Raw genomic sequence first — 72,089 nt, 5'->3', positions numbered from 1 at the left:
TTTTTTTTCTCTTATGCTTTTCCTTTTATGTTCCTTAAATTGTAAAATTGTATATTGCATTGCTTTGAAGATCCACTTAGGTATTCTATTGTTTGCATATTTTGTGTTGTTTGCTCTTTAAAGTAAGAGTTGTAATTTTATGTTAAATGGTTTAAAATAAAATAAAAATAAAAAATAGGTATAAATATCAATTACCCAAACATAGTTTTGCCAAATAACTACTCAAACCATAAATGGAACACTGTGTACAATTTTGGGCATAGCTAAACTGGACCAGGTGCAGAAAGGGGGGGGGGGGGCAACCATGGTAATTAACCCCTTAATGTTACATGATATATAAAAATGTTATGGGGTCCTTAAGGGTGTATGGAGAGAGCTTAAGACCCACTCTATACCCAGTGGCACCCAGCTGCTTTCTGTTGCCGAGGGCTGCCGCTAGTAGCCAACATACAGTAATCTACGCTGTTGACCGTTTAGATGCTGCTGTCAAAGCTAGATGGCCTTTATGTTCATTATTGGTGGTACAGAGGTTCGGATTGCCTCCCCCCAAAGTGGTCAGAAGAAGACAATCTGTTGTCACTGCAACCAAAAGCCTCTGTGGCTGTCGGGAGTCTGCTATTGATAGTGAGTTTACCAATGGAGCATATGTCTAATGGATCATTGCAGTACATATGCAATGCAGTAATCTGGATAAGCAATCTAATGATTACTTATACAGGTCCTCAAAGAAACTAAAAAAGTGTAAAATAAATTCAAAAAGTGCTTTCAAAAATATAAATTGACCTCTTTTATAATAAAAATCACCAACCTTTTCCCACTTTTCAAATAAAAAAAAAATTGCATGTGAAATCGAACTAAATCCATCTATCTGAGGAAGGAGACATAGGGGGTTATTTATCATTGTGTTCTATTGCTTTTTTGGGTCTACATTTTATAATATATAATTTATTTTATTTTTGCACTAACTGCAGGGTTTTTTTGCGTTTTTTTTTTTTCAAAGTTCTAAAATCTGTCATTTTGACCTTTTGGTGTTGCTAGACCATTTTTTGAAGTGACGGATGCAGTGGTCACAAATTTATTAGCTGCATGCTTTTGATTTTTGCACAAATTTAGCTGCAACTGGCACAAAAAAACGCATATCTAGACCACCTCCTGACCAGGTCTAAAAAGATTACTACTCCTGTCTGTTTGTCGAAAGAGAGAAAGAGAGAGAGAATAAGGTAGAGAAGAATGTTTAAAGACATAAAAAGTTAAAAATTTAAAAAATGTGCAAAGGAAAAGTAAAGCAGTTGTCCATATTAAGCAATCAGATATATTTTTTAAGAATGGTAAAGATGTAAAAAACAATAAGATTGTTAGCAATGGCCAGCATCTCACAATTTCATGTGCCCAAGTTTAAAAAAATATCCGACAAAGTGATGATAACAGAATTTAACCCCTTAACTACTACGGACATATATTTACGTCCATGGCTGGCTACCGTAATGTGAAGTGCGCTCAGAAGCTGAGCACGCTTTGTATTTGTTGGCTCCCGGTTGCTATCAGCAACAGCTGAGAGAACAGCAGAAGGTGCCTTACTGTGCTCCACGCTGTCCGATCTGCATTTGATTGATCGAAACCTGAGATCCAGGCTTAAGCAATCGAGCGCAGATTACACTGATCAATGATATGCTATTGTAATAAGGTTATTGTGATCGGGCCAGTTTCAACTACACCCTGCATATCCAGGCATCTTACCTCTCCCAGCAGTGGGATTGATTTGTGATTATGGGTCTTGTGGTTCCTTCACAACCCGTCCAGGTGACCCCCCTGTTGCTATATTGCTAGTTTAACATTATTACCCTGTGGCGCTCATGCTATTTTTCTTCTTCTCTTTTCAAAAATATAAATTTCTTTAAAAATATAAAATAACTTGTTATGTTTACTAACAGTATAGGATATTGGTACGGTTGAGGGTATGCACTACACCTGAAACGTGTCACATGTTACCTGTTATCTCCTGATATTGGTTCTTTAAAAACTGCATGAACTATGCTGGACATTGTTGTTTCTCTATGCACAATTGTGGGTGCTGGGATGCTGAGGAGAAAAAATGATGAGCTGGATAAACGTTTGCTACATTATGTGTACTAGGTTTTTAGAGATGGGATATTGACCTATGGATTTATGCTGACTGCTATATTGGGAGACATGAAGTAATTGGCATCTGCCTCATTGGGGTTTTTGCCTTCCTCAGGATAAACACTGTAGGAACTTTGGCTTTATGAACCTATGCTATTTTTTAACCATATATATATATATATATATATATATATATATATATATATATATATATATATATATACATTTACCTAATATATTATTTATGTAAAAAACATATTTGGTTACAAGTTAAGAAAACAGAAGTCTCGAAACCAGTCAATGAAAATAGCTTGTTAGCAAAAGTCCTCTATGGCTTGAGTTCTTTGCTTATGAACTGTTTGACCATGTGCTTCATGAGGAAAAGAGAGAGGCAGAAACACTGATATAAATAAAATCTCTGGTATCCTATAGGGCTTTATGCTCTTAACACTACACTAAGAAATGAAACTGGCTACAGTATCACATGAATTGCTTTGTCTGCTTCTATTTGTGATTGACAAGGTAGGTCATTTGACAGGCTGGTGAACTGAATCATAAAAGTCAAACACTAAAGGTCTTTACTAAAACACAATGCCGAGCAGTATCACCTAGGCTAGACATGCAAAAGCAGAGTAAAAATTGCATTTCTCACCTTTTATAAATATTATTAGTACACTGATTAAATATGTAAACTTTGAAATGATTATTATTATTATTAATACAATACATGCATTTCCAAGTTTTGCCACAAAACAGAAAATAAATAAGCAAGAAACACATTTTATAATGCCTTTATAGTTGTTAAAGATTAAATTATTATCTTGCATTATGCTCAGCTATAAGCCTATAAGCCAGGACATCACCTAGAATGTTGAAATGACCCCTCCATTTCTAAAATTGCAATTTGGGTTGTTCAAATGTAGGAAAGTCCACAGAAAATCTCTGTGCAGACATTCTGGAGACTGTGGGCACAGGAATTCACTGTGAATGTGATATAGACAGCTATGCATTATGTGCAGAGTCCACAAGAAGAATGAACATGAAATCGGAATTTCAGAGCCGGAAACATCTAACAAAAAAATTACGCCATGTGCACGGCACAGCAGAATCTTGTTAACCCCTTAAGGACGCAGGGTTTTTCCATTTTTGCATTTTCATTTTTTCCTCATCACCTTCTAAAAATCATAACACTTTAAATGTTGCACATAAAAGTCCATATTATGGCTTATTTTTTTGCACCACCAGTTCTACTTTCCAGTAACATTAGTCATTTTACCAAAATATCCATGGCGAAGTGGAAAAAAAAATAATTGTGCAACAAAATTGAAGAAAAAATGCAATTTTGTAAATTTTGGGGGCTTCCTTTTCCACGCAGTGCATTTTTCGTAAAAATTGCATCTTATCTTTATTTTGTAGGTCCATGCAGTTAAAATGGTACCCTACTTATATAGGTGTGATTTTGTATTACTTCTAAAAAAAAAATCATAACTACATACAGGAAAATGTATACGTTTAAAATTGTCAGCTTCTGACCCCCTTTATTTTTCTGCGTTAAGGCAGGTATGAGGGCTAATTTTTTGCGGCATGATCTGAAGTTTTTATTGGTACCATTTTTATATTGATCGGACTTTCTGATGTCTGTTTATTCCTTTTTTCATGATATAAAAAGTGGCCAAAAATACGCTATTTTGGACTTTGGAATTTTTTGTTGCGTACGCCATTGACCGTGTGGTTTAATTAAATATATATTTTTATAGTTCAGACATTTCCGTACGTGGCGATACCACATATGTTTATTTTTTACAGTTTTTCTTTCATGGGAAAAGGGGGTGACTCTTACTTTTATTAGGGAAGGCTTTAAATTATCTTTATTAACTTTTTTTTCACCCTTTTTGTTTGCAGTGTTATAGCCCCCCCCCCCCCCTAGTGACTATTACACTGCACACACTGATCTACTACACAGATCATTGCCGTGCATTGACACGGTAAAGATCAGTGTTATTGGCGGTCCATTGCTCAAGCCTGGATTTCAGGCTTGGAGCAATCAATCGCCGATCGGTCACGACGGAGGCAGGTAAAGGGACCTCAGCTCGCATTCTAGCTTATTGGGATATCTCGATGGTCCTGATCAGCCTGACTGAGCTGCCGGGAAGCTTTCCCTTTCATTTTAGACGTGGCGATCAACTTTGAATGCTGTGTCTAAAAGGTTAATAGCTCGCAGCACAACGATCAGTGCCGCACGCTATTACCCCAGGGTCCCGGCTTTCATTAGCTGCCAGGACCGGCCCGGTATGACATGGCGTCTCCATGTGACCCCGCGTTATATACCGGGACTGGGCGCAAGGCGTACAGGTACGTGCTGTGTCCTTAAGAGGTTAAATTCAAGGGAAATCTCTGTACTGAATTCCGATGCGGAATTTGGCATGGAAATTCCGACGTGTGAACATGGCCTTGTGTGAACAAGTGCTCAGATGGCCATGAGGCTAGGCTTCCACTTTTGCCAGCGTGTTTTTGGCCCCAAAAGAATCCTCGGAAAAAATTTGAAAACTGCAACTGCACTTTTCTGTGTTTTTGCAGTTTGTCTGGCTGTCTTGTGTGTTAATGTTGCGGTGGCCCAGTACAGGAGTTTCCCCCCTGTACCCTTGCTGTCCTGTCAGGTGGACTCTATTGGCGTGCCCCCTGAGTCCTTCTTTAATCGTTGTAATGTAAATGATTAATTATATCTTGTTATATCTACTATAATGTCTTTATACTGTTGTGCCTTTAAATACTGTTACCAAGTGTTGTAACCAAGGAAGGTACTAGTGATCATGTGACTAATGGGACCCCTCCAGAGTCTGCCCCACATAAACCCTGGGAGGAGCTCGCTAGTTCTCTTGAGTTCTAAGGTCAGTGAAATCAAGTCCTGAGAGAGTGTCTGGTGTCCTGAGGAAGCCTAAGGCCTACCACGCAGCCACAACCTGGTAAGCTACATAAGGGGTGAAGTCAGTCTAGTCAAGTCAGTCAAGATCAGTCTGTATCAAGTCAGCCTGGGCCAGGAGCAAATTGTCCAAATCCACTATAAATCCCAGCGAGCCCTAGAGTCTCTGAAGTCACTGGTCACCTTCTTGGGCCTAACTGAACTGTTAAGACTATTACACCTGTCTACCTCAGTAAAGCCACCGTTGTTCTGCCCTCATCACACCCTCACCCTGTGATGATCTGCCCTCATCACACCCTCACCACAATGTTATGGGTGATCCTTGTATATATACCTACAGTATATAATGTGTGTCGGAAATATATAACATATCATGGAATATGGAAAGCACCACCATAATTATTTATATTTTAAAAAATCACATTGGGGGACATGTACCATTGTTGTCTTTGAAAAGTGAGTTTTGAAGTAATTTTGTTTTTGCTTTGGTTTTGCTTATGTGCACTTCAGAACATAATTTTGTAGGATTCCTTCTCTTCTCTGAGACTTTTCTGCACAAAAAGCTGCAGTTACGACAACATGTGAGACTTTTTAAAAGTGCATACAAATGTCAATTTTGTAAGCCAGTTCTGACCTGGCTTTGACATGCAACATTTTGGAAGGGTTTGCACCTCTTTTTTTAAATTCGCAACCACTACAACGTTAGGGTGCGCATGTCCGGTGCTACAGGACTGTCCGGTGGGGAGGTCGTCCGGTGGGATAGTGGTTCCGGACTGCCATCTTCACCCCGGAATAGTCACGTTGCCTTGACGACGACGCAGAGGGACGTTCATTACCAACGTCGCTCTGCGTCGTCGTCAAGGTAACGCCTCTATTCCTGGCCCGAAGCGCGTAGAAGAGGCCCCCCGGTGAAGATGGCAGCCCGGAACCACTATCCCACCGGAGGACTTCCCCACCGGACAGTCCTACAGCACCGGACCAGCGCACCCTAACGTCCCACCGAGCAGAGGTGAGTACATAACTAAAGGGGGTGAGAGGGAGGGGGGGTGGGGGGGCTGGATGATGTCGAAGGCCGCAGTGGTCTTCAACCTGCGGACCTCCAGAGGTTTCAAAACTACAACTCCCAGCAAGCCCGGACAGCCGATGGCTGCCCGGGCTTGCTGGGAGTTGTAGTTTTGAAATATCTGGAGGGCCGCAGGTTGAAGACTACTGTATCAGACATTGACAAGAGGTGATGATGAAGGGGGGGGGCTGATGACATGTGGTGATGATGACAAGGGATGATGAAGGGGGGGTGTGGGGAATGATAACAAGGGGATGATGAAGGGGGGGTGTGGGATTGTGACAAGGGGATGATGAAGGGGGGTGTGGGATGATGACAGGGGGATGATGAAGGGGGGTGTGGGATGATGACAAGGGGATGATGAAGGGGGGTGGGGATGATGACAAGGGGATGATGAAGGGGGGGTGTGGGATTATGACAAGGGGATGATGAAGGGGGGTGTGGGATGATGACAGGGGCATAATGAAGGGGGGGTGGGATGATGACAAGGGGATTGTTACGCCGAGCGCTCCGGGTCCCTGCTCCTCCCCGAAGCGCTCGCGGTGTTTCTCTCCCTGCAGCGCCCCGGTCAGACCCGCTGACCAGGAGCGCTGCACTAACATGGCCGGCGGGGATGCGATTCGCATAGCGGGTCGCGCCCGCCCGCGAATCGCACCCCAGGTCACTTACCTGTCCCGGTCCTCGGCTGTCATGCTCTGGCGCGCGTGGCTCCGCTCTCTAGGGCGCGCGCGCGCCAGCGCTCTGAGATTTAAAGGGCCAGTGCACCAATGATGGTGCCTGGCCCAATCACCCTGATTAGCTGCACCTGTTCCTTGCCCTACTTATGCTCACTTCCCCTGCACTCCCTTGCCGGATCTTGTTGCCTTGTGCCTTGTGAAAGCTTTACTGTGTTACCAATACTGTGTTCCAGACCTCCTGCTATCCCACCTTGACTACGAACCTTGCCGCCTGTCCCGACCTTCTGCTACGTCTGACCTTGCTCTTGTCTACTCCCTTGTACCGCGCCTATCTCAGCAGTCAGAGAGGTTGAGCCGTTGCCGTTGGATACGACCTGGTTGCTACCGCCGCTGCAAGACCATCCCGCTTTGCGGCGGGCTCTGGTGAATACCAGTAGCAACTTAGAACCGGTCCACCGACACGGTCCACGCCAATCCCTCTCTGGCACAGAGGATCCACCTCCAGCCAGCCGAATCGTGACAGTAGATCCGGCCATGGATCCCGCTGAGGTTCCCCTGCCAGCTGTCTCTGACCTCACCACGGTGGTCGCCCAGCAATCCCGACAGATAGCCCATCTAAGTCACCAGCTGTCGGAAGTGTCCACCATGGTACAGCAACTTCAGTCGCAGCTACAGCATCTGCAACAGCAGCTACCATCTCCTCCACCAGCTCCTGCACCTCCTCCGCAGCGAGTGGCCGCTCCTAACCTCCGCTTGTCCCTGCCGGACAAATTTGATGGGGACTCTAGACTCTGCCGTGGTTTTCTGTCACAATGTTCCCTTCATTTGGAGATGTTGTCGGACCAATTTCCTACAGAACGGTCGAAGGTGGCTTTCGTGGTCAGTCTCCTGTCTGGGAAGGCTTTGTCTTGGGCCACACCGCTCTGGGACTGCGATGACCCTGTCACCGCCTCTGTACACTCCTTCTTCTCTGAGGTTCGCAGTGTCTTCGAGGAACCAGCCCGAGCTTCTTCTGCCGAGACTGCCCTGCTGAACCTGGTCCAGGGTAATTCTTCAGTAGGCGAGTACGCCATCCGATTTCGTACTTTCGCTTCCGAATTATCTTGGAACAACGAGGCTCTCTGCGCGACCTTTAAAAAAGGCCTATCCAGTAACATCAAAGATGTGCTGGCCGCACGAGAGATTCCTGCCAACCTGCATGAACTTATCCATTTGGCCACCCACATTGACATGCGTTTTTCGGAAAGACACCAGGAACTCCGCCAGGAAAAAGACCTTAATCCCTGGGCACCTCTCTCTCGGTATCCCTTGCAATCTACCCCTGTGCCTCCCGCCGAGGAGCCTATGCAAGTAGATCGGTCTCGCCTGACCATTGAAGAGAGGTCTCGCCGTAGGGATAAAAATCTATGTCTGTACTGCGCTAGTACCGAACATTTCTTGGTGAATTGCCCTATTCGTCCTCCACGTCTGGAAAATGCACGCACGCAACCTGCTCATGTGGGCCTGGCGTCTCTGGGTACGGAGTCTGCTTCTCCATGTCTCTCTGTGCCCGTACAGATTTCTCCTTCTGCCAACTCCTCCTTCTCTGCTGTGGCCGTCTTGGACTCTGGTTCTTCTGGAAATTTTATTCTGGCCTCTTTGCTTGATACGTACTGCATCCCGGTGACCCGTCTCATCAAGCCGCTCTATATTTCTTCGGTCAAAGGAGTCAAGCTGCACTGCACTGTGCGTTATCGCACAGTGCCCCTGCTTATGAACATTGGACCACATCTCGAGGAAATTGAATTTTTGGTTTTGCCCGGCTGTACCTCTGAAATCCTCCTCGGTCTGCCATGGCTCCAGCACCATTCTCCCACCCTTGACTGGACCACCAGGGAGATCAAGAATTGGGGTCCTGCTTGCCGCAAAGAGTGCCTCACGTCTGCTCCCAGCCCCGTCTGTCGGTCCTCAGTGTCTCCTCCTGTGCCTGGTCTCCCCAAGGCCTGTCAGGACTGTGCCATGCCCCCTCATAGTCCCCGTCCTGGTGCCCCGTGCCAAGCCTCACCCTCTGCCCCCCCTCCCCATTCCCACTCCTTCTGACCGGTCTGCCATTCTTGTTAAAACCTAGGACTTCACTGTCCCCCAGAAGGAGACTCTACAATCACTCCCGATGTCCTCGTCCTCTGTGGAGCGACATCCCGACAAAAAGAGGAGGAGACCTAAGGGGGGGGGTACTGTTACGCCGAGCGCTCCGGGTCCCTGCTCCTCCCCGAAGCGCTCGCGGCGTTTCTCTCCCTGCAGCGCCCCGGTCAGACCCGCTGACCGGGAGCGCTGCACTAACATGGCCGGCGGGGATGCGATTCGCATAGCGGGTCGCGCCCGCCCGCGAATCGCACCCCAGGTCACTTACCTGTCCTGGTCCCCGGCTGTCATGCTCTGGCGCGCGCGGCTCCGCTCTCTAGGGCGCACGCACGCCAGCGCTCTGAGATTTAAAGGGCCAGTGCACCAATGATGGTGCCTGGCCCAATCACCCTGATTAGCTGCACCTGTTCCTTGCCCTACTTATGCTCACTTCCCCTGCACTCCCTTGCCGGATCTTGTTGCCTTGTGCCTTGTGAAAGCTTTACTGTGTTACCAATACTGTGTTCCAGACCTCCTGCTATCCCACCTTGACTACGAACCTTGCCGCCTGTCCCGACCTTCTGCTACGTCTGACCTTGCTCTTGTCTACTCCCTTGTACCGCGCCTATCTCAGCAGTCAGAGAGGTTGAGCCGTTGCCGTTGGATACGACCTGGTTGCTACCGCCGCTGCAAGACCATCCCGCTTTGCGGCGGGCTCTGGTGAATACCAGTAGCAACTTAGAACCGGTCCACCGACACGGTCCACGCCAATCCCTCTCTGGCACAGAGGATCCATTTCCAGCCAGCCGAATCGTGACAGGGATGATGAAGGGGGTGGGGATGATGACAAGGGGATGATGAAGGGGGGGAGGGGATGATGACAAGGGGATGATGAAAGGGGAGGTGTGGGATGATGACAAGGGGATGATGAAGGGGGTGTGGGATGATGACAAGGGGATGATGAAGGGGGTGGGGATGATGACAAGGGGATGATGAAGGGGGGTGGGGATGATGACAAGGGGATGATGAAGGGGGAGGGGATGATGACAAGGGGATGATGAAGGGGGGGGTGTGGGATGATGACAAGGGGATGATGAAGGGGGGTGTGGGATGATGACAAGGGGATGATGACAGGCGGTGATGATGAAGGGGGGATGATGACAGGGTGATGATGATGAGGGTGTTAATGACGGGGTCTGGATGATGACAGGGGGGATGATGTATTTCCCCCCCCCCTCCATGGCTTATACTCAAGTCAATAACTTTTCCTGGGATTTTGGGGTGAAATTAGGGGCCTCGGCTTATATTCGGGTCGGCTTATACTCGAGTATATACGATACATACATACATACATACACAGACATATGCACATATGTCCACATTTGTATACATTAAGTGGGCCAAAGGTTTAAAAAAAAATCTAAATAATAAAAAAGGTGCACTACAAGTGAATACAAGACTTTATAGCATGAATACAAGCAAAATATGCAAAAGCATAGTAATTAAAAAAAATTTTTTTTTAAATAAAATACTAATTTCAGTCATAGAATTAACCATGCATACATAATTAACATGATGGAGGAGGATTTACTAACCTGGTGTGCCAATATGGCTGCACTAGCCACAGCTGGGTGCACAAAGATGTCTCCTGTTCAACAGTCTGAAGAGAATGAGGTCTTGCTTGAGAAAGAAGGGGTGGAGTTCTCCAGACACTCCCAGATAGAAGATTTTAGAAGCTGGTGGAACTTTTGGAGCCAACTGCGCATGTGTTGATTCGTAAACTGTATTTTGAAAACTGGATGTAACCGTAGGTGTATACGGTTGGATACGGTTCTCATATACCACCATTATATAAAATAGGGATACGGTTTAAATACGGTTATTCAAACGCACTTCAAACCATAGTAGACTACGGTTTGAAGTACGGGAAATAAACGCTTTTAACCGTAACAGATACAAAACGTATGCAACCGCATCATACGGTTAACATACGGTTTGCAATACAAAGTCAATGAGTACGGTTTGCCATGCGGTCCTATACGGTTTTGACGCTCAAACCGCATACGGGAACTGTATTGCAAAAACTTGGTGTGAACCCACCCTAAGAGGATACAAATCAGTCCATGCTCCACCAGACCCCACGTGTTGCGTTGCTCAGGGCAACTTCCTCAGGGGAGTGATGTCTGTGGAGGGTTACCCACCTTATGTATGTGTGTCAATGAGCCACAGCTGATGGACCGGAATGCACGCCGTCCCTCTCCCCATGCTCCCATGGGAGGAAGTCCGGTGTCAGTGTGTGTTTCCTGTTAGGTCATGTGACCCACACCGCTCATACAGTTAAACTGTACGAGTAATAATGGATAATTGTCACGCCGAGTGCTCCGGGTCCCCCTCCTCCCCCGGAGCGCTCGCGGCGTTCACTTCCTGGTTGCAGCGCCCCGGTCAGACTCGCTGAACGGGAGCGCTGCTCTGTTTCATCCGGCGGGGATGCAATCCATGCGGCGGGACGTGCCTGCCCGCGGGTCGCATCGCGTTCTGTTTACCTGCCCCGTCCTCCTGCTGATCAGTCCCGGCGTGCGCGGACCCGCTCTCTAGGGCGCGCACGCCAGGTCTCTCAGATTTAAAGGGCCATTAATTGGTGCCTGGCCCAATCTGTTCCCAATCACTCCCACACATATAAACCCACTTCCCCTTCCTGTCCTCGCCGGATCTTGTTGCCTTAGTGCCCTGAGAAAGCGTTTTGAGTGTATCACTAGCCTGTGTATCCAGACCCCTTGCTGTTTCCCCTGACTACGAAGCTTGCCGCCTACCTTGACCTTCTGCTACGTCTGACTTCGCCTTACCTTGTCCTTGTGTACCGCGCCTGTCTCAGCTGTCAGTGAGGTTGAGTCGCTATCGGGTGGAACGACCTGTCCATCCCGCTTTGCGGCGGGCTTTGGTGAAAACCAGTAACCCCTTAGATTCCGTTCCCTTGGTACGGCCCACGCCATCGCCTCACTGACACAGAAGATCCACTCCCGTGTCCTCCACGCATACCAGTCCGGACCCTGACAGTAGATCCGGCCATGGATCCCGCTGAGGTGCCGCTGACAAGTCTCGCTGACCTCACCACCGTGGTTGCCCAACAGTCTCAGCAGATCACCCAACAAGGACAACAGCTGTCACAGTTGGCTGCCATGCACAGTTGCCGCCTACCTTGACCTTCTGCTACGTCTGACTTCGCCTTACCTTGTCCTTGTGTACCGCGCCTGTCTCAGCTGTCAGTGAGGTTGAGTCGCTATCGGGTGGAACGACCTGTCCATCCCGCTTTGCGGCGGGCTCTGGTGAAAACCAGTAACCCCTTAGATTCCGTTCCCCTGGTACGGCCCACGCCATCGCCTCACTGACACAGAAGATCCACTCCCGTGTCCTCCACGCATACCAGTCCGGACCCTGACAGTAGATCCGGCCATGGATCCCGCTGAGGTGCCGCTGACAAGTCTCGCTGACCTCACCACCGTGGTTGCCCAACAGTCTCAGCAGATCACCCAACAAGGACAACAGCTGTCACAGTTGGCTGCCATGCACAGTTGCCGCCTACCTTGACCTTCTGCTACGTCTGACTTCGCCTTACCTTGTCCTTGTGTACCGCGCCTGTCTCAGCTGTCAGTGAGGTTGAGTCGCTATCGGGTGGAACGACCTGTCCATCCCGCTTTGCGGCGGGCTCTGGTGAAAACCAGTAACCCCTTAGATTCCGTTCCCCTGGTACGGCCCACGCCATCGCCTCACTGACACAGAAGATCCACTCCCGTGTCCTCCACGCATACCAGTCCGGACCCTGACAGTAGATCCGGCCATGGATCCCGCTGAGGTGCCGCTGACAAGTCTCGCTGACCTCACCACCGTGGTTGCCCAACAGTCTCAGCAGATCACCCAACAAGGACAACAGCTGTCACAGTTGGCTGCCATGCTCCAGCAGCTTCTGCCTCCACAGCCTCTACCATCTCCTCCGCCAGCTCCAGCATCTCCTCCACTACGAGCTGCCGCTTCTACCTCTAGAGTCCGCCTGTCTCTTCCTGAGAAATTTGATGGGGACTCTAAGCTGTGCCGTGGGTTCCTGTCCTAATGTTCCCTGCACCTCGAGATGATGTCGGACCAGTTCCCCACAGAACGGTCTAAGGTGGCTTTCGTGTTCAGTTTGTTATCTGGAAAGGCCTCGTCCTGGGCCACACCGCTTTAGGACCGCAACGATCCTGCCACTGCTTCCGTCCAGTCCTTCTTCTCCGAAGTACGCAGTGTCTTTGAGGAGCCAGCCCGGGCTTCCTCAGCCGAGACCGCTCTTCTGAATCTCGTTCAAGGGAGCTCTTCAGTGGGAGAATATGCCATACAGTTCCACACCCTCGCCTCTGAGCTCGCCTGGAACAATGAGGCCCTCTGCGCGACCTTCAAGAAAGGTTTATCAAGCCACATCAAAGATGTTCTGGCCGCACGAGAAATTCCTGCAACCTTGTCTGAACTTATCCACTTGGCCACCCGCATTGATATGCGTTTCTCTGAAAGACGCCAGGAGCTCCGTCAGGAAAAGGATCTTGTTCGCACCAGGCGGTTTCATCGCTTGACACCTCTCTTCCAGAGTCCCCTGCAACCTATTCCTCCCGCTGAGGAGGCTATGCAAGTGGATCGGTCCCGCCTGACCCAAGAAGAGAGGATTCGCCGCAGAAATGAAAACTTGTGCTTGTACTGTGCTAGTACCGAAAATTTCCTAAAGGACTGCCCTATTCGTCCTCCGCGTCAGGGAAACGCACGCACCTAGTTAACGTGGAAGAGGCGTTGCTAGGTGTGAATTCATCCTCTCCACGTCTGACTATACCAGTGCAGATTTCCCTATCCGCTAATTCTTCCTTCTCTGCAGTGGCCTTCCTGGACTCAGGTTCAGCAGGAAACTTTATCGAAGCCTCACTCATCAACAGATTCAATATTCCTATTACCTGTCTCATCAAACCTTTCTTCATTTCGTCTGTAAACGGAGAAAATCTGGCCTGCACCGTGCGTTACCGCACTGAACCCTTGCTCATGACCGTTGGTGCTCTCCATCAAGAAAAAATTGAATTCTTTGTTTTGCCAAACTGTACCTCTGAAATTCTTCTTGGCTTGCCCTGGCTCCAGCGTCACACTCCTACCCTCGACTGGACCTCTGGTGACATTAAAACTTGGGTCTCTTCCTGCCACAAACGCTACCTTAAGTTTTTACCTAGCAGCCAAGTCCCCATCACTACACCATTGCCTGGCCTTTCAGAGGCCTATCAGGACTATTCTGACATCTCTTGTAAGAAGCAGGTGGAGGTCTTACCACCGCACAAACCCTACGACTGCCCTATTGACTTGCTCCCTGGTACCACACCGCCCCTTGGCAGAATCTATCCTCTCTCCGCTCCAGAGACTCAGGCCATGGCCGAATACATTCAGGAGAATCTTAAGAGAGGTTTCATCAGGAAGTCTTCTTCTCCAGCCGGAGCTGGATTCTTCTTCATTGCCAAAAAAGATGAATCTCTACGCCCTTGCATAGACTATCGTGGCCTTAATAAAATCACAGTAAAAAAACGCCATCTTCTGCCTCTCATCTCGGAACTCTTTGACCGTCTGCGCGGAGCAAAAATTTTTACTAAACTTGACCTTAGGGGCGCTTATAACCTCATCAGAATTTGTGAAGGTGATGGGTGGAAAACCGCTTTTAACACAAGAGATGGCCACTTCGAATATCTCGTCATGCCTTTTGGACTTTGCAACGCCCCTGCAGTCTTTCAAGATTTTGTTAATTACATTTTTCGGGACTTTCTGTATACCTGCGTTGTTGTCTACTTAGATGACAACCTAATTTTTTCCTCCAACCTAGAGGAACACCGGCTCCATGTCCGTCAAGTGCTTCAGCGCCTTCTTGAAAATCATCTATACGCCAAATTTGAAAAGTGTCTTTTTGAACGCAGCTGACTTCCTTTCCTGGGATACCTAGTCTCCGGTCAAGGTCTTCAAATGGATCCTGACAAACTCTCTGCGGTGTTGGATTGGCCTCGCCCCTCTGGACTTCGTGCTATCCAGCGCTTCCTCGGATTCGCCAACTACTACCATCAGTTCAATCCTCACTTCTCCACCATCGTTGATCCTATTGTGGCACTGACTAAGAAAAACGCGAATCCGAGGTCCTGGTCTTCCAAAGCGGATGAAGCTTTTAATCGCCTTAAGGCCGCTTTCACAAGTGGGAAAAAACGTCACTTGCGGATTTTTCTCCAAAACGTTTTCTCCTCCTGAAAAAAACTATTCTATAGGAGACCGTGAACTATTGGCCATTAAGTTGGCACTTGAAGAGTGGAGACATCTTCTGGAATCACCATCTACACAGACCATAAAAATCTGTCTTATCTTCAATCCGCCCAGGGGTTAAATCCTCGCCAGCCTAGATGGTCGTTGTTTTTTGCCCGTTTCAGTTTTCAAATCCATTTTCGTCCTGCGGACAAGAATGTCAGGGCTGATGCTCTATCACGTTCCACCGATGCCTCTGAATCCGAAGCTCTTCCTCAGCACATCATACCTCCAGAGTGTCTTATCTCCTCTGCTCCTGCTTCTCTGGTGTCAATCCCTCCGGGAAAAAATTATGTTCCTCCACGTCTTCGCCTTCAGACTCTCAAATGGGTCATTCCTCCCTTCTGGCTGGTCATGCTGGAACAAAAAGTCCATACAGTTAATTGCCAGACACTATTGGTGGTCTTCCCTAGAGAAAGATGTGACCGATTTCGTACGGGCCTGTACAGTGTGTGCACGTGAAAAAACTCCATGCCAGAAGCCTGCTGGTCTTCTCCTTCATCTGCCAGTGCCTGAACAGCTGTGGTCCAATGTAGCTATGGACTTCATCACTGATCTATCTTCATCTTCTATCTTCGACCTTCTGCCCTGGGCTGAATTCTCGTACAATTTTACAATTTCAAAAATTCTTAGTCTTCCTTCAAATCGTCCGTCATCCGCTTCCCCCCCCCCCTTCCCACTTCATCTGGAGTTCCTGCCGTAGATGAATTGACACAAGACTTCTCCTCTATCTGGAAGGAAACTCAAAAGTCGCTCTTACTGGCCTCATCTCGCATGAAGAGACATGCTGATGAAAAGAGAAGAATTCCTCCTGTCTTTGCCCCCGGTGACAAAGTGTGGCTCTCTGCCAAATACATCCGTTTCCGTGTCCTTAGCTACAAGCTTGGTCCTCGGTACCTCAGGCCATTTAAAATCAAAAATCAAATCAATTCTGTCTCCTACAAGTTCCATCTTCCTTCTTCTCTTCGTATTCCCAACTCTTTCCATGTTTCTCTTCTCAAACCTCTCATACTTAACCGCTATTCTCCCAAGGTCACTGTTCCTGCTCCTGTCTCTGGATCCTCTGATGTATTCTCCGTGAAGGAGATCTTCGCCTCCAAAGTTGTCCGAGGTAAAAGATTTTTTTTAATTGACTGGGAGAATTGTGGTCCTGAAGAGAGGTCCTGGGAGCCTGAGGCCAATATTTTGGACAAGGAACTCATCCACAAATTCCTTGGTTCCAAAGAGAGGGGGAGACCCAAGGGGGGGGGGTACTGTCACGCTGAGCACTCCGGGTCCCTCTCCTCCCACGGAACGCTCGCGGCATTCACCTCCTGGTTGCAGCGCCCCGGTCAGACTCGCTGCTCTGTTTCCTCCAGCAGGGATGCGATCCACGCAGCGGGACATGCCTGCCCACGGGTCACATCCCGTTTCCTGCTGATCAGTCCCGGCGCGCGCGGCCCCACTCTCTAGGGCGCGCACGCCGGGTCACTCAGATTTAAAGGGCCAGTGCACTGTTAATTAGTGCCTGGTCCAATCTGTTCCCAATCACTCCCACACATATAAACCCACTTCCCCTTCCTGTCCTCGCCGGATCTTATTGCCTTAGTGCCCTGAGAAAGCATTTTGTGTGTATCCCTAGCCTGTGTATCCAGACCCCTTGCTGTTGCCCCTGACTACGAACCTTGCCGCCTGCCTTGACCTTCTGCTACGTCTGACCTAGCCTTGTCCTTGTGTACCGCGCGTGTCTCAGCTGTCAGTGAGGTTGAGTCGCTATCGGGTGGAACGACCTGGGGGTTACCTGCCGCAGCAAGTCCATCCCACTTTGCGGTGGGCTCTGGTGAAAACCAGTAACCCCTAAGATTCCGTTCCCCTGGTACGGCCCACGCCATCGCCTCACTGACACAGAGGATCCACTCCCGTGTCCTCCCCGCATACCAGTCCAGACCCTGACAATAATGAGTGTAAATGTGTCTCCGCAAGCAGAGTATAAAGTCGCCCTCCAAAGAGAAGTAAAATGAAAAAGGGAAATAAAGTAAAGGTACCAGATCACGTGTCCATGGACCGGAAGCGGTCATCCTTGTCAGTTCCCCACAACGCTGCCGGCCAATCAATGGTTTACAGCGCATGCGCTAGGACTTGTGATGCATCAAGTGCAGTGAATACACATTGCACATGTGCCAGCTGAGTATGACACTCACAAGAATACGCACATGCGCAATATCACCAGTATCGCTCGTGCACTTATGTTGCCACGCATGTGCAGATTTATAGAACAAAAAAATCACAAGCGTAGATGCAGAGAGGATCGCGGCCCTCCTAATGGTCGCAAATGTACACAAGGAAGATAGCGCATGCGCCGGAGGCGCTGACAGGATTGCGGCCCTTTCAAGAGTCGCAAGTCTAAATAAAGGAACAGGGGGACGGCGCATGTGCAAAGGACACATTGGTATAGAAAGAGAATAAACTAATATTATGCAAATAATTACTTAAGAGATTTTGATGCATGGATTACCGTGCTAAAGGGGGACTATACTGCAAACCGGAGACCTGTCAGGACCCCGTCAGTGGACCTGATAAAGTGTGGAATCCTAAAGGGGGCGAAGAGGACTAGACTAATCTGGGTGGCAGGACTATTTGGGGTAGCGGGGCAACCTGGGGCATAACATTCGGTCACATCAGCTGCGTTCATTGAGGGCTAACCTATAGCGAAAAAATTATTCCACTAATTGGACAATATAAATACTAACAAGTGTCAAATATTTAAATAATAGTAAAATATGTCAAGAAAAAATATAATGTTCATCTATTACTATACATGAAAAACATGTATATATACAAGATCTAAATATACAGAGCCTGAATAGTCATCCACTTTGTATTGGTGATAAATAGGTCCATCAATCCCCAGATTATGGACAAGGGGGCCAAAAGCGACACAATTGATGGATGACAAGGACGATGGATAATGGAAGGTTCCCAAAGATCCACAGGAGCCTCTTCAGGGTTGTTCCGAGTAGGGTCCAATAGTCAAACGCTAGTGGGTTAATCACCAGGGTAGCCCAAGTAAGTGTGAGTTATCTGAATAAGGAAATATACATGTTTTATAAAAAATAAATAATTAAAACAATAATGTGTGTGTAGGGAGGAAAGTTCCATGGATACTAGTGGACACCAATATCTAGTATGCATGCAGTGTGTACAATCTGTGAGCAACAGTATAAGGCTGAATAAACCATCTGGGTGTGGAGGGAGGAAAAATGGGGGGGAGGGAAGAATAAACCGTGACGTGAATGTGAAAACAACCCATAGTGCCAAATAAACTGTGCAAGGAGGGAGAATGAAAAAAGTAATAATAAAGTGTGACTAAAAAGTGAACACCAAAGCTAGTGACACCCTACACATAAAAAGTGAACACCAAAGCTAGTGACACCCTACACATTCAATACAAAAAATGACCCAATTCCAATAACTGAAAGAATTATAAGGAAATTATAAAATATTACTCACCCAGGAATCCTGTGAACAAGAGTTCCTCATTGAGCCCCCTAGGTGCTTCTGATTTCAGTTCATATATCCATTTGGATTCGCATTGAAGTAGTTTATTCGTCGCCCTCTAGGGTCTGTCATGACTCTCTCCAATCCCACGACCTTTAGCCCGGCCACACGCCCTGAATGGTGTTGATGAAAATGTAAGGCAACCGATGTTAAGGCTCTATCCTGGGCAGCATCTCTCCAAGCTAGTGCGATGGTGGATAAGTGCTTTTATATGCATTTTAGCAATTGCTGGCTGGTTTGGCCAACATAAATTTTGTGGCATGGACAGGTCAATGCATACACCACCTTGCTGGTATTACAGTTGATAAATCCCCTGATCTGGTACTGTTTGCCACTGTTGGGATGAATGAAAGTCTTTGTGGCTGTCATGTGCTGGCAAATGTTGCAATCATCACACGCGTATGAACCTTGGTACCTCATTCCTCTCCCTATATTGACAGTAGGTCTTTGGAAGTGGCTGCGTGTCAAGATGTCGCGTAAATTGGGAGCTTTCCGGGACACCACTAATGGTCTTTCAGGAATAATTGCATGAATTCTATTGTCAGACCTGAGAATATTCCAATGGTTCTCAAATATGGACTTCATTTGGTTCCATTGATTATGGTATGTTGAAATTATGCAAAGTTTGTCGTCAGGTGTCTTTACAGCAGGCATCAGCAATGTCTCCCTCCTTGATCCAGCTGCCCTCTGGTAAGCCCGGGAAATTAGCTTTTTGGGATACCCACGTTTACAGAATCTCCTAGACAGATCCTGGGATTGTAGTTTGAAGGATTCCACTGTATTCCAATTCCTCTTCGCTCTCAGGAACTGACCGGTGGGTATACCTCAACGTGTGTGGAAACGGGTGGAAAGGAGAGAAGTGGAGTAGGCTGTTGGTTGCTGTCTTTTTACGATGTAGATCTGTAATAAGACGATGTTCTTGAATCTTGATCTGTAGGTCCAGGAATTCAACTGCAAAATCAGAAATGTTAAATGTAAGGTAAATGTTTAATTCATTTCCATTTAGTTCCATTATGAATTACATACATTGTTCCCTGGTCTCTGTCCACAAAAATTGCAATTCCCTATTGACTCCCTGCTAACATCTGGCTGTGGCCCCCCAAAAAACTAGTGGAATTCTAGTTTAAGGGTACGTTCACTTGAGCGAATTACCTGCGGATTTTCCGCTGCGTATCTGCTGCAGATTTTGCTACCATTTACTTCAGTGGGTCAGCAGAAAATCCGCAATAGAGGCAGATTTTCAGATTTGCAGGAGTCAATGGTAGCAAAATCCACAGTGGATTTTCCACAGCAGATACGCAGCGGAAAATCCACCCGTGTGAACGTACCCCTAAGGTACGTTTACACTGGCAGGCTACCTGCAGGCTACCAGTAAAGGGTAACAGTAGTACAGCGATGTAAACACATTGCTGCTTTACTGTAAATTCATGCTGAGCAGGGGATATATGCTGTATATCTCTTGCTCAACATCAGCTGTGCAGGCACAGATCAGCCCTGCTTGGAGCAGGGAGTCCTGTCAGTATAGTGACGGGAGTCCTTGCTCCTTTATAGTATACATCGGTGCTCTATACTATCACTACTTACCTCTTTACACTCTGTGGATCAGATGCAAGTACCCTGCCCTGGAGGCAATGAAAAACTGCCACAGGGTACAGAATTGGCTGTTTTCACACATAAATAAAAACACCAGAAGAAATGCCAGAAAAGCTACCAAAATGCGGAAAAAACTGTGGCAGTTTTTTATGATTTTTTGTGCATTTTTACTGATGAAAAAAAAAAGTAGAAACTTAGCTTTAGACTCCAGGAAACTGCATTGAAATGGCTACCTTAAAGGGGAACTCAGGTGAACATCTTATCCTCTCTTCACAAGATAAGGGATAAGTGTCCAATCACAAGGGGGTCCGACCGCTGGGACCCCCCTGGAACTCCTGCCTGGCACCCAGTTCTTTCCATGCACAGAGGGACTTCCGGTCTACGCATGAATTACTGTTGATTAAGGCACAAAGCGGTGGCCAACATGCCTTTCCTTGTATGTCTATGGGAGAGTGAGAGATACAACTTTCATGTATCTCCAGCTCTCCCATAGAGATACATTGAGGGGTGTATAGGCCACCGCTTCATGTCATGGTCGACAGTAATCCATGCATGAAGTGTAGGTCGCTCTATGCATGGAGACAGCTGGGGTGTTAGACAGTTGATACTGGGGGGGTCCAGCGGTCAGATCCCCTGCAATCAGACACTTATCCCCTATAGGAGATGAGATGTTAAGTACAGGAGTTCTCCTTCAACTGGTGAAGATTACGACTTCAGACTAAATATTGTGAATATTACTTTTGGGGATAACAGTGACTTTTTATTCTTTTTCACTAGGAAATACCTGTTCAAGCAAGAATACAAACTGGAATCAGCTAGACATTGTCAATGTCATCATTAATTTATGTGATCTAAAATAACACATTTTACAGTACAAGCCCTTTATAATGGAGTTTCACATGTGTCAGTTTTTCCTTCCCTCTCAGCTTTCTGAAAAAGCAAAAGACACAAAAAATTGGGTCATGACATAGAAAAGGGCTGTGTGTTTGAACACTGAAACAATTCAACTTTTGTTAAAGACCCTAAAACATGCATCAGGGACGGTTTAAGCAAAAACAAATTCTGTGTTCAGCATATTGAAATATTTCTCTGTAAACATGAATGATTTGTAAGAGAACACTTCATATGTTATTTAGAGCATGCAGTTCTTCTAGGAAAATGTTTTGTGTGTGTATGCATATCCTTGTATATGTGTATACTATTGCTGAATCAGCAGAATCTAACATGCATGGAATTCCGCACAGAAATTCCATCGTGTGAACACACCCTTAGGGTATGCTCAAACATATAAGCTGCAGATCTTATGCTAAGGATTTTATGCAAGTAGATCAATATAGATGAACTCAGCATAAAATCTGCAGCATATGTGGGAAGCCTTTTAAAGCTGAATTTGTGCGAGGGGGCGTGAATTCCCGCACCTCTAGACGGAACCATGACGGAGGCATGACTATAAAACGCCCCTCCACCATGCAGGCGGGGCGTACGAGTCATTTCGGAAGGAGTGTGTGTGTCCAGGCGGCGGAGTGGTTCCAGTACGGTAAGACCGGGTCCCCGACCTCAATTCACCCTCACATGATACCAAGCACCCCAGCCTCTCCTCCCTTCCCGCACTGCACCGGCTCGCGGGGTCACGGGTGGTGGACCGGAGCTTCCCCGCCCCAGGTTTCCCCCGCTCCGGGCTCCTCCGAGCTTGTCTGGGCGGCTCACTGGTGCCCATCCCGCACCCCCTCCCCCCAGCCGCAGCAACACTACCGGGATGCGTGGGGGCCGAGGGGGTTGGAGCCTCAGTAGAACCGGCCTTCGTTACACCAGGCCGATCCCCTACCCAGAACCTTTGCGGGGATCTCCTCTCGCTCCCCGTGGCTGGGCTGCGTGCCCGGCGTCCCTCCCAGTTGCCGGGGGGACGCCGCTGGGCCACGTGGTGTGCGGGGGGCGGAGTTTCCTGGTAAACAGTTCGGGCAGCCAATAGCAGCTGGGCTGTAGGCCCTGCTGCAGCCTTTGGGTCCCCTGGCTCCGGCGGCCGCCGGGCCGCGTGGTGCAGGGGGGCAGGGCCTACCACGTCAGCAGTCCCGGTCGGCCGGAGCTACCTTCGGTGCCAGCTACACGGGCTGGCCGTGGTGGTTCCGGCTGACACCCTTCTGCCCGCCTCCCGTGGGGCAATGAGGGGGTGGACCCCCTGTGGCCCTGGCCTCTGGCTGGTCCGGGCCGATCCCTTACCTGGTGCTGCGGGGATCTCCCTCTCTCGCTCCCCATGGCTAGGCTGCGTTCCCGGCGTCCCTCCCGGATGCCGGGGGTGACGCCGCCGGGCCACGTGGGGGGCGGGGGGCGGAATTTTCCCAGTAAATAGCTTGGGCAGCCAATAGCAGCAGGGCTGTAGACCCTGCTGCAGCCTTTGGGCTTCCCGACTCCTGCGGCCGCCGGGCCGCGTGGTGCTAAGGGGGCGGGGCATACCCCGTAAGCAGTCCGATCAGCCGGAGCTACCTCCGGTTCCAGTTGTACGGGGTGGCCGCGGTGGTTCCAGCTGACAACCCTCCGCTTGCCTCCTGTGAGGCACGAAGGGGCAGAGCCTCTGTGGCCCCGGCCTCTGGTTGATCCGGGCCAATCCCTTCCCTGGTATGTTGCGGGGATCTCCCGGGTACGTCGCGTGGCTCTGGGCTGCATGTTCGGTATCACCATACAGGTGAAGCTCACACTGGTTGTCCTGTTATACCTGGAGTTCACTACAGAACATTCATCACATGCGCGTGCATGAATTACAAAGTCAGTGCCTCAGCAGTTGTCCCATAGCACTCACAGCATTTATACCGTTGCAGTCATTTATAGCGTGCATACCATGCAGTCATTTACAGCATTCATACCGTGCAGTCACTCATAGCATTCATACCGTGCAGACACTCTTGGCATTCATACTGTGCAGTCACTCATAGAGTTCATACCGTGCAGTCACTCGTAACTCATAACGTACAGTCGCCCATAGCCATGATTCCGTGCGGTCACTCATAGCTGTCATACCGTGCAGTCATTCATAGCATCCATACCGTACAGTCACTTTAGCATTTCATGCGGCATATTGCTTATGCGCTTCCTGCGCTCATATCTGTAACGTGAATACGGTACTCACTTACAGCATCACTGCTCCCACGACATAGCAGTTCTATACCGCACGTAGGTTACAACGCACGATCACAGCATTTCACACTGCATGGGGGCGTTCGCGGTGTTTGCTCTGCGCGCGCGTGCTGCTTACACGGTGTGTGCATCCATGGTGTCATATACAGTGGGTACAGTCAGTGTCATATACAGCACATACGCTGGTAGTGTCATGATATGGGTAACAGTCAGTGTTGTACAGTATATACATTCTCACGGTCATGCAGTAGGTACAATTACAGTCTTGTATAGTTATAATTTGTGTACAGACACAGGGTAGTATGCAATACACACGCTCATAGCATCATACGCAGTAGATGCAGTTATTGTTGTACACAGTACGCATGGTCATAGTCATATGCAGCCGGTATGGCCAGTGTTGGACACAGTATATGCGCTCTTATGGTCATATGCAGTAGGTATAGTTACAGCATGGCATGCAGTACACACGCTCACAGTGCTATGTGCAGTGGGTATGGTCACATCATTGTATATCAGTACATAGTGTCATATACTGCAGGCACGGTCAGTTTTGTATGTAGTACATACGCTCATTGCGTCGCATCCAGCAATTACAGTCACAGGGTTGAACGCTCATACTACTAGCACCGCTTATGTGCTCGTCATTGTCGTATTGCACTCACATGTGTCTTTGGTTTATACGCTCGTTTAGCTATATGGGACATACACTAATAATTGTTGATGTTCATACTGTGTTATCGTACACATGCTCATAGCTCATACTGTTCATACACGCATAGCTTCACTCAGTGTACACTACTCATAAGCTCATGGCTTCATACGGTTCAGATGTTCATTACTTGTATGGTACAGGCACAAACAGTTACTCTGCACATACGTCGGGGCCATTACACTTTCATATGTTGTGTTGTCACTGAACATATGCTTGTAGCGTTCTATAGTACATACGCTTGTTGTATTGGTTATTACGTTGTGTTTCCCGTTACAAAGCAATTGCTGTATATTGTTTTACACTAAACATACCTATAGAATATAAGCACATTTACAGCATTCTCCAGTCACACTGTGTATAGGCTCATAGCACGCGTGTTGCATTTCACTAAGTTAGTTGGTATTATGCATGACCATAGTTATTATAACACTTGTCCTTAGCATACGGTTTAGTAGTAATCAGTGTCATGTTGTTACATTCCATTACTCGCGTACACTGCCACAAGTCAGCATATCCGATACGGCTTCTTATCATCTTCATCCACATAGTGTTGTCACAAGCTCTCACTACCAGAGGTAACATACCATGCACACATTAGTTTCACTACACTTATTTTTGCTCTGCACTACAGCTGATGTACCAGCTATTGGTTCCCGTAGCTGACATGATTCACATACCTTGCCATAGCAACTGCACATAGTCACAGTTTAAGCGTCCGTATCTCGTCATACACTCATTAGTTACCTTTCAACTTGTCCAAGGGCATCCACAAAGTAATTGTCGCTGACATATTCTTATGCATAATGATATGTCTTCAAATAACAAATGTCACAACACATAGGTGGTTGTACCCGTCATACCTACCACGTCTGCAGGAGGTTGCACTGCTTAGTAGTTGTTACTGACACATCTTCAGAGCAACAACCTCACGATTCATAGTTGGTTTGGATACCAGTCATGCCTGCCACACCCACAAGGGGTGCACTGCATAGTTGTTACTGACACGACTTCAGAGCAACCACTTCATGACACATAGGTGGTTATATACCCATCATGCCTGCCACGCTTGCAGGGGGATGCACTGCATAGTTGTTACTGACACGTCTTCAGAGCAACTACATCATGACACATAGGTAGTTGTATACCCATCATGCCTGCCACACCTGCAGGGGGATGCACTGCATAGTTGTCACTGACACGTCTTCAGAGCAACTACATCATGACACATAGGTAGTTGTATACCCGTCATGCCTGCCACGTCCGCAGGGGGATGCACTACTTGGTTGTTGTTACTGACACGTCTTCAGAGCAACGACACTGTTATACTTAGGGGTTTCCACACCATCATCTCCTGCCTCAGCTACAGCGGATTACAGCATAGTCCATGTCTCCCTCACAAGTCATAGAGTTTATAAACTTCACGACGCACAAGTAGTCATTGTCTCGAATCAACCGGTCTCGTCCACGCATGTCAGCATCACGCAAACATCCGTCACATCCACAGACACAAGGGCTACTCAAGACCTGTCACACCTACAGGTACGAGGTTCAAATTAGGTTTGTCTCGTCACAGGCAAAACGTCTATGCAAAGACCTGTCACATCTACAGGCATGAGGGTGTTTAAATGCCTGTCAGTATCCACAGAGGGTCCATCACATAGTTAGGTTGCATCACTAACTAACAGTGAAATAAATTTCACGACGCACAAGTGGTCATTGTCTCGAATCAACCGGTCTCGTCCACGCATGTCAGCGTCACGCAAACATCCGTCTCATCCACAGACACAAGGGTTACTCAAGTCCTGTCATTCCTACAGGTACGAGGTTCAAATTAGGTTTGTCTCGACACAGGCAAAACGTTTACACAAAGACCTGTCACATCTACAGGCACGAGGCCGTTTTAAATGCCTGTCAAATCTACCGAGGGTCTGTCACTAACTAACAGTGACTTTTTTGCCACTTATTTAGCAGGGAGTGGAGGACACGTCAGGCCTGATAAGCTTTATTGGTTTCCCCTGTCTGCAATGGCACAGTAAGTATGTCAACATGCACGAGTCAGCTAGTACATAGTCAGGTCCCGTTTCCAGTGTCGGGCCGTTCGTAGTAGAAATGACTACCAGTGCTTCGCAGCATGGAGCACTGCCTCTTGTGGCTGCTAGCCAGCAGGCATAACTCTCTTTGTATCTCTAGTTCAGTTAGTACAGTTAGGGGAGATAGATATGACTAGTGTGTGGCTTTGGTCATCGTGGTTAGGAATAATGTTATTAATTCTACTTCTTGATTTCTTTGCCCTCTATAGGCGTGCCTTCATACTCGGTTTTGGGCACAATTCAACCGCTTTGTTAGTCTTTCTCATTTGTATAGGTGTACAGGTTTGTATATAAGCTGCAGTCTCAAGTACGAAAGAACTTCAACCACCTGGTAAGTCAATGTATGGTCATGTATAATCTATATTCAAATGTTGCAACCACGAGCACGAATGTAAGCCCTGAGCAGAAGTGGGAAGCCTTTTAAGGCTGAATTTGTGCGAGGGGGCGTCAATTCCCATGCCCCCCGCACCTCTAGGCGGAGCCATGACAGAAGCACGACTATAAAACGCCCCTCCACCATGCAGGCGGGGTGTACGAGTCATTTCGGAACCCTCCCAACCCGCCCTTATTTTTCATCATTTCACTATAGGGCATGCCCTCTATAGGCGTGCCCTCATACGCGGTTTTGGGCACAATTCAACCGCTTTGTTAGTCTTTCTCATTTGTATAGGTGTACAGGTTTGTATATAAGCTGCAGTCTCAAGTACGAAAGAACTTCAACCACCTGGTAAGTCAATGTATGGTCATGTATAATCTATATTCAAATGTTGCAAACACGAGCACGAATGTAAGCCCTGAGCACAAAAACTAGGTGTGAACATACATACGGAAACATATAGACGGAAATGTTATGAAATTACGTTTTTTATGGCCCATAATACAGCAATTTTGTCAGCAATATTGTGACATGCATTTTGATTCATAATGAAAATAGCAATGTTTCAACTATAGCTCTTGCAAATTTATTTATTTTAAAATGGCTGGTTCTGGGAAAGTCCTCTTTCACACTGCTGTTTGGCTCTGTTATATGGAGCTCCTTTAACCAGTCCATTAGAAAGAGGGGGTTTAGCGGAGAAAAAAATAGTGCACGCACTACCGGATCCCCGATGGAGCCCATTCAAGTCAATTGGATCTGTCAGGACTCGGTGGTGATTCAGTGGTGAAAGTTGTGCTCTGATCCGTTTTGGGCCTGTTTGGAGCAACAACAAAAAAAGGGAAACACGGAACAAGAACAGAGCACAATGGCAATGTAAACCTAGCCTTGAATGCAGTTCAAAAACTGTGTGTGAACACAGACTGATAAGTGAGATTAACTAAAATCAATTCGGAATCTGGGGTATGTTCACACATATTATATACACTGTGGATTTTATACTGTAATCAATAACTTATTTATATTGAGTTATTCTTCTGGTATTGTTGAATACAACATAACATCCATAAATACAATTATGGAAATTAGTTTAAAGCACTGAAACAAAATCCCTTTTCAGAAATATAGGACCCATAACTTGTGGTGTTATATTTTTCAAGCATCCAGGTCTCTCTTGACCTTGTTCAGTGAAAGAACCATCACAAAATGTTGTCTCAAAGAGTTCAATGATGTTATTGCTGTAAAGAATTTCAAGTTATGATGACAGTGAAGTCTTTTATTCACTGTTCACAAATGATGCTGACACATCTCTGTGCATAGAGATAATATATGCGCAGGAACCTAATAGGGTATATATACTACAAGTACCCAAATAGGCAAGAGACATGTGGGTGTCCCGAGGACTTTAGTTGGGCCCACAGCTGTCTCCATGCTAATGCCAGCCCTGCCAATTCTTGTACCCTGCTTATTTCTAGCCGGATTTGTTACATTGCCCAATGGAATTATTATGTTTTCTATGTTCTATTTTATGTACTTATTTGGCTGTGTTCAGAAACATCACAAAAATCCGTTTAACAAGAATCAGAGATAAACAGTCAAAGGGATAGCATAACACTGTCAAGTTATACTCATGATTGATTGCAGCCAACGCTACATAGATAAAATAAAATAAAACAATAGATAGTAATAAAGAAAACTAAAAGAAAAAAGAGAAGATGAGAGAAGAAAGAAAAGGGACCTCAAGGGGCAATGAAATTATCCAAGCCAACAGCCAACGTCAGAGTCATCCTTTCAGTTAAGCCAGCAAGGTAGAATACATACAAAATCCTTGCCAGAGTAATCTGCCAGAAACCCCTCCACGTGACAAAGGTTTTTACCCTCTATCACCTATCCCACTTTCTTTTGGGCTGCTAAGGATTTCCAGTGGAAAAGCAACAATGACGCTCTCGTCCTTATCTTGATGTCCTGTCCACTGCACTAACTATTCTCTACACCTATTGAAGTAAACTAATTCAATAAACAATCTATTAAATGAGCTTTCAAAAATTCTAATTTTGATTTGATTTCACGTATGCGTGGGAAGGAAAGGAAGCAATATTTGTCAGCAGCATCTGCTACTTAACATGTACTACAAAATAATAAGTCATAATTTAGAGGTCTGTCTATATCAGCTATTGCTTAGAATTCTCTTGCAATACTCTACACATTCACATGTGAACTCGTTTCTTGTTTCTTGTCTATATACAAAATAAATGATTTAATTATTTACAGTAGTTCTCTAAAAATCCATGTAGTTCCTTTATGATTAGAAAGTCCCTACTGTACAAATGTCAAATAAATACATATAACGTTTGTTAGTAACATGGAAAGTCCCTAACAAATAAAGGGATTTTCCTAATATTATCATGATCGTGCCTGAATTATCTTTGTTTTATACTAACATAGTCAAGAAAAAGCTAATTTATACATACATAAACCCAATTGTTTGTATTCTTCTGTTAAAGACAGAAAATCCCTTGATGCTAACTGATATAACTTGAAATTTACAAAAGTACTAAAAAAAAAAAAAAAAAAAAAAAAGGTACTGAACATTAACTGATGAAAATCAGATCTTTGAAAATTATGGTTCAACAGAATAATTTTGAAAAACAATATAATAAAACCGGCCTAAATAAAAATGATGGAACCCCTAGAAAAGATAATGGGGGATAAGTGTCTGATTGCAGGGAATCCGAGTGCTGGGATCCCACGCAATCTCCTGTACGAGGCTCCGGCTCTCCAAAAGCAGGCTCAGTCTCTTCTTCTCAGCATGCTCTGGCCCCCACCCTCAGAGATGTGTCTCCGCGGGTCAGGGATAGAGCGTGCAGAGGAGAAGAGACAGGGCCTTCATTAAGAGGTGAGAGCTGGGCCCCATAGAGAAGATCACAAGGGGGTCCAGTGTCCGAACATCCCACAATCAGACACTAATCCACTATACTTTGGATTTTAATCCCTTAAGGACACAGCCCATTTTGGCCTTAAACCCTTAACGACAATGGACGTAAATGTACATCATGGCGCCGTGGTACTTACCGCACCATTACGTACTTTTAAGCTCCGCCATGACCGCAAGCACCGGACCGGTGTTCGTGTCATGTGCGGCAGGTCCCGGCTGCTATCATCGCGATCTCGGATGTCTGCCATTAACCCCTCAGATGCCGTGATCAATACAAATCGCGGCATCTGCGTCACTGCAGTACTTTAAATGGATGATCAGATCGCCCGCAGTGCTGCCGTGGGGATCCGATCATCCATAATGGCAGACAGAGGCCCCCTCATCTGCCTTCGTCCGTCTCCTGAGATCGAGCAGACCAGAGCAGAAGATCACGATAACACAGATCAGTGCTATGCCCAATGATTGCTTTAAATAGTCCCCTATGGGGACTATTAAAGTGTTAAAAAAAAGAAGTAAAAAAAAAGGTGAAAAATCCCCTCCCCCAATAAAAACGTAAATCATCCGTTTTTCCCATTTTACCCACAAAAAAGCGTAAAAAAATAATAAACATTTGGTATCGCCGCATGCGTAAAAGTCTGAACTATCAAAATATATTGTTAACTGTCCCATACAGTGAACGGCGTAAACATAAAAAAAGTTTTAAGAAAAGTCCAAAATTAAAATTGCTGCATTTTTGTCATATTTTATTCCCAAAAAAATGTATAAAAAGTTAAACCTAAGCAAAAGTGATACCGATAAAAACTACAGATCATGGCGCAAAAAAAATAGCCCTCTTACCGCCCTGTATATGGAAAAATTAGAAAGTTATAGGTGGTCAAAATAGGGCAATTTTGTTAAAGTAGTTTGAGATTTTTTTTAAGCGGTACAATTACAGAAAAGCAGATAACATGGTATCATTTTAATTATATTAACCCACAGAATAAAGAAAACATGTCATTGTTACCAAATAGTGTACACCGTGAAAACAAAACCTTCCAAAACTTGCTAAATTGCGGTTTTCGTCTAAATTTTCCAACATAAATAATATTTTTTGGCTTGCGCAGTACATTTTATAGTAAAATAAGTGATATCATTACAAAGTACAATTGGTGATGCAAAAAACAAGCCCTCATATGGGTCTGTGGAAGGAAATATAAAAGAGTTATGATTTTTAGAAGGCGAGGAGAAAAAACGAAAATGCAAAAATAAAATTGGCCTGTTCCTTAAAGGGGTACTCCAGCCCTAAGACATCTTATCCCCTATCCAAAGGATATCTAGCATGCACCCCTCCCATAGACTTGCATTGAGGGGGCGGGGCGTGATGTCAAACGGGGGCGTAGTCACGATACTCCGTCACCGTGGTTGGGAGGCATAAGACTTAGAGCCTCCAGTGCTTCCTGCAGTGCTCACAGGTGAGTGCTGCATGCTAGATTGCGGGGGTCCCCAGAGGTGGGACCCCCACGATCAGACATCTTATCCCCTACCTTTTGGATGACTTAAGATGTCTTAGGGCTGGAGTACCCCTTTAAGGCCAAAATGGGCCTGGTCCTTAAGGGGTTAAAGAGGTACTCAGGTGGAAAACTATTTTTTTAAGATCAGCTGGTGCCAGAAAGTTAAACAGATTTGTAAATTACTTCTATTTAAAAATATTACTCCCTCCACTACTTATCAGCTGCTGTATGCTGCTGGAAGTTCTTTTCTATTTAAATTTATTTTCTGTCTGACCACAATGCTCTCTGCTGATACCTCTGTTCATGCCAGGAACTGTCCAGAGCAGGATAGGTTTGCTATGGGGATTTTCTCCTGCTCTGGACAGTTCCTGACATGGACAGAGGTGTCAGCAGAGAGCACTGTGGTCAAACAGTAAAGAAATTTAAAATAAAAGAACTTTCTCTGCAGTATAAAACAGCTGATAAGTACTGGAAGGATTAACATTTTTTATTAAAAGTAAATTACAAATCTGTTTAAATTTCTGGCACCAGTTGATTTAAAAAAAAAATGGTTTTCCACCTAAGTACCCCTTTAAGGACACAGGGAAATACATTTTTGCATTTACATTTTTTCCTCCTCACCTTTTAAAAATCATAACTCTTTTTTATTTCCATCCACAGACCCATATGAGGGCTTATTTTTGCGTGACCAATTGTACTTTGTAATGACATCTTTTATTTAACTATAAAATTGATGGCAAAACAAAAAAATATATTATTTATTTGAGGAAATTGAAAAGGAAACCACAATTTTGCTAATTTATGTTTTCATGCTGTACACTTTACAGTAAAAATTACATATTTTATTATTAATTATTATTTATTCTTTGGGTTAATACGATTGAAATGATACCCATGACTGAATACTTTTCTATTACTGTGCTGCTTTATAAAAAAAAAACTGTATTGCTTTTTAAAAAATAAGTATGTTTAAAATTGCCCTATTTTGACCACCTATAACTTTCTAATTTTTCCGTATATAAAGCTATTTGAGGGCAAATTTTTTGAGCCATTCTGTAGTTTTTACCGGTACCACTTTTGCGTATATGTGACTTTTTATTCGTTTTTTTTGGAATATGATGTGACAAAAAATCTGCAATTTTGGAATTTTTTTAGTTTTACACCGTTTAACAAACGTGATCATTAACATTATATTTTGATATTTCAGACATTTACACACACGGTGATACCAAATATATCGATTAGTTTTTTTTTTCTTAGGCTTTTTGGGGTAATATGGAAAAAGGGGCCATTTAATTCTTTATTGAGGGAGGGGCCTTTCTACAATTTTTTCTACACATTTTATGGTTAATTAAGTTTTATTAAGTAGTGTGCCTATCTAAATAAAGGTGTGAATTGCATTTAGGGTAACAGTTGTATCCAAACTTATCATCAGTCTGCCTATTTTAAAGGTTCAAAAAGTCACCGTGCTGTTTGCAATCATGGTGAGTACCACATTGAACAAGGGCAACAAAAAGACACGGAACACGAAGGGCCAAAGAGCTCAAAACAACTTCAAAAGACATTAGAGGTGAACGTCAAGGTCAAGGTACATCAGTGTCAGCTGGGAAAATGTCCTTTAACCCCTTAAGGACCCGGGGTTTTCCGTTCTTGCATTTTCGTTTTTTCCTCTTTACCTTTAAAAAATTAGAACTCTTTCAGTTTTGCACCAAAAAATCCATATGATGGCTTATTTTTTTGCGCCACCAATTCTACTTTGTAATGACATGAGTCATTTTACCCCAAAATCTACGGCAAAACGGAAAAAAAATCATTGTGAGACAAAATTGAAAAAAAACAACACCATTTTGGGGGCTTCCGTTTCTACACAGTACATTTTTCGGTAAAAAATGACACATTCTCTATTATTCTGTAGGTCCACACGATTAAAATGATACCCCACTAATGTAGGTTTGATTTTGTCGTACTTCTGGAAAAAAATCATAACTACATGCAGGGAAATTTATACGTTTAGAATTGTCATTTTCTGACCCCTATAACTTTCTTATTTTTCTACATATGGAGCGGTATGAGGGCTCATTTTTTGCGCCGTGATCTGCAGTTTTTAGCGGTACCATTTTTGCATTGATCGGACTTATTGATCGATTTTTTCATGATATGAAAAGTGACCAAATATACACTATTTTGGACTTTGGAATTTTTTTGCGTATACGCCATTGACCGTTCGGTTTAATTAATGATATATTTTTATAATTCCGACATTTCTGCACGGGGCGATACCACATATGTTTATATTTATTTACACAGTTTTTTTTTTAAATGGGAAAAGGAGGGTGATTCCAACTTTTATTAGGGGAGGGGTTAAATGATCTTTATTCACTTTTTTTCCCCTTTTTTTTTTGCAATGTTATAGCTCCCATAGGGGGCTATAACATTGCCCACACTAATCTTTTACATTGATCAGTGGTTTCTCATAGGAAACCACTGATCGATGATTCTGCCGCTTGACTGCTCATGCCTGGATCTCAGGCACTGAGCAGTCATTCGGCGATCGGACACGAGTAGGCAAGGTAAGGGACCCTCCTGCTGTGTCTCAGCTGTTCGGGTGCCGATTTCCCCGTGGCGATCCCGAACAGCCCCCTAACGCATCTAAAGGGTTAATAGCACGCGGCACCGCTATCAGTGCCGCACGCTATTAGCCACAGGTTCCGGCCGTGGCCCCGCGTTATAGAATGGGAGTGGACTCATGACATACCGGTACGTCATGGGTCCTTAAGGGGTTAAACAGATGAGACAAAACTGGAACTTTTAGCAAGTGACATCAACTCTGTTTGCAGATGCAAAAATGTAGCATACAAAGAAAAGAACACAGTTATGTTTTGGTGCTGATTTGTGGCATCTGGCAGAGGGTGTCTTGAATCTGAACAGGGTAAAATGAAATCTAAAGACTAACAAGACATTCTGGAGCGAAATGTGCTGCCCAGTGTCAGGAAGCTTGGTCTCCGTCGCAAGTCATGGGTCTTCCAACAGGATAATGACCCAAAACATACGGCTAAAAACATCCCAAAATGGCTAAGAACAAAACATTGGATTATTCTGAAGTAGCCATCTGTGGAAGGAGCTGAAACATGCATTCTTAGAAAGACACCCTTCAAACCTGAGACAGCTAGGCAGTTTTCTTAGGAGTGGGTCAATATACCTGTAGACAAGTGCAGAAGCCTCACTGAGAGGTACATAAATCTGATCATCCATTCAAAGTGCTGCATTGTCACAGATGTCATAATTAGTATTGATCACAGCAACCGAGGGGTTAATGGCAGACATCAGTGTGATCGCTGATGTCCACCATTACCGGCGGGACTTGCCGTGCAGATGAAACAAAAACCATTGCAGATGAATTCCTGAAACCAGAGTTAATACCATTCAAGAACATATTATGAAATCTGTCATCAGTTTCACCTGCACTAACCTGTCCGTACAGACAAGTAGTGCAGGCAACACTGATGACAACGATACCTGATCCTGTTCCGTGCTCCTTTTCTCCCTCTATCTTCTTCGGTATCTTCCGTTCCGTGGCCGTCTTGGAGCATGGGTGGAGCTTTGTGACCTCACCGATGCTGTTTGGAAGCAATGGGACCAAGCAGAGAAGCAGGAGTGGTGACGAAATTCCTCCAATGCTCCAAGTCAACCCCAGAACAGAAGATACCAAAGAAGATAGCGGGAGAGCAGGCTTCCCTTACTATAATATTTACTATACTTTTCTAGTAAACAATACTGGCTTCTTCTCCTATTTTACTTTTGGACAATACCAAGGAAAATATCAGGGGTATCTATGTTCACACTTTGTTTGCATGGGTTTCCTTTGGGCACTCCAGCTTCCTCCTTAGGGCCCATGGATACCATGGAATTTCAGAGCGGAATTCTGCAGTAGAGTCCCATTGATGTCAACAGGATTTCATTGCATAGTGCAATTTCTGCTGCAGAGCTTTCCAACTCTGGAATTTCGCCACCGAAAGAATAAACATTCTTTTTTTGGCTGAATCCTGAGCGAGATGCGCTGCTTGCTATAGGCACTAGCAATGCCCATGCGGTCCTAGTTTGCTGCCCTCAGGATCTCCGCCCGGAAATTATCCGGCCATAGATTCCATAGTGTACATGGACTCTTACCACCAACAGACTTATTGGCTTTCTATGCAATTATGATAAACACTTGAGTAGTAAGCTCTACTGTGCACATCAATTAATGTGTGATGATTATCTGTGCACTGAGCTGTGGAATTTGTTGGTGTTTTTATGAACTACAGGAAATGAATTAAACACTCAATACAGATATAAACCAAATGTGCAAATATTATTCATTCTAACATTTGATTAAACAAAAACTTCATTCCTTATGTGGGAGAAATTCGATGATTTATCATGTTCTCCTGATAGCCTACTCTATTTTTTACAGACTTAGACAATATAGAATATTTGGTCATCAAAGGTTTCCCATGTCTTCAGAAGCCATGATAGTGCAGCAGTATCTGACAAGTTATCTTGCTTGTGTCTGACCTTGTCAGCTCCAATGCACACAGCTCAGTCAAGTTGTCAGTGCAGGTCATCTCATAACACAAGTGAGATCCAGACCAAATATGTATGAAGATCACAATAAATGCATGCAGTATTTTATAAAATACTATTGGTAGTGTATTAAAGAACTCCCTGGCCTCTAAAAAAAACTTTACTTTCTTGTTGACATGTTACATCCTCATAAGCACTATAAGGGAATTTGGATAAGTCAAAATATTTAGGTTAATAGTGTGGTAACCAAACCATAATGCACATAAATGTCCATCAGGATATTTTAATAAACTAGAACTGCATTAACTTGGGGATATTGCATGCTCTATATACACATTTAGTTTTTTTTTTATTTGCAGCACTTCTTCTGGTCTTATGTCTTGTAATGTCATATTTGGTCTGACTTCCTGTTCCTTACAGTAGATGAGATGTAACAGGATGTCTTTAAGTGTGTGTGTGTGGGGGGGGGGCGGCAACCCTCCTATGAGCTAGCTGGAATTCCTCATTGATTTTAGTCCCACTCCTGAGGTCAGAGCTTACACCTGAGGCCAGTGAACACTGCAGCATTAAAGGGGTACTCCATTGAAAAAATCTTATCCCCTATCCAAAGGATAGGGGATAAGATATTGGATCGCAGGGGTCTCGCTGCTGGGGACCCCTGCGATCTTCACTGTGGTACCCCTGTCATTCGGTGCACAGAGCAAACTTCGCTCTGTGCCTTATGACTGGCGATGCCAGCTGCCATGCGCCCTCCATTCACGTCTATGGGTGGAGTCATGACGGCTATGTACTAGCCGCCACAACCCCTCCCATAGACATGAAGGAAGGGGCCGTGGCATGACGTCACGAACATGGAAGCTGCAAGCTTCAGTGTTCCGGACGCCGACGCTGTTGTCCCGGAGTTCACGGGGGTCCCGCCACTGGGGATAAGATGTTTAGAGTGGAGTACTCCTTTAAGGGCAGCATGATGTGGAGGAGGGCAGGGATTGATTCCTACCTTGTATTATAAAGATCTACAGTAGCAGATGTCTGTAATATGGAGAGAAGCTACTTGTATACTACCTGCCACAATTGTATTTATTGCTAAGTTCAACAGAGACAGAATCAGGGGTCATTTAACCCCTTAGGGACACACGCCATTTTGGTCTTGAGGACACATCCAATGTTAAATATTGCATTATAATTTTTTTCCCCTCTCTATTTAGGAGCCATTACTACATTATTTTCCTATGCACATACCTATTTGAGAGCTAGCTTGTGCAACTAATTGTACTTTGTAATAAAATCTTTCATTTTACCATAAAATGTATGGCGCAACCAAAAAAATATAAATATAAAACGTAAACTTTATTCTGTGGGTCAAAAACGATGAAAGTAAGTCAAACGAGTAAAATAAGTCAAACCTTTTTAACAAAGTAAGTATTTTTCTAACTGCCCTGTTCTGACCCTCTATAACGTTGTTATATTTTCGTATAGGTGGCTGTATGAAGGCACATTATTTGCGCTGTGATCTGTATACGACTTTGTTTATATATGAGTTTTTGATCACTTTTAATTCCTTTTTTCTGGGATGCGATGTGACCAAAATTCAGCAATTTTGAACTTTTGTAAGATGCTGTATAGTGGTCATAACCCTGTGCTCCAGAATTACAGGTTACTTACCATCTATATTTTGTATGTATTCCAGGACTACAACTTTTAGCATGCACCTGGAGGGGGTTATAGTTCTGCAACATCTAAAAGATGCAGTACTCAAGGAAAATCATTTATTTGATAAAAAAAATAATTGACAGATACTACAGTATAACTGTATGACTAAGGCTCTACGTTTGGGCCAAAACGCGTCAGCTTGTGTGTTTTCCATGTGCTGAAGCTATATTCAATAAAGAATTCGCTTGACCTACCTGCGCTGGACATCTTCTTCATTCACAGATACTACAGTAGTTGCAGATACCACCTGGAATAAAATAATGGGGAGATTTTTTGTTATCGGGTTTCAATCAATCATAACTCGATCCTGTATGCATTAATGCACTTCCCAAAATTTACACAATTTCTAAATAAAGAGTCAAAAATGTTTTTTAAAAAATTTCCTAAATTAAAGGGAAACTATAAATTAAAAGTAATCTGTCATCAGTATAACCCACACTAACCTATTGGTATAGGCTTGTAGTGCGGCAGACACTGATGAAAATTATACTTTCGTATACTTTCGGCCAGCATCTTCTTTTTCATGCCTCTTTCCCTGTGCTAAGCTTATTATGCTGCAGAAAGGGGCTCCACTCTGCAGCATAACGCCTCTCCTCCACATGTACAGTAACCACAGCCTCAGCCATTATGCTGCATTTAGAGAATCCCAGAAATATATTTAAGCTAAAGATGTGGAGACAGGACAAAGCAGTAGATCAAGTACATACAGTGGCAGATAGTTTAGAGAGAGTTTGGAACACAGTTGTGGGAGGCAACGTAGCCTGTGAGGAGGATAAGAGCAGTGGATAAGAAGATCCATGTGTTACAAACCAGCAGGGAGAAAAAAATGGAACCGTGATAATAATTACAAAAAATTATATTACTGATATTGAATGTGTAGATGGCAACAAAATATATATTTACTAATGACAGTCATATTGTTATAGTTGGTGTCACATGGCTAGACTTGCCATTCTTCAGGGCTTTTACACTATTTCAAAAGGATATGGAAAGCAGGATAAGGATGGAGGAGTATGTATGTATGTTAGATGTGGTATGAAAATGTGCAATAGTGGGTGATGATGATTGTGAGAATGTGGAATATTTGTGCGTAGAATTACAAAGGGAGATAAACACTAAAAAAGATTATTTTTGGTGTAACCTATAGACCCCCCAACATCATGGTGGAGCTGGTTGTGAATGTAACTGTCTGTGAAAACAATGATAACAGATACCACAATATAATTACTTTTGGCTTAAAATGTAGAAAACATAAACGTGTCACATATAGGCAAGGATACAGTGCTCTCTAGTTCTACCTAGAACTCCTGTCCTTGCATGTTGCGTAGTTGCCCTAAACATCAACTCCACAACTTGAAAACAAACCGAACTCTAAATAAGTGCAGGGTCATCAAGGGCTAGAATAACAAACTACAGAAACACAGTCAGGTTAGGGAATAACAGTCAGAACACAATAGGTAAACATGCAGAAAATACTATACACCAGGGAGACAAACAAACAGAAAGGACTGTCAGGGAGATGAGTCAGAGAGTCTGGAGGACAGCAAATCTACAAAATCGAGTATCAAAGGGAAACCAATTAACATAGCCAAAGTCACAAAACCAGAATACAGAATCAGATACAGGTAAATGCTAGAGAACTGTCAGGATCCGGACTGGTATGCAGCGAGGACACTGGAGGTGGATCCTCTGTGTCAGTGAGGTGATGATGTGGGCCGTACCAGGGGAACGGAATCTAAGGGGTTACTGGTTATCACCAGAGCCCGCCGCTAAGCGGGATGGACTTGCAGCGGCAGGTAACCCCCAGGTCGTTCCACCCAATAGCGACTCAACCCCACTGACAGCTGAGACAGGCGCGGTACACAGGGACAAGGCAAAAGCAAGGTCGGACGTAGCAGAAGGTCAGGGCAGGCAGCAAGAGTCGTAGTCAGGGGCAACAGCAGAAGGTCTGGGTACACAGGCTTGGGAACACACTAAAACGCTTTCTCAGGGCACTGAGATCCGGCAGGGACAGGAAGGGGAAGTGGGTTTTTATAACAATGGAAGTGATTGACACTGATTGGGCCAGGCACCAATTAGTGGTGCACTGGCCCTTTAAATCTCATAGAGCCGGTGTGCACGCCCTAGAGAACGGGGCCGCGCGCCGGGACGTGACAGCCGGGAAACGGGACAGGTGAGTGGATTGGGATGCGACCCGTGGGCGGGCGTGTCCCGCTACGCGGATCGCATCCCCGCCGGCAGAGACAGTGCAGCGTTCCCGGTCAGCGGGTCTGACCGGGGTGCTGCAGAGAGGAGAACGCCGCGAGCGCTCCAGGGAGGAGCAGGGAGCCGGAGCACTCGGCTTAACAGTACCCGCCCCCTTTGGTCTCCCCCTCTTTTTGGAGCCCAGGAACCTCTGGATGAGCTCCTTGTCGAGGATATTGTCCTCGGGCTCCCAAGACCTCTCTTCGGGGCCACAATTCTCCCAGTCAACAAGAATTTTTTTTTTTTACCTCTGACAAACTTGGAGGCGAGGATTTCTTTTACCGCGAAGACAAAAGAGGAGCCAGAGACAGGAGCAGGAACGGTGACCTTGGGGGGAAAGCGGTTAAGAATGAGAGGTTTGAGAAGGGAAACATGAAAGGAGTTAGGAATACGAAGAGAAGGAGGAAGATGAAGCTTGTAGGAGACAGAGTTGATTTGACTTTTGACTTTAAATGGTCCAAGGTAACGTGGACCCAGCTTATAGCTAGGAACACGAAACCGGATATATTTGGCAGAGAGCCACACTTTGTCAACAGGAGTGAAGACAGGAGGAGTTCTTCTCTTTTTATCTGCATGTCTCTTCATACAAGATGAGGCCAGTAGGAGCGACTTTTGAGTCTCCTTCCAGATAACAGAGAAGTCCCGGGTTACATCATCTACGGCAGGAACTCCAGAAGAAATGGGAATGGGGAGGGGAGGGGCAGAGGGTGACGGCCGTAAACCACAAAGAATGGGGATTTGGCGGAGGATTCAGAATTTTTGAAATTGTACGAGAATTCAGCCCAGGGCAGAAGGTTGACCCAATCATCTTGGCGGGAGGAGACAAAATGTTGCAAGTAGTCACCAAGAATCTGGTTTACACTCTCTACTTGTCCATTGGATTGGGGGTGATACAGAGAGCTCTCCAAAATTTTGACACAAATTTAACGCCTCTATCCGAGACGATATGCGTGGGCAGCCCGTGAAGACGAAAAATGTGCAGAAAAAATTGCTTCGCCAACTGTGGAGCAGAAGGAAGGCCTGGAAGCGGAATGAAGAGAGCCATTTTGGAAAGACGATCAACGACCACCCAGATGAGGGTATTGCCATGGGATACGGGAAGATCAGTAATGAAATCCATGGCAATTTGGGACCATGGTTGCTCAGGGACGGGCAAAGGAAGGAGGATTCCAGCAGGCTTCTGGTGAGGGGTTTTATCCCTGGCACAATTAGTACAGGCCTGAACGAAATCAGTAACGTTACCCTCTAGTGTAGGCCACCAATACAGACGGGAAATGAGCTAAATGGACTTTTTAATGCCAGCATGACCAGCCAGGTGAGAGGAATGCCCCCATTTGAGGATCTTGAGGCGAAGGCATGGAGGAACAAAAGTCTTTCCAGGGGGGGTTTGCCCCAGTGAGGCTGGAGCAGAGGAGACCAGGCGGTACGATATGCTGCAGAGGGGCTTCAGATTCGGAGGCATCAGAGGAACGAGAAAGGGCGTCAGCTCTGACATTCTTGTCAGCGGGACGGAAGTGCATCTCGAAGTTAAAGCGGGCAAAAAACAACGACCATCTAGCCTGGCGAGGATTCAGATGCTGAGCGGACTGGAGGTAAGAGAGATTCTTGTGGTCAGTGTAAATGACAATGGGGTGTTTGGAACCCTCCAATAGATGTCTCCACTCCTCAAGTGCTAACTTGATGGCCAGAAGTTCACGATCTCCAATAGAGTAATTCTTTTCTGCCGGAGAGAAAGTTTTTGAGAAAAAAACACAAGTAATGTTACGTCCGGTAGCGTTTTTTTGAAGAAGTATGGCTCCGGCTCCGACTGAGGAAGTGTCAAGAAGAATGGCTTCAATGGATCAGGTCTGGACAGAACTGGTGCAGAGGCGAAGGCAGCTTTGAGACGACTGAAGGACTCATCCGCTTGTGGAGGTCACGACAGGATTAGCATTCTTCCTGGTCAGAGCCACAATAGGGGCCACTATGGTGGAGAAGTGGGGAATAAACTGTCGGTAATAGTTGGCAAATCCCAGGAAGCGTTGGATAGCGCGGAGTCCAGAAGGGCGTGGCCAATCCAAAACAGCCGACAGTTTATCTGGATCCATTTGAAGCCCTTGGCCAGAGACTAGGTAACCTAGGAAAGGAAGACTGTTGCATTCAAAGAGACATTTTTCAAATTTAGCGTACAGGTGGTTTTCACGAAGTCTTTGGAGCACTTGACGGACATGACGAAGGTGTTCCTCTAAGTTAGAGGAAAAAATCAAGATGTCATCCAAGTAAACCACAACACAGGTATACAATAAGTCCCGAAAGATCTCATTAAGTCTCCTGGAAGACTGCAGGGGCATTGCAGAGCCCAAAGGGCATAACTAGATATTCAAAATGTCCATCTCTGGTATTGAAAGCGGTCACCTTTCCGGATGCGAATAAGATTATACGCGCCCCTTAAATCCAGTTTGGTGAAGATACTTGCTCCGCGTAGACGGTCAAAGAGTTCGGAGATCAAAGGCAGGGGACAGCGGTTTTTGATGGTAATTTTATTTAAACCGCGGTAGTCAACATGGTCGTAAGGCTCCATCCTTTTTTGAAAGAAAGAAGAACCCCGCTCCAGCAGGGGATGAGGACTTCCGAATAAAACCTCTCTTTAGGTTCTCCTGGAAATACTCTGACATGGCTTGAGTCTCTGGGGCTGACAGAGGGTAAATCCTGCCACGGGGCGGAGTGGTACCAGGAAGGAGGTCAATGGGACAATCATAAGGTCTATGAGGAGGTAAGATCTCTGCTTGCTTTTTGCAGAAAAAATCTGAAAAGTCCTGGTAAGCCTTGGGAAGGCCCGGTAAAGGAGAAGCCTCAGGTGTTTGACAAGTGGGAGCAGATGTGAGGCATCGCTTGTGACAAGAAGGACCCCAAGTTTTGATCTCCCCGGTGGTCCAGTCGAGGGTAGGAGCATGACGTTGGAGCCACGGCAGGCTGAGAAGAACTTCAGAGGTGCAGTTAGGCAGAACGAAAAATTCAATTTTTTCATGGTGAAGTCCAATGCTCATGGGCAGGGGTTCAGTGCGGTAGCGCACAGTGCAGTCCAATTTCTCTCAGTTAACAGAAGAGATAAAGAGCGGTTTGACGAGACGGGTTACTGAACCTATTAATGAAAGAGGCCAAGATAAAGTTTCCTGCAGAACCTGAGTCCAAGAAGGCCACTGCTGTGAAGGAGGAGTTGGCGGAAGGAGAAATCCGCACAGGTACAGTCAGACGTGGAGAGGCAGAATTCACACCAAGAGTCGTTTCACCCTTGTGAAGTAGGTGCGTGCGTTTCTCCTGACGCGGAGGGCGGATAGGACAGTCTTTTAGGAAGTGTTCGGTACTTGCACAGTACAGTACAATTACGGCGGCGAGTCCTCAGTTGTAGGGTCAGGCGAGACCGATCCACTTGCACAGCCTCCTCGGCGGAAGGCACAGGAACAGATTGCAAAGGGCGTTGGAAGAGAGGAGCTGGGGAGAGAAAACGCCTGGTGCGAACAAAATCCTTTTCCTGTCGAAGTTCCTGGCGTCTTTCCGAGAAACGCATGTCGATGCGGGTGGCCAAATGGATTAGTTCAGACAGATTTGCAGGAATTTCTCGTGCGGCCAGGACATCTTTGATGTGACTGGATAAGCCTTTCTTGAAGGTCGCGCAGAGGGCCTCATTGTTCCAGGATAGCTCAGAGGCGAGGGTACGGAACTGGATGGCGTATTCGCCCACAGAAGAACTCCCTTGGACGAGGTTCAGCAAAGCAGACTCGGCTGAGGAGGCCCGGACTGGCTCCTCAAAAACACTACGTACTTCTGAGAAGAAGGACTGGATAGTAGCGGTGGCGGGATCCTTGCGGTCCCAGAGCGTTGTGGCCATTGACAAGGCCTTTCCAGACAGGAGGCTGACCACGAAAGCCACCTTAGACCGTTCAGTAGGGAATTGGTCCGACATCATCTCCAGGTGTAGGGAACACTGGGACAGGAATCCGCGGCACTGTTTAGAGTCCCCATCAAACTTGTCCGGTAGAGATAGACTGAAGCTGGGAGCAGCCACTCGCTGCGGTGGAGATGCAGGAGCAGGCGGAGGAGATGATTGCTGTAGTTGCGGCAGAAGCTGTTGCAGCATAACGGTCAGTTGAGTCAGCTGCTGTCCTTGTTGAGCGATCTGTTGTGATTGCTGGGCAACCGCCGTGGTTAGGTCAGCGACACTAGGCAGCGGGACCTCAGCGGGATCCATGGCCGGATCTACAGTCAGGATCCGGACTGGTATGCAAGGAGGACACTGGAGGTGGATCCTCTGTGTCAGTGAGGTGATGGCGTGGGCCGTACCAGGGGAACGGAATCTAAGGGGTTACTGGTTATCACCAGAGGCCGCCGCAAAGCGGGATGGACTTGCAGCGGCAGGTAACCCCCAGGTCGTTCCACCCGATAGCGACTCAACCCCACTGACAGCTGAGACAGGAGCGGTACACAGGGACAAGGCAAGAGCAAGGTCGGACGTAGCAGAAGGTCAGGGCAGGCAGCAAGAGTCGTAGTCAGGGGCAACAGCAGAAGGTCTGGGTACACAGGCTTGGAAACACACTAAAACACTTTCTCAGGGCACTAAGGCAACAAGATCCGGCAGGGACAGGAAGGGGAAGTGGGTTTTTATAACAATGGAAGTGATTGACACTGATTGGGGCAGGCACCAAATAGTGGTGTACTGGCCCTTTAAATCTCAGAGAGCCGGCACGCGAGCACCCGAGAGAGCGGGGCCCCGCGCACCGGGACATGACAGCCTGGGAACGGGACAGGTGTAACAAGAACCTCTCTCACAGGCCAAATCTGTGAGACAACAGAGAGCTTAAATAGCCAAGCTGCAGGGTGTGGACACGGCATTGGACAGAGGTCTAAAACTCTTGATTGGCTAGAGCGTCTCCACAGCAACCACAAGATTTGCCAGACACTAGAAGGGTTTAACCCATCAGGCAAAACTAGGTTGAACCATTACACATGTTGGGAGGACCAAAATATTAATTTCTAAATAGGTAAACTTCGCTGGGTTAAGAGCTGCACTTCAGGACATAGACTGGGAGGAGCTTTTATTAAATTGTGATACAGGTGATAAATGGGAGATCTTCAAATCAACACTGAACATTGCTAAAATTATTCCTATAAGGAACAAGTATAAACAATTAAAACTGAATCCCACATGGCTGACAACCAATGTTAAAAGAACAATAATAAACATACAGCATTTCAAAAATATAGCTCCAAGGGGTACTCTGCCCAGAGACATTTTATCCCCTATCCAAAGGATAGGGCATAAAACGTCTGATCGCGGGGGTCCCGCCACTGAGACTTCCTGCAATCTCTACACCGGGCATTTTAAACAGTATGTTCAGGACGCTGGGTTTCCCCGGCCAGAGACGTGATGTCAAACCATGCTCCCTCATGATGTCACGTCACACCCCCTCCATTAATGTCTATTGGAGGGGATGTGACACTGTCACGACCTTCCCAGAGATATGAATGGAGGGGGCGTGATGACACAAGGGGCATGGTGTGAAGTCACATCTTTGCCCGCGGAAACCCAGCTTTCTAAACATACTGTTAAGAATGCCGGGTGTGGCACGGGCACTGCAAGAAGATCGCAGGGGGTCCCTGTCTTTGAGCGGAGTACAACTGTAATAATATCTGTAAAAAGCTAATAAAAGTAGCAAAACTTTACAATTAAAGGGGTACTCCGGTGCTTACACATCTTATCCCCTATCCAAAGGATAGGGGATAAGATGCCTGATCGCGGGAGTCCCGCAGCTGGGGACGCCCGGGATCATGCACGCGGCACCCCGTTTGTAATCAGTCCCCGGAGCGTGTTTACTCCGGGTCTGATTACGGCCGACGGCAGGGCCGGCGGCGTGTGACGTCACGCCTCCACAACCGTGTGACGTCACGCTCCGCCCCTCAATGCAAGCCGACGGGAGGGGGCGTGATAGCTATACGTGGTATGCACATATGAGGGCAGAAAATGTGGTACAATACACTTAAAAAAAAGTATTTTTGCACAACACCAGCAGAAAACAACAGTGCTGCAGCACAAAAAAGCTGTGTATTAAACACAAAATTTCACTCTGTCAAAGACTATTAGGAATGGACTGCTGGGTATTTTTCCATCCACAGACTAGTATAACCAGCATATGATTTGTTGTGGAACAAAGACACAGAATTTCCCTTAAAAAATGCTTTCTGCCTCCTCTGCTAAGGTTTATGAATTTTAGGCAGCTTGTTGAAATGTATGAAGCAACACACAGCTATCTGCCCCTCTCTGTAATACAATGCTGAAGAACGGAACTGGGAGGTTTATGACTGCATTAACCCCTTTGCGCAGAATGTCATATATAAACGCCGGGTTGTGCAGTGCGTTCGCGCATCCCGGCGTTTATAAATGACATGCAGTTAACCCGGCGCTGCACAGCAGCGCAAGGGTTAACAGGCAGAAATCCCGTGCCCAGCGGCGGGAGACAAGTTCTGCTTGACATCCCAGGACCATCTGTAATTGGTCCTGGGATTAGAGCCCTGTGATTGGTCCCTGTGGACCAATCACAGTGTATCAGTGTCTTTGTTACAATAACACCGGCTCCGAAGCTTTCAGTTCGTTCTGAACAGCGATCGGAGCCGGTGTTAGTGTTAGGACAGAAGACAGAAGACAGAAGAGTGTTAAAAAGCTTTTCTAAAAGCTAAAAATTTAAGTGGAAGTAAAAGAACCCCCCCTGTAGTGCCCCTTACCCTGCTGCTGCTGCCGCCGTCTGAAGTCTGCAGCCTGTCCGATCTGACAGGCTGCAGTGAAGATCCTAGTGACTGTCACTGTATATAACAGTGACAGTCTTGTATAAATCTGTGCCCCAGTAGTGCCCAGCAGTGCCCCCCAGTGCCCATCTGTGCCCATCTGCTGCCTCCTAAGTCTGCAGCCTGTGCGATCTGACAGGCTGCAGTGAAGATCCTAGTGACTGTCACTGAATATAACAGTGACAGTCTAGTGCCCATCAGTGCCCATCAGTGTCCAGTAGTGCCCATCAGTGCCCAGCAGTGCCCATCAGTCTCCAGTAGTGCCCAGCAGTGCCCCTTCCAATTGCTGTCCTCCCTGTCTGAAGTCTGCAGCCTGTGTGATCTGACAGGCTGCAGTGAAGATTGTAACTTGTAACTGTAACTGAATATAGTTACATTCTACAGTACAGTACAGTAATAAAGTTTCAGTGCCCATCAGTGCCCCTTATCCTGCTGCTGATTCATTCATTCGTTCATTCATTCATTCATTCGTTCATTCATTCATTCATTCGTTCATTCATTCATTCATTCATTCATCAGCTGTGAAGAAATTGAAGTCTGTCACTGACCATAACAGTGACAGTGAAGAATAATATAAAATACTGTCAGTGCCCCTGAAGTGACTGTCACCCTTTCATCCCATCACCACCTTGCACACCTCCATACTACCCTGTTACGTTTTTTCCTGGTGCGTCACTGATTAGTGACAGCAGTGACAGTTCGCCGCTGTTTTTTTTTAGTTCTAGTGGCGCTTTTTGTTTCAGTTTTTCCGTTGTTATAAAAAAAGTAAAAAAGTAAAAAAAATATATAAAAATATAAAAATACAAAAAAAATATTGTTCTAGTGTTGTACATCAGAGACACTTCGCCACTTATAGTGTCATCCAATATGTCAAGGCGTCGCATGTACAGCACTGAGGAGGCATATGCCTTCTTGGCATCTTCCTCTGGTTCAGATAGTGGTGAAGAGTTGTTATATTTGCCCTCTTCTTCTTCCTCTTCCACTGATTCTGACGAGGAACCTCCCCGCCACCGCCCTAGGCCAGGTCCTAGTACCAGTCCTAGTACCAATATTGAGCCAGGTCCTAGTGCCATCTCTGAGTGGGCTCCAGCTTCAAACTTTATACCCAATTTGCCTGAGTTTGTGGCCACTGCAGGCATTCGTGTTGACACCGTGGGGTTGAAAGAAGCTGATTTTTTTCAGCTCTTCTTTTCAGAAGAGCTGATTAATTTGATAGTGGAGGAAACCAACCGGTATGCTGAGCAATTCATTGCGGCCAATCCACAGGCATATCATGCTAGGCCTTATCAATGGACGCCAACCAATGCACTAGAGCTCAAAAAATTTTTTGCCCTTTTGTTTAACATGGGCATAGTTAAAAAGCCCACAATTCGCTCCTATTGGAGTAATGATATGCTTTACCATACTCCACTGTACCGGTCGGTCATGCCAAGGAATCGGTTTGAAGCCCTCCTCAAATTTCTACATTATGCTAATAATGAAAATTGTCCACCTCCCAGTGATCCAAATTTTGATCGCATATATAAAATTCGGCCCCTTGTTAATTATTTAAATCAAAAATTTTCTGAAGTTTACACCCCAGAAAAAGAGATTGCAGTGGACGAATCTCTTGTGCACTTCAAAGGAAGGTTGCACTTTAGGCAATACCTGCCTAACAAACGGGCCAGGTATGGGGTAAAACTTTATAAGTTGTGCGAGAGCACAACCGGCTATACGCACAAATTCAGAGTCTATGAGGGGAAAGACTCTAAAATAGAGCCCCCAGAGTGTCCCCCCGTACTAAAAACAACGGGAAAAATAGTATGGGATCTAGTTCACCCCCTGCTAGATCAAGGGTATAACATCTACCTTGATAATTTTTACACTAGCGTCCCATTACTACAATGCCTGTTTGCCAAGGGGACTGTGGCCTGTGGTACCATCAGGCGAAATCAAAGGGATCTGCCTAAAATTTTTGTACGGCAAAAGTTGAAGAAGGGGGAAAGCAAGGCTGTGTGCAAGGACAACATGATGCTTGTGAAGTACCAGGACAAGCGTGATGTTCTTGTACTAACCACCTTACACCCAGACAGATCCACCCCTGTCCAAGTCCGTGGTACCACAGAGAGTGCCCCTAAACCGGTGTGTATCCAGGACTATAATAAGTTCATGGGAGGGGTGGATCTGTCAGATCAGGCCTTGCAGCCGTACACTGCCCTACGCAAAACTAAGACCTGGTATAAAAAATTGGCACTGCACCTCTTCCAAATTACCATGTACAATTCATTTGTGGTGTACAAACGTGCAGGAAATACATGCACATACCTGCAATTCCAGAAAAATGTTATTAAGGACTTTCTGTTTGGGGATCCGGAAGGGGAGGAAAGCAGAGCCACAGGATCGGAGAACAGAATAGTTCCAGGGCAACATTTTCCTGCGGTAGTTCCCCGTAGAGAATCGGGGAGTAGGCAACAGAAGCGGTGTCGGGTGTGCTCCAAGCGTGGCATTAGAAAATGCACTATATACCACTGTGAGACATGTCCCCACAAACCCGGTCTGTGCATTGAAGACTGTTTTAAAATCTATCACACAACATATGATATCTAATTTTGTCCCCTTTAATTATTTTTAGAATGACTTTGGATAACTCTACCCAATGCACCCTTGGAATGACATGTGAGCAATTCATTTATTTCCCCCTTTTTCTCCACTAAACTATTAAAAAAAATCTAATTGGCAAACCCCTAATAAAACTAAAAATTCCCATTATACCCCTAGATGAATACCTTGGCAGGTATAGTTTTATATTTTCAACATTTTGCTAAACCCTTAACAAAAAAAAAAATTCCATTATACCCCTAGATGAATACCTTGGCAGGTATAGTTTTATTTTCACTATCTTGCTAAACCCCTAAACAAAACTTAAAAAAATTTCCATTATACCCCTAGATGAATACCTCAGCAGGTTCCCGGGGTTCTGGCTCCATAGGGGCTTCCTAAATCCGACATGCCCCCAAAAAATTCTCTCTCCAAATTTTGCTCCTTCCCTTCTGAGACCTGTAGTTCACCAGCAAAGCATTTTACGTGCTTTTATGGGTTATTTCCTTGCTCAAGGGAAATGGGGCTACAAATTTTGGGGTAATTTTTCAGCTATAACCCCTTGTAAAAATGAAAAATTTGGGGAAAAACAAGCATTTTAGTGATTTTTTTATTTTATTTTTTACATATGCAAAAGTCGTGAAACACCTGTGGGGTATTAAGGTTCACTTGACCCCTTGTTACATTCCCCAAGGGGTCTAGTTTCCGAAATGGTATGCCATGTGTTTTTTTTTTTGCTGTCCTGGCACCATAGGGTCTTCCTAAATGCGGCATGCCCCCAGAGCACTTCCAAAAAGCCAAAATGTGACTCCTTCTCTTCTGAGACCTGTAGTGTGTCAGCAGAGCACTTTTCACCCCCATATGGGGTGTTTTCTGAATCGGGAGAAATTGGGCTTCAAATTTTGGGGGGCATTTTCTGCTTTAACCCTTTGTAAAAATGTCAAATTTTTGAGAAACCAAGCATTTTAGGTAAAAAATATATATATTTTTTTACATATGCAAAAGTCGTCAAACACCTGTGGGGTATTAAGGTTCACTTTACCCCTTTTTACATTCCCCAAGGGGTCTAGTTTCCAAAATGGTATGCCATGTGTTTTTTTTTTGCTGTCCTGGCACCATAGGGGCTTCCTAAATGCGGCATGCCCCCAGAGCAAAATTTGCTTCCAAAAAGCCAAATGTGACTCCTTCTCTTCTGAGACCTGTAGTGCACCAGCAGAGCACTTTTCACCCCCATATGGGGTGTTTTCTGAATCGGGAGAAATTGGGCTTCAAATTTTGGGGGGTATTTTCTGCTTTAACCCTTTGTAAAAATGTTAAATTTTTGAGAAACCAAGCATTTTAGGTAAAAAATATATATTTTTTTTACATATGCAAAAGTCGTGAAACCCCTGTGGGGTATTAAGGTTCACTTTACCACTTGTTACGTTCCCCAAGGGGTCTAGTTTCCAAAATGGTATGTCATGTGTTTTTTTTTCCTGTCCTGGCACCATAGGGGCTTCCTAAATGCGGCATGCCCCCAGGGCAAAATTTGCTTCCAAAAAGCCAAATGTGACTCCTTCTCTTCTGAGACCTGTAGTGCACCAGCAGAGCACTTTTCACCCCCATATGGGGTGTTTTCTGAATCGGGAGAAATTGGGCTTCAAATATTGGGGGGTATTTTCTGCTTTAACCCTTTGTAAAAATGTAAAATTTTTGAGAAACCAAGCATTTTAGGTAAAAAATCTATATATTTTTTTACATATGCAAAAGTCTTGAAACCCCTGTGGGGTATTAAGGTTCACTTTTCCCCTTGTTACGTTCCCCAAGGGGTCTAGTTTCCAAAATGGTATGTCAAGTGTTTTTTTTTTGCTGTCCTGGCACCATAGGGGCTTCCTAAATGCGACATGCCCCCAGAGCAAAATTTGCTTCCAAAAAGCCAAATGTGACTCCTTCTCTTTTGAGACATGTAGTGCGCCAGCAGAGCACTTTTCACCCCCATATGGGGTGTTTTCTGAATCGGGAGAAATTGGGCTTCAAATATTGGGGGGTATTTTCTGCTTTAACCCTTTGTAAAAATGTAAAATTTTTGAGAAACCAAGCATTTTAGGTAAAAAATATATATATTTTTTTACATATGCAAAAGTCTTGAAACCCCTGTGGGGTATTAAGGTTCACTTTACCCCTTGTTACGTTCCCCAAGGGGTCTAGTTTCCAAAATGGTATGTCATGTGGTTTTTTTTTGCTGTCCTGGCACCATAGGGGCTTCCTAAATGCGGCATGCCCCCAGAGCAAAATTTGCTTCCAAAAAGCCAAATGTGACTCCTTCTCTTTTGAGACCTGTAGTGCGCCAGCAGAGCACTTTTCACCCCCATATGGGGTGTTTTCTGAATCGGGAGAAATTGGGCTTAAAATTTTGGGGGGCATTTTCTGCTTTAACCCTTTGCAAAAATGTAAAATTTTTGAGAAACCAAGCATTTTAGGTAAAAAATATATATATTTTTTTACATATGCAAAAGTCGTGAAACCCCTGTGGGGTATTAAGGTTCACTTTACCCCTTGTTACGTTCCCCAAGGGGTCTAGTTTCCAAAATGGTATGCCATGTGGTTTTTTTTTCTGTCCTGGCACCATAGGGGCTTCCTAAATGAGGCATGCCCCCAGAGCAAAATTTGCTTCAAAAAAGCCAAATGTGACTCCTTCTCTTCTGGGACCTGTAGTGCGCCAGCAGAGCACTTTTCACCCCCATATGGGGTGTTTTCTGAATTGGGAGAAATTGGGCTTCAAATTTTGGGGGGTATTTTCTGATTTAACCCTTTGTAAAAATGTCAAATTTTTGGGAAACCAAGCATTTTAGATATTTTTTTTTTTTTTTTTTTTACATTTGCAAAAAGTTGTGAAACCCCTGTGGGGTATTAAGGCTCACTTAATTCCTTGTTACGTTCCTCAAGGGGTCTAGTTTCCAAAATGGTATGGCATGTGGGCGGTTTTAGCTGTTCTGGCACCATAGGGGCTTCCTAAATGCAACATGCCCCCCAAAAACCATTTCAGAAAAACATACTCTCCAAAATCCCCTTGTCGCTCCTTCGCTTCTGAGCCCTCTACTGCGCCCGCCGAACAATTAACATAGACATATGAGGTATGTGCTTACTCGAGAGAAATTGGGCTACAAACACAAGTAAAAATTTTCTCCTTTTACCCCTTGCAAACATTAAAAAATTGGGTCTACAAGAACATGCGAGTGTAAAAAATGAAGATTTTGAATTTTCTCCTTCACTTTGCTGCTATTCCTGTGAAACACCTAAAGGGTTAAAACACTTACTGAATGTCATTTTGAATACTTTGGGGGGTGCAGTTTTTATAATGGGGTCATTTGTGGGGTATTTCTAATATGAAGACCATTCAAATCCACTTCAAACCTGAACTGGTCCCTGAAAAATATTGAGTTTGAAAATTTTGTGAAAATTTGGAAAATTGCTGCTGAACTTTGAAGCCCTCTGGTGTCTTCCAAAAGTAAAAACTCGTCAATTTTATGATGCAATCGTAAAGTAGACATATTGTATATGTGAATAAAAAAAAAATGTATTTTTAATATCCATTTTCCTTACAAGCAGAGAGCTTCAAAGTTAGAAAAATGCAAAATTTTCAATTTTTTCGTCAAATTTGGGGATTTTTCACCAATAAAGGATGCAAGTTACCATAAAATTTTACCACTATGTTAAAGTAGAATATGTCACGAAAAAACAATCTCGGAATCAGAATGATCAGTAAAAGCATTCCAGAGTTATTAATGTTTAAAGTGACAGTGGTCAGATTTGCAAAAAACGCTCTGGTCCTTAAGGCCAAAATGAGCTTGGTCCTGAAGGGGTTAAAAATCCTTTTCAGTGAAAAAAAAACACTGCTCTCTGTCCACCAGAACGCTGATGTGACTCGGATGTGAAACCTTGCTGGAATTAGCTTTTCTGTGTAACACACACAGCGATGTCTGTGCTATCTGTATGCAGTGTAATGAATGATATGATGAGCCACAAAATATCTGCCAAATATATAGGGCTGTGACATCACAGGGGTGATTGGCTGTTGATAGGCTGCATCCTGCATGTGATTCAGGGTCATCCAACCTACTTCCCTTCCCACCTTGCCTTCCCTCCTTCCCAGCATTCCTTGCCCCATGTACTGACATGTGCATCCACCATTTTAGATGCCCTGGAGCCTGGACCGCAGTAAATGGAGTTTAATGAAGCGATTTGTGCAATAGATTTGCGGCGATATTCGCATTCGTTGCAAATCAAATATATTTCATGAAATTCGTAATGGATTCCGGTTCATCAGCTTCGATTCGCTCATCATTAGTATATATATGTATATATATACTGAAAATTGCCACAACATGTAAAAAGTGCAAAGTGCCACAAGCCAATAAAGGATGTGAAAAGAATTATATATAGATACATATATCCAAAAAGTAACAAGCAAGGTGCATACACCTAGTGACTGGATCATACAATAGTGCACAGGAAACATAAAAGTATGTGTGAAACCGAAATGAAAGTGAACAGTGCAGAGACAAAAACTATTTTGAACTAGTAGCAGATAGGTAACCCTGGAGCAGCCTGAACTCACCCCAGGCCCGCAAACAAACCTCCGATGCTTTTCGACGATATATACATTTATACGTTTTTACCCCATTTTACAATTATTTAACAGCACCCTCTGCCCCAGCATTAATTTATTTATTTTTCATGACATCCATATATATATATATATATATATATATATATATATATATATATCTTTTATGTACTTTGATTCATATGCATATTGCATTTTGTATCTTTTTTATTCTGCTTTTATGTATGTCCTAATATTAATTATGCAATAAAGATACTATACATTTTACCTTATAATAGTATTATTATTGGTGTGAGGGTTCATTGTTGTATGCCTAAGACGTTTGTACGTTATATATTGGTCTTCCTTTCTTTACCCCCTACTATATTTATTGTTTGAGTTTACAAATAGAAAAGATTTGTTTGGTTCAAACTATAAATGTAGTAAATGGTCACATCTACCTTAGTAAAGCTGCTTTATATTGGTTTCATTCCATATAGGCGGGTTCACACTGAGAATCTAAGGGCGGAAAATTTGCAGCTGGAGATTCTGAGTGCGGCACACGACGGCTGAAGTCAGCCGGCGCTAGGAGTTTGCGGACATTGCAGTCTCGATAGATGGCAGTATCTGCAGTGTGGATTCATTTAGCAAGTTTAATGTCCTGGCGCAATTGTTAGATCAGAATTTTCTGACGGAAATTCTGCTCAGAAAATTCTGCAGTGTAGATGGGTTTTTACGGAAAACCCATTCACCTGCATCTTCGGGCAGCAGGTAGCAGAATTTCTGACCAAAATTCAGGAGCGGAATTCCAGTCAAAAATTTTGTAGTGTGAATCCTCCAGCCTTAGGATAATAGTGGGAGATCCTATGTAGAACAACCACTTTAACAAAATGTAATTCCCTTGAGACTGATTTGTATTCCAGGTTTCTCCATTATTGTCATAAAATTATTCAAATTAAATAACATTTGTAAACACTGGGGAACTATAGTTAATTTTGAGCATCCAGCATCACAGAGGCGCATATATATATATATATATATATATATATATATATATATATATATATATATATAATGTTTATTAGCCACAGTAACTTAAAAAATACCAGTAGCCCCAATGACTCAAAAAATACCATTAGCCCCAATAACTCCAAAAAAAATACCATTAACCCCAATAAATCAAAAAAAAATACCATTAGCCCCAATAACTCAAAAATGCCATTTGCCCCAATAACTCAAAACATCCCATTAGTGAGACTGAATGTGTAAAACCTAATGGAAATGTTAAGTGTATGTTCACAAATGCCAGATGTCTAGCATATAAAATGGGGGAGCTTGAGGCCTGGATACACATTGATATAGTTGGGGTCACTGAAACATGGCTACACTCTTCACATGACTGGGCTGTCATTCTGCAGGGGTTTACATTGTTTTGCAAGGATAGGGTGAACAGGAAAGGTGGTGGTGTATGTCTGTATGTTAGCGGTATGAAAGTCAGTGTGAACGATGCCATAGCGTGTGATGATTATGAGGATGTGAAATCCCTGTGGGTAGAATTACAAAAGGAGGCAAGGGCTGAAAAGATCACTTTTGGTGTAATGTATAGACCCCCCCAACACCACTGAGGAGATAGAAGGTCAGCTGCATACACAGAGAGGGCTGCACGGCCGGGTACAGTGGTAATAATGGGAGATTTTAACTATGCAGATATTGATTGGGGTCGGGGTTTGGCTAAAAATACAAAGGGGAGACAATTCCTAAATTTATTGCAGGATAAGTTTATGGCCCAGTTTGTGGAGGACCCAACAAGAAGCTATGCTCTGTTGGATCTGGCCATTTGTAACTGTGCAGGAAAACCTTTGTAATAGCGACCACAATATAGTTACTTTTGATTTAAAGTGTAGAAAAGAAAGACAGGTGGCCAAAGAAAGCAAAGCAAATCCTAAATATATTTTTTAGAGCAATTCTCCAGGACCGGATGCATTACACCCAAGAGTTCTTAGAGAACTAATTTCAGTAATTTCTGTACCCTTGTTCATGATGTTTAGAGATTCTCTGGTGTCTGGTATTGTGCCAAGGGACTGGCACAAGGCGAATGTGGTGCCAATCTTCAAAAAGGGCTATAGGTTATCCCCAGGTAATTATAGACCGGTAAGCCTAACGTGCATTGTGGGAAAACTGTTTGAAGGACTCATAAGGGACTACATACAGGAATACTTAGGGGATAATAGTATTATAAGTGATAGCCAGCATAGGTTTACTAAGGATAGAAGTTGTTAAGCCAATCTAATTTGCTTTTATGAAGATGTGAGTAGAAGCCTTGACAGAGGAATGGCTGGATATAGTGTTTTTGGATTTTGCAAAAGCATTTGATACTGTCCCTCATAGAAGTCTGATAGGTAAGTTAAAGGGGTATTCCAGGAAAAAAAACAACGTTTTTTTATTTATATCAATTGGCTCCAGAAAGTTAAACAGATTTGTAAATTACTTCTATTAAAAAATCTTAATCCTTTCAGTACTTATGAGCTTCTGAAGTTAAGGTTCTCTTTTTTGTCTAAGTCCTCTCTGATGACACCTGTCTCGGGAAACGCCCAGTTTAGAACAGGTTTGCTATGGGGATTTGCTTTTAAACTGGGCGTTTCCCGAGACAGGTGTCATCAGAGAAGACTTAGACAGAAAAGAACAACCTTAACTTCAGAAGCTCATAAGTTCTGAAAGGATTAAGATTTTTTAATAGAAGTAATTTACAAATCTGTTTAACTTTCTGGAGCCAGTTGATATATAAAAAAAAGTTTTTTCCTGGATAACCCCTTTAAGGTCTTTAGGTTTGGAAACTTTAGTTTGTAACTGGATTGAATGCTGGCTTAAGGATCATATCCAGAGAGTGGTGGTCAATGAATCTTACTCTGATTAGTCCCCGGTTATTAGTGGTGTACCCCAAGTTTCAGTACCAGGCCCGCTCATGTTTAACTTATTTATTAATGATACAGAGGATGAGATTAACAGCTCTGTTTCTATTTTTTGCAGATGACACCAAGCTTTGTAGTACAGTCTATAGAGGATGTACATTGGTTACAAGATGACTTGGATAGACTAAGTGTCTGGGCATCCACTTGGCATATTGAGGTTCAATGTGGATAAATGTAAAGTTATGCATCTGGGTACTAATAATCTGCATGTAACGTATGTCTTAGGGGGGGTTAAACTGGGAGAGTCACTGGTAGAGCAGGATCTGGGTGTACTTATAGATCATAGACTACAGAATAGCATGCAATGTCAGGCAGCTGCTTCTAAGGCCAATAGGATATTGTCATGTATCAGAAGAGGCATGGACTCGAGGGAAAGGAACATAATACTACCACTTTATAAAGCATTGGTGCGGCCTCATCTGTAATTTGCTATTCAGTTTTGGTCACCAGTTCATAAAAGGGACGTTGTGAAACTGGAGAAGGTGCAGAGACGCGCGACTAAACTAATATGGGGCATGGAACATCTTAGCTATGAGGAGAGATTAAAGTAATTAAATTTGTTTAGTCTTGAGTAGAGACATTTAAGGGGGGGGATATGATCATCGTATATAAGTAGATAAATGGCCCATAAAAAAATATGTGGGGAAAAACTTTTCCAGGTTAAACCCCCTCAAAGGACATGGGGGCACTCCCTATGACTGGAGAAAAAAAGGTTTGGTCTCAAGGGGCGACAAGCCTTCTTTACCATATGAACTGTGAATTTATGGAACAGTCTACCTCCGGAACTGGTCACAGCAGAAACAGTTGAAAGCTTTAAAACAGGGTTAGATACATTCCTAGAACAAAATAACATTAATGCGTATGCAGAAATATAATCCCATCCCTTCCCCTTCATCCCACCACACCCCTTCCCTTTAATTCCTTGGTTGAACTTAATGGTCATATGTCTTTTTTCGACCATACTATGTAACTATGTAATGTTGTAAAAGAGTCTGTTTAATCAATACAAGCCATTAAACTGTTGTAAAGCTCTAATATCCAAGGTTTGCACTGCTTATGTCTACACCTTTTGTATTTATCGAACAAAGCACATTATTATGGATAATATTTCACTCTTATTCATAGTAATGTGCTGTATTCGATAAGCATAGAATGCAGGGTGCTTCACAGAAATCGCGGGGGTCCCAGCGGCTGGACCCCCAGCGATCAGACATCTTATCCCCTATCCTTTGGAGCGGAGAATCCCTTAGACACTTTTACTGTCAATTAAGAAGCCCATAAATGCTGCCTTATATGAGAGATGCAGTGTATAGTATAAATTGGTTGTAACACACTGTCTAGTGTCTCCTTGGCCTTCATCTTGGCTCTGGGATGTCTTTCTGGTGCCAGAACAAATCCATTCTTGCAGAAATGCTGTGTCCAATAGACCTGTTACCTGTCCTTTCTGGGAGTTGGGTACAAATGTTCTTAGAGTTGTTGCATTGTGTCAGTGTGGATATATGTGAGGTAAAAGAATCAGGGTGACCCTTACTGATTAATAAATAAAGAGAAAAAGAAAAAAGCACAGTGGTTGTATAAAGGAGGCAATAAGCATCGGTCTCTTGTTTGTTTACTAAATCTTACATTTATACTGCAGTTTTCGTATGTCCAGTTTACTACACCATGCTTCATCCAATTTCTAAATTCTGCTAAATAAAATACTGTTTTCATAAAAAAAAAAAAAAGATTTTTTATATATAGGAAATATTTCATGCAACAAGGAAAATAATATTTCTCTTTATTTATTGCCAGTATGTGAAACCCTCAGCTGTTTAATATTGAATTATAGCTGAAATATAAACCCTATTAACCCTGCTGGTACTGATCCTCATGGATTTTGATGGTGGCTGACAATATAATAAGATTTTTGCTCTGAGTGGATTCAAGACAGGATAACTATAATTATGCACACTTATGGGAGGCTAAGGGTGATCTGTCTATGTAGATTTCTCAAGCAGCCTCTGTTTATCTAGATAGCATGGCAGGGGGCATGAACTCTGCAGAAGGTGCCCAGTTAATCTCTATTACTGTACTTACCCTGAAGAAATGCATGCACTGAAGTAAGAAAAGTCAGATATATAGGTCAGCAAACATTTCCTAACCTTCGCATGCAAGACATATCTATTGAAGCTGCACAAAAAAACTAACCAAATGCCAGTGTAAAGTACTCTGCTCCTAATAGCCTTTCAAGTTTAGAAAATATCTAAAGGAGATTTACAATAGCAGCTGTATTATGAGGTATTACAGCATCTGGAGAGAAAAATGATATGTTCTTTTGGCCAAGGCAGGGAAAAATAGAAAGAAAAACCATACATACCTACCATTGGGGATTGCATAGAGAATGAATGGAGGGGCAGGTGATAATGTGCGCTACTGCTCCATTCACCCGGGGAACAAGGGACCTCCATTCTCAAAATCGGTGGGGGTTCCGTAGGTCAGACCCTACCAATCACATACTTACAGTATCCCCAGTTACATGAATTGGTGATTAATAAAAATTTTGTGATAGCCCTTATTTTACAGTTAGGTCTGGGGCACATTATTTTGTAGTTTCCCCTACTGCTGTAATCTTTATTCTAGGTATTTACCATACCTGTATCATATTAGTTGGGGGTATTGGATAGTACTGCAGCATGGTAATGGAGCACATACAGTCATGGCCATAAATGTTGGCACCCCTGAACGTTTTCTAGAAAATGAAGTATTTCTCACAAAAATTTACATTTACATGTTTTGCTATACACATGTTTATTCCCTTTGTGTGTATTGGAACTAAACCAAAAAAGGGAGGAAAAAAAGCAAATTGGACATAATGTCACACCAAACTCCAAAAATGGGCTGGACAAAATTATTGGCACCCTTAACTTAATATTTGGTTGCACACCCTTTGGGAAAAAAATAACTTAAATCAGTCACTTCCTGTAACCATCAATAAGCTTCTTATATTATTATTGGACTCATTGCTGGCCACTTCAGAACTCTCCAGCACTTTGTTGCCATCCATTTCTGGATTCTTTTTGACATATGTTTGGGGTCATTGTCCTGCTGAAAGACCCAAGATCTCGGACCCAAACCCAGCTTTCTGACACTGGGCTGTACAGTGCAACCCAAAATTCAAGGCTCCCAGTGCCAGAGGCAGGGAAACAACCCCAAAACATCATTGAACCTCCACCATATTTTACTGTAGGTACTGTGTTCTTTCTTTGTAGGCCTCATTCTGTTTTCAGTAAACAGTAGAATGATGTGCTTTACCAAAAAGCTCTATCTTGGTCTCATCTGTCCAAGAGACGTTTTCCCAGAAGGATTTTGGCTTACTCAAGTTCATTTTGGCAAAATGTAGTCTTGCTTTTTTATGTCTCTGTATCAGCAGTGGAGTCCTCCTGGGTCTCCTGCCATAGCGTTTCATTTCATTTAAATGTTGACGGATAGTTTGCGCTGACACTGATGCTCCCTGAGACTGCAGGACAGCTTGAATATCTTTGGAACTTCGTGTGTAGCAAAGAATTCAAGAAATATCTGCACTCACCGCCGGTATCGATAGAGGCTGCTCCTAAATGGACTTCATAGCCGGACCGGGACTGCAGAGACGCTGGATGCGCTCAGAGGCTATAACCGGTTTATTTCGCACATTCGCGCTTAATCCAGCCTAAGTTCACGTTATAGCGCTCTGGATTTTAAAGTTGCAGGTGGGGGAGTGTACTTGCGGTCATGTGACCATCCAGGTGAGCATTCATTACATAAGCGGATAATAGAAAAACATAAAAATCATTATATATATGATCTTATAATATATACTAGAGGCTGAATATTAAGATAGAAAAGCAGCCAAATCAATTTTCTCGTTGAGACCAAGAGGACCTTGTGGGTCTAAACGCATGATCCACATCGCTCCTGCTCTCAGAAGCCTAGTGTTCCAATTTAATGTTGAGTTAGAATGTTTAACTGTTTCAATGCCTCCAAATGTAAACCCTTCGGTACTATGCTTGTGGATCTCCTGCATATGTTTAACAAATCGGGGGGCACCATTACCAGTCTTGATAGAATGTATGTGCTCTCGCACCCTAATTCTCAGCTGCCTAATAGTTTTCCCTCTATAGAAAAATTTGCAGCTACATATTAGGAAATACACAACATATGTTGAACGGCAGGTGATCAAGTCATGTATGGTTATTAAGTAAGTGTCACCTAGTCTTATTAGAAACAACATTGGGGACAACTGCCACATTTTTTGTCTCCCTTTGGGCTTATTCCCGAAAGCCAGTTGTTTTTTTTTTCATTAATGTTTTAGTGATGTTCTGATTAATTGTTTCTCCTATGGTTCTATTCCTGATATGTGATAATAGGTCTTCTCATGGCGATGGTAGCTAGATCGGAATCATTTTCAATAATATGCCAGTTATTTTTTGTTACTGAGTTAATAACTGAATTCATGGCACTATTTTTAAAGAAGAAAACGAATCGTTCATTGCCAGGACTTTTTTTTCGAATGAGGATGAATTAAGGTGTTTCTAGAAATGGTTTGTGTTCTTTCATATGCAGATTTTATGACTTCTTCTGGATAACCTCTTTTAGATTAGCGACATGATAATTCTTGGGCTTGCTGTACATACATTTCTGGATTTTTATTGTTTCTTTTCAACCTGATGAATTGGCTGTATGGGATGGAGTCTTTAGTAGATCTTGTATGTGAGCTCTCATAATGGAGGATAGTATTCTTAGCTATGGGTTTTCTAAAACCTTTTGTGTAGGTGTGGTCGTCTTCTACATAAACAATGAGATCGAGAAATTCTATTTCGGTACCTCCGAAATTGCTAGTGAAAATCATATTCAGAGTATTAACTGTATTAAGATGATGAATGAAGGCTTCAAAGCATGTCTTGTCGCCCTCCCATACTATGAGCACATCATCTACATATCATAAAAAAAACTTTAATATGTTTAATGTATGGATTACTGGTACTGTAGATGAATTGTTTCTTAAAAAAAAAAGACAAAAACAAATTAGCATAAGAACATGAGGTGGCACTCCCCATTGCTGTTCCGGAGATCTGTTTATATCATTGAGATTCAAAACTAAATGTATTATGATTCAGAATAAAATGTAATGCATCGCAAATAAAATCCAAATATACGGTGGTTTTATCAGTGTCTTTCAAAATAGACCGGATAGCCTGCACAACCGCATCATGGGGGATGCGGGTGTACAGGCTCTCCACATCCACAGTAGCCAATGTGTACGATTGCTGCCAATGGAATGTTTCAACAAACTGTATGATGTCATTAGTATCCTTAAAGGGGTATTCCAGGCAAAACCTTTTTTTATATATATCAACTGGCTCCGGAAAGTTAAACAGATTTGTAAATTTCTTCTCTTAAAAAATCTTAATCCTTCCAATAGTTATTAGCTTCTGAAGTTTTCTGTCTAACTGCTCAATGATGATGTCCCGTCCCGGGAGCTGTGCATGATGGGAGAATATCCCCATAGGAAGTGCACAGTTTCCGGGACGTGAGTCATCAGAGAGCAGTTAGACAGAAAACAACAACTCAACTTCAGAAGCTAATAACAACTGAAAGGATTAAGATTTTTTAATAGAAGTAATTTACAAATCTGTTTAACTTTCTGGAGCCAGTTGATATATAAAAAAAAGTTTTGGCCTGGAATACCCCTTTAACATATGAAGGCATCTGACCCAGAATGGGTCTTAATGCCCAATCAACATATTTGGATAAAAACTCTGTCACTGACCCCCTCCCGGCCACTAGGGGGCGACCGGGAGGGGGGGGGGCATTTTTGTGTATTTTTGGGAAGAGATACCATCTAGGTCTAGATGGATGGGAAGGAAGAAGGCGTTCAGCCATTTTAGCTTCCAATACTCCCGAAGACACTTTGTCCCTTAAAAAGAATCTGAGTTGATCCAAAATCTTGCTGGTGGGATCACTCTTCAATTTGACATATACATGTTCATCATTCAGCTGGCGAAATGCTTCAAGATTGTATTGTTCTGTGGTCCAAATAACGACTCCCCCTCCTTTATCAGCTCGAGACCCTTTTAATTCTGGATGAACACTGAGCCAATCCATGGCTCTTTTTTTTTTAGGTGTTAAATTAGTATCCATTTGTGGATGAATGAGAGCTTTACTATCTCTCATGACAGATCGTTGTAAATGATCAATCGAGCTGCCTGCTATTATAGAAGGGTTGAATGTAGATGGCTTACCACTACGAAATGGGGAGTAGGTGACTGTTTGAGCTTGTTCATCAAAAGAATCCAATTCTATTTCTGCTTCCAAACTGGCAAGATCTTTAATAAGTTGTTTATCTTTGCTGGTAGCATTGCTGATAGGGCAAAATCCCATAGGTCCGATGGTACAAGGAGTACCACTTTCATGTATCATTATGTGGGTGGGTGCGGGTGGGTAAATCAGTGTCATTATGTGGGTGGGTGCAAAAAAACATTTTTTGATTTATTTTTTTAATTGCTCGAAAAAAATCAACTTCAAAAGATGGTAACTTGAATTCTTCAGTAATCCCATAATTGAGCCCCTTTGATAATAGTGAGGTGACTCCTTCAGGTATTATGGATCCAGAAATATAAATAACTATTTTGTCTTCTTCTAATCTTTCCAGGAGACACCTTTTCGTTTCTGTACATATTTTCCCCTTGCTACCTCTCTTCCTCCCTCCGCGCCTAATGCGCCTCCTAAAGGGGGTGTTTGCATTGAAACATTCGGTTTGGAGGTGGTTTCTCGGGGGGGCTTCATCCGAAGCACTAGTTTCTGTTTCACTCGTCCAAAAATTCTGGCTTCTTCGTTTTCTATAGGTGCGTCTCTTTTGGTTCCTGTTCACATTTCTATTTTTATTAACATCGGTTTTCTGTATATTCCATGAGAAAACATTGTTACCATCATAATTATGTTTATCCCGTATAAACTTATCCCATTTCTGCTCTTTAATTTCTGCTTGCAAAAGGGTCATTTTTCTTTCCAAATTTTTTTATGAATAAACTGAATTGTGTCTCCGAAAGTCCGGTGCGCAATTCAATTTTGGCTCAGCAAAGCTCTTCTACTATTTTAGCATAATCAATCTGATTCTGTTGCAGGACTAGATCCAACAAGACCATCGCATGAGTCTTGTGAGCATCTGACCAAAGCTGTGCAAATTCAGGATTATCCTGGAATTGAGAGGGGACTTTGAAAACTCTCAGCCCTTTTGGTGCTCGATTGCTATCATGGTATGCTTGGAGTGAGTCCAAAACATACGAGTTTCTTTATCCGCTAAATTATATATTTTGTGCTCTAGTTACTTAGTGCTTAAAAGGTTCATTTCCTCCCGTGTATTACAGGATACAAAGAACACACAAGCATCATGCCTACTCTGGTCCATCAATTTTTCTCTTCCGTCCACGCCCAGGGAGATTACTCTCTGGAGATGGACATGTAACCTTGAGATTGATGATATTTTTCCACAATTTTGGTTCTCAAGTCCTCAGACAGTTCTCCTCTCCTCTTTCTGTTGTCCATGCTTAGTGTGGCCCACACAGACACACAATGCAAAGACTAAGTGAACTTCTCTTCTTTTTCTCTGCTTTCAGGTGTGATTTTTATATTGCCCACACCTGTTACTTGCCCCAGGGGAGTTTAATGGAGCATCACATGCTTGGAAAAATTCTTATTTTTCCACAATTTTGAAAGGGTTCCAATAATTTTGTCCAGCCCATTTTTGCAATTTGGTGCGACATTATGTCCAATTTGCTTTTTTCCTCCCTTTTTTGATTTAGTTCCAATACACACAGAGGGAATAAACATGTATATAGCAAAACATGTGTTACTGCAATCATTTTCTGTGAGAAACACATTAATTTCTAGAAAAATTTCAGGGGTGCCAACATTTACAGCCATGACTGTACCAAGTGGTGAGATTTGAGAAAAGATTTGTCCCACCTTCCATTGCTTTCCAACTTGTTATTGGCAACAAGTAGACAGCACTCAGTCAGACAAAAATACAGTATTGTGAATACAGACACAGAGATGTTGAAGCAGCATTATTACTTTGTAGAGGGCACAAAGGGAGCATTATTACAGCATGGGGCAACAAGCCAATGTAAGGCCTAAAAGGGGTGCTAATAGCACTGAGGAGATCACTGTTTTACTGTGTGTAGACAATATTACTGTATGAAGTGCAAAAGGTGACATTATAAGGCTAGGGCTACATGGTGACTGTGACCACGACATGGGTTGTGTGGCCAAAGATCACATTGTTGTGCTCCCTAAATCGCAGCTAATATATGTAAATGGGGTAACTGTGCAATTTATCGTGACCAGAAATCCAGGATAGATTTATTATGTTTGTCAGGATCACACTCGTAGTCATTTGCAGTTTGTAATTCAACACTATTCTCAGATTAGATGGACAAAAGGTGTACTGTTTTCCCTTAATAAGAGTGTAATAATGATGTGTGGAGACTTTTAGGTCATGCACACTCCACTGAGAATTCTGGGAAGAAAGGATATGCAAAATAGCACTCACACCACTTTTTCCACGTGCTTACCAAGACAAGGATCTCCCTAGAGAGAAAATTGCCTTTTGTCCCACTATGACAGGCCTCCTACTAGCCAGCCAGCACCCTGCTCTGTATTGACGAGGGGCAAAACCTGAAACAGCTGTTTGCAGATGAGTATTCTTTGCTTCTGAAGAGATCCCTGGATTGGCATACATTCCCAGTCAATTTCCAAGACTCCTAGTTGGAGTGAAACACTGACTTTAAGGGAAAGCTACTAGGAAAAAGTGATATGAGAGCTGCTTTGCATATCTTTTCTTCTCAGATTAGATGAGAAGCAGAACAATTCAGGGAGCGGGATAGGATGACATGAGCCAAAATAAGTCTCAAACCAGCCCTGACTATTGTCAATGGGGTCTGTTGAGGACGGTTGATGTCCATCGTGTGGTGAATCTGTCACTGTCTTTATAGTAGACTTTCTGTTCCTATGATGAAACAGTGAAATCGATATGTGGATGCGGAAAGGAACATAGTATAAGGTCCGATTTTAGAATTAAAAACATGCAGAAATATTCTTTCTGCCTCATTTGCTTGTTTCTAACATATAAGAATGTTTTCTGCTGAAAGCCTATTTCAAAGTATGCAATAATTACTAGATTTTGTGTTTCCTTGTACTCCTGCTTGTTTACGTGAAACTGTCTTATTGACATTCTTTTATTGACTGCTCATTGATTTTTACCACTGTTTTAAAAGTAGCTAAAAGCCACAAAAGAATTATCTCTAACTGTCAATTAGACCTAAATATTCTACCCATCAATGCATGTTTCCTGGAGAAGATATGCAATATTGGAAGACTTGGCAGATTAGATCTGATTGGGAAAAGAAACACAGATTGTACAGCTAAAGGTGAAAAGCTTAGAGTTTAGCAGGACTAAACTAAAATGTAGGTGGTCATGACTCTTCCCTGATAGCAGATATAGAGTTTAAGATGTTTTTTATATTTGCCTACAGCAACATTTACAACACCGTGGATGTAATGTGGATTTTGACTTTCACTTAATGGCAATGCATATTCACTACCAAAATTATCATGTGCAGATTTGAAGGTACCATATTTATCGGCATATAACACGCACTGGCGTATAATACGCACCCTCATTTTCACAGGAAAATTTGAAGAAAAAAAAATGTAAACTAAATGCCTCATCATCCCCTCCAGCTTTGATTCCCCCTGCTCCTCAGTTTGGTGTCCCCCCCCCCCCCACTCCGTGCCACATCATTCCTCCCCTTTTATCAGCCCCTGTGCTACATTTACCCCCTCTGATCCCCTCCTTTTCCCTGTGAATCCCCCCGTTCATCATTCTCCTCCTGCTCATCATTCCCCCAGCGCATCATTCCCCCCTCTGCCTCATCATTCCCCCCTGCTCATCATTACCCCCTCTGCTTCATTATCCCCCTGCTCATCTTTACCCCCCTCTGCCTCATCATCCCCCTCTGCTCACCCGCCCCCCCGCTCATCATCCCCCCTTTCTCATAATCCCCCCTGTTCATCATTACCCCCCCTGCCTCATCATCCCCCACTTGCTCATCATCTCCCCTGCTCATCATTGCCCCCCTTTGCCTCTTCATTCCCCCTGCTCACAATCACCTCTGCTCATTATTTCCCCCCTTGCTCATAACCCCCCCCCCCCTGCTCATTATTCCCCCCCCCCCTGCTTTTAATATTTTTATAATCCCTACCTGGCCGCACTCAGGCAGGCTCAGGTTAGGTGGCGGGTCTTGTTGGCTGTGTGTATAATATAATGAGTGATGTCTCCTGCAGGCTCCTCTGCACATCGTCAGGGACGACACTCCTAATTCCCTGCAGCCACTGCTGGTCAGAGTGGCCGCAGAGCCAGCTGCTTGTTAACCCCTTAAGGAGCAATACAAATAAACCTGTACTCCCCTGAAAGGCCAGGCCTGTTTTTACACATCGGGGATGTCTGTCTTTATTAGAGAATAACTCTGGTAACGTTTTGCCAATCACGATAATTCTGACATTGTTTTTTTTTGTCACAAGTTATCCTTCATGTACAAAGTAAAAGTAAGCCGATATCATTTGTAGTTTTTTTTTTACAATGCAAAAAAGCATGACATTTTTGAAAAAATTTAGATTTTTTTGCTTTTTTAACACTAATAGGTTGCATATATTTATACTTCCTGACCAAATAGTTTATGAAACTTATACTTTCAGATGTCTACTTTATTTTGACAGCATTTTTTTAATTAACATTTTAAATTAATTAGAAGCCTAACAATTTAACTTGAAATTTTGAAAATTTTGATGAATTTGAAAAGTACATATTTTTTTTATGTGCTATGCAAGGTTTGCAGAAATTTGAAGGTGTAGAACATAGGAACACCCCCCCCCCAAATGACCCCATTTTAAAAACTAGACCCCCTCAAGGTATTCGCTAGGGGGTACAGTGAGTATTTTAGTATTTAGTAGTTTTTTGGCAGGAATTATTACAAAATCTGCATTAAAAAATCGAAATTTGCTATTTTTCACAAATGCATCATTTGTGGGGCATATTTTTTGTACATCACTTCTGATATTGCAAGAAATGCACCCTATATTTTATTAAGCTGCTCGGCCCGTGTTTGGAAATACCCCTGCTTAGGCCATATTTGGTTCCTTGGCCGCGTGGTAGGACCCCAAAAGAGAGGAGCCCCCTTTGGCTTTCAGGGCATCATTATATGAATAGTCCCCATTCATACTGCGTTTCTGCAGTATAGATGCCCGTTGTCATGTCAAAAAAGGGATGCCAATGTATATTGTACCATCTCATTCAGAAATGAATGGAGCTGCTACAGTATACGTCAGCATCACTCTTTTTGACATGATGCTGACGGATACCTCTAACACTGAATGGGACGCAGTGTAGGGTCACATAGAGCGCATCCGCAGCATATTTCACACCGCGGATGCCCCCCAGCAGTCACAAGGGCGAGATCACTGCTGTGGCTGGGTAGCTCAGTGTGTCCGCTCATGACTTCCGGCAGGAAATCCAACGCTATTAGTGGACACACAAGCTACCCAGCCGCAGCAGGGAGCTCATTATTGTGACTGTTGGCAGGCATCCGCAGCACGTAATATGCTGCAGATGTGCGCCGTGTGATCCTACACATACATTTTTATTTTTCATTATATTTATTTAATAAATGTATTAAAATTTTATTTTTTTAAATTTTTTTCACTTTTTTTATACTTATTTTTTTACACTTTTATTTATTTTCTATTTTTTTCACTTTTTTTTAATGCTTTGGAATACTTAGTATGGGAAAAGTTAAACAATTTTTTAAAATTAGAAAAATCCCCTCCCCCAATAAAAAACGTAATTGTATGTTTTTCCCATTTTACTCAAAAAAGCGTTAAAAAATAATTAATAAACATATTTGGTATCGCCGCGAGTGTAAATATCTGAACTTTCAAACTATAATGTTATTGATCTGAAAAGTGAATGGCGTAAATGTAAAAAAAAATAATTGCTGCATTTTTGTCACATAATATATATATATATATATATATATATATATATACATATAAGTTCATTAAATATGCAAATGGTGTATCAATAAAAAGTAAAGATCACGGCACAAAAAAAATTTGCCCTCCTACCGCCGCTTATATGAAAAAATGAAAAAGTTGTAGGTCGTCAAAATAGAGGGATTTTAAACGCACTAATTTTGTTAAAAAAGTTTGAGATTTTTTTTAAAGCAGTACAATAATAAAAAAGTATTTACTCATGGGTATCATTTTATTCATATTAACCCACAGAATAGATAAAACATGTCATTTTTACTGTAAATTGTACAGCGTGAAAACAAAACCTTCCAAAATTAGCAAAATTGCAGTTTGCTTTTCAATTTCCCCACACAAATAGTTTTTTTTTTTCATTTCACCATACATTTTATGGTAAAGTGAGTGATGTAATTACAAAGAACAACTAGTGGCACAAAAATAAGCCCTCATACTAGTCTGTGGATGAAAATATAAAAGTTATGATTTTTAGAAGGAGAGGAGGAAAAAAAGAAAATGCAAAAATAAAATTGGCTGCGTCCTTAAGGCCAAAATGGTCTGTGTCCTTAAGGGGTTAAATCAGTGACCAGCACTCTTACCAGCATATAATACACAGACAGGTTTTTGCCCAAAATTTAAGTTTTAAAAGTGCGCGTTATACATTGATAAATACGGTAATTTTTCCTATGGAATATGTGTAGAGTTTTTAGATTTTTTTTGTGAAAGCTCTAACCATCTCACTTACATCAGTAACCAATCCATTATAATGGAACTCATATCACAATCTAAAGTTTAGTTACAGATGTATTGAATCAGAACAAATGAAAGCATACATTGTTGTGCAAAGGCTCCACACTTTTGAGAAGAAACCGCACCAAAGAGGGCTTCAAAATTCAGCAGCAATTTTAAAATTTTACATGAAAATTTCAAAATTGGAATTTTTCAGGGACCAGTTCAGTTTGAAGTGGATTTGAGGGTTTTTCATGTTAGAAATACCCCATAAATTACCCCATTTTAAAAACTGCACCCCTCAAAGTATTCAAAATGACATTCAGAAAGTGTGTTAATCCTTTAGGTGTTTCACAAGAATATATTTTTGCATTTATGTCAGAACTGCTGTAAAATCAGACACCCCTGTGCAAATCACCAATTTAGGCCTCAAATATGCATGGCGCAATCACTCCATTTTATGCCCCCATATGGGCTTTTTCCGTACTCAGGAGAAATTGCATTACAAATTTTGGGGGTCTTTTTTTCCTTTTACCTCTTGCGAAAATGAAAAGTAAGGGGCAACACCAGTATGTTAGTGTAAACATTTTTATTTTTTTACACTAACAGGCTGGTGTGGACCCCAACTTTTCCTTTTCATATGGGGTTAAAGGAGAAAAAGCCTCCCAAAATTTGTAAAGCAATTGCTCCTGAGTACGGAAATACCCCATATGTGGTCTTAAACTGTTTCCTTGAAATACGATAGGGCCCTGAATTGAGTGCCATGCACATTTGAGGCCTAAATTAGGGTTTGCAAAGTGGTCGACTCGGATGCAAGCATTACAATTGGCTCCGCTATCAAAAATATTCTATACCAGTGATTCCCAAAAAGGGTGCCTCAAGCTGTTGCTAAACTCCCAGCATGCCTGTACAGTCAATGGCTGTCTGGAAAACGGTGGAAGACGAAATGTAGTCTATGGAGCAATATGTGATTGCAAATGAATCTATGTGGGTAAAACTACACAAGAATTTCAGAGAAGAGTGGGCAAACACTTGAGTACTATTAGAACGGGTACGGATACACCACTGTCGAGACATGTGAGATCCAAACATGGAGGAAGTATAGAGACATAAAAATTTTGGGGGATTTACCTAGTTAAAAATGGGCCCAAGAAGAGGGGATATAGACAATACCCTTCAGAAGAAAGAAGCTAAGATGATCTACAAATTAAACTGTAGATCCCCCAAAGGGTTGAATGAAGGATTCTCGTACTCAGCCTTCTTACATTGATTGGTTGGTGCTAATATTGAAACAATTAAAATATACATCATGTAAGAATACAGAGTGAGAGTTTTAAAATGAAGCGATATTGGTCTAGATAATTAAAGAACATGAATAGCTAAATTTAATAATAAACTTTTACTACCAGATAAAAGAACTGAGAAAAGACAAGATGGGAAAATAATTGAAATGAGCTGCACATCTATGAAAAAGAGGAAAAACAGAAGGTAAGAAGAAATAGAGAGAAAAAGGAAAAAGAGAAAAAGATCAGAAGAGAATTATACTTACCAGATATGGGAGTGAGGATGTGCCTGAGTGGCTGGATAGCTGAGATCTTGATCCCAGGGAGGATTAGTGACCTAATTAAAATAAAAATAAGAATATATAAAGAGGAAGTTAACAAGGCATTTATGAAATATGATTGGTGGGGGAAAATGATCTGTTTACATAACCCATTTTATTAAGGTGGATTTACCAGATTCTTAATTATGATAAAATAAATTAAATCAATTGGCAGACTGAGCATATAGGGAATTTAACCCCTTAAGGACCGACCCATTTTTTTACCTCTATGACCAGGCTCTTTTTTTTTAAATTTGACATGTATCTCTTTAAATGGTAATAACTTTAGAACGCTTTTTCTGAGCAGAGCGATTCTGAGATAGTTTTTTTCGTGGCATATTGTACTTTGTATAACTGGTGCATTTTTGTTGACACATGAAGCATTTTTTGTGAAAAACTTCAAAATATTGTGAAAAACTGGAAAATTTCTGTTTTTTTTTTTTTAATGGTGTACACTGTGCGGTAAAAGTGATGTTATATTTATTCTGTGGGTCAGTACGATTATGACAATACCCATTTTAGATAGATTTCTATGTTCTTTTTCCTTTTCTGAGCAAAATTATTTTTCTGGCATTCATTTTTCAACAGCCGTAACTTTTTTCTTTTTCGTCCAAAGCCATTGAGTCAGGGCTTATTTTTTGCGGGATGAGCTGTACTTTTTATTGATATCATTTTAGTGCTATGTGCTAACTTTTAATTTTCTTTATTCCCCTATTTGTTCCAAAATTGGTGAATTTTGTGCTTTTCTTGATATATTTTTTTTTTACTGCGTTCAGCGTGCGGGATAATTTACATTATAGTTTTATAGTACACATGATTACGGACGTGGCAATACCTATTATGTATATGATTTGTGTTTTTGATCTTTTTGGTGGTAATACAGGGCTTTTATTGGGAAAGGGGCATTTTTTATTTATTTTTTACACTTCATTCTTTTATTGAAGAACTTTTTATTTTATTTTTTACACTTTTTACTGGTTATACTATGCTGCAATACATTTTTACTGCAGCACAGTATAACCTGATGAGCTGCACACACTATAGCCTGTATATAAATATATATATATATATATATATATATATATATATATATATATATATATATCCCCTTTTGGGAA

At 43.4% G+C, this 72,089-nt stretch overlaps 1 long non-coding RNA gene and 1 other non-coding gene across 2 annotated transcripts; one reads left to right on the top strand and one right to left on the bottom strand.

Annotated features, from left to right (window-relative positions):
- Positions 1–15,908: 15,908 nt before the first annotated feature.
- LOC130284342 (uncharacterized) lies at positions 15,909–71,085 on the bottom strand. The gene is made up of 4 exons (XR_008846988.1): positions 70,918–71,085; positions 37,547–37,599; positions 18,707–19,705; positions 15,909–18,277 (listed from the first exon to the last, which is right to left on the bottom strand). It is a non-coding gene; the product is annotated as an uncharacterized LOC130284342 (long non-coding RNA).
- LOC130290156 (small nucleolar RNA SNORA35) lies at positions 57,872–58,006 on the top strand. The gene has a single exon (XR_008847524.1). It is a non-coding gene; the product is annotated as a small nucleolar RNA SNORA35 (small nucleolar RNA).
- Positions 71,086–72,089: the final 1,004 nt, after the last annotated feature.

Source organism: Hyla sarda, chromosome 8 (genome assembly GCF_029499605.1).
Source record: "Hyla sarda isolate aHylSar1 chromosome 8, aHylSar1.hap1, whole genome shotgun sequence".
NCBI lineage: Eukaryota > Metazoa > Chordata > Amphibia > Anura > Hylidae > Hyla > Hyla sarda.
Note: the sequence above shows the minus strand (reverse complement) of the source record. Positions and strands in the feature narration are given on the sequence as shown.